Consider the following 70,963-nt stretch of genomic DNA (forward strand, 5'->3'; position numbering starts at 1 on the left):
CTCCCAACAAGAAAAAAGCGCCGCGAAGCAGCCGCTGTACAGGGAGATAAGGACGTAACGATGCGTCAGGCCTGCTATTCGAACCACGGGCGCAGAACATCGGGACACAAAAAGCGGCATGAACAAATAACGTAAATATGACGTTTGTTTTGTGACGTCACAGGAAGTCACGTGATTATTTTAGCTTGACGTCACTTCTGCGTGGCAGCAGCCGTTGCCAGGGGGGCGTAGCTCGTGCCACGCGCGTGGCAGGAGACTTAACCTATTTTATAGTGTGATGGCGTTCTGGTAAGTTATAAAAATAAATTGATTACCGATGGGGCGAGACAGTTCTAACAAATAAGTGGCCTGCACGGCAGGCATTGAGAGAGTCGAGGAGGGAATCCTGAGATGCGTAACTTCCGTTAAGACGCCATGTTGTTCCGCTTTTTGCGGGGATTTGCTGCAGCAGGTACGGTATTCAGGAACGGACGTACGGAGGAACGAAAGGCAAGCAACGGAGCGTTTGGCAATGTGGGGGGTAGATGTAACCGCAAGCTTGGTGTGAGGGACATTTGATTCGCCGCTTGCGACAACAGTTTCTTACGCCGCAGGGCATTGTTCGCGCGTGCGCGAAGTTGTGGGCGCTGCGAGCCGGCCCCCAAGTGCCTGGTAGTCTGTCTGCTAGGTTTGGAAGAAGCCCAGTGTCTCCCCGCCAGCGCCATGCCCGATATGGAAATAAGTGACTCGGTGCTTGTTTAGCGCCTCCCTGTAGGAAACCGTGCACCGACCTACCGTGGCCGGACAGGGTAAGCCCATTCACTGCACCTCTCTGTGCTTGCGCGCGACGAGTGTCTTGCAGTTTCAGGCACGTTATTTCGCGTGCGCTCACCTGCTTTTCCCTGCGCTTTTATGGAAGGTGTGTCATCATAGCCGCGAAACGTCCGCGGTTTTTTAACGCATGCGGGATTAGTGTGCTTTGTTATGTATGGGTGAAACCGACAAGAAAGCGCGCAGTACGCGCTCTGCTGTCCGTAAATCCTCGGGGAAAAAAAAAATTTTCCCCCGAAGCAACTGTGAAGTAGAGCGCGCGTGCGTGACGCTGATGTCGCAGCAGGTAAAGCGAACAGGAGGACCAAGTTGTCGTGAGAACACGCTGCGTCTGACCTCGACTTCGATAAGAGGCAGAACGGCGGCATCCTCCTTTATTCGCCCGTGCGCTGTGCACCGTCGACGCCGTGAAAGATGCCACTGTGGTACCCCCTCACGCGCCGTAAGCTCGATGGCTCGTTTGCGGTAAAGCAGGCAACGCGAACTGCAGTTAAAAACCCGCCCCATAACCTACCGCCTTAGGATATGCCTACTCTGGGCCGCGGTTGAGTACTTTTTGTGCACTGATTTCAACAAATAGAAGCCTCGCCTTGGCGGTCCTTCGCGCCTTGGAAAACGGAAAATCGCGGTGCGATAGAGCGATGCCTCCGTGTTAGTCACCGTCCTGCTCGAAAGCTGTCTCTGAGATAAGAGGGCAGGACACGAAAACGCGCAAGCTGCTGTTGTGCATTCTTGCTTAGTACTTTTTTTTTTTTACTTTTGTTTCTGAGGGTTGACAGACTTGCACGGCGGTTGGCATCCCTGTCGCTGACCGGAGCTTGCGGGCTAGTGCGCTGCTTTTGCGATTCCGACCATGGGATGCCAATCCAGGCACGTCAAAAAGGAGGAGAGATGAGGGAGGAAGCATGACAACGGAGGCAAAGTTACTCCAAAAGCAGGCCTGAGAGAAAGATACATCATTCTGCTGTGCCAAGTTGCATGCCCGGTCTGCCTTTGACACCTCTTCCGTCTGACCTCTGCTTCGGCTACTATACCATAGGCTTCTTTCTGCACTCGTACTGTTGACTCACAGTGGCTGCCCCCGATGTCGTGATGCAAAAATGAATTGCAGCTGCATTGTACGTTTATGTGCAACCACCTTCGTTCTGCCAACTGGATCTCCGTATTGTAATGGACATTGCCATTATTGGGTGTATAGGTGACTCGTTATTTTGGTTACTGGAACAGTGAACCTATTGCCACAATGGTGTGGTCCTGAATGCAACAGAATGATTCCGAAATGTTGCATTCATAAAGAAAAAATTTATGACTGATTGTTGGTTACAGCTCACTGAATTCCAGACAAAATTTGGTTTAGAGCAGTATCCTCACCAATGCTGAAGGCATCCCAGTCACTGTTTTCAGTTTCTCTGAGCTGTATCAGCTCGGTCCACTGAATCGTGTATTGATCATATGCCATGGGAAGGGAATGCTTCCTGTAGCTGCAAAACAGCTGCTGTTATTGAGTGCAGGAAAATGACACTTCCCTTTTCTGATAAGAGGCAATCAAAGTTAACTTGCTATCAGTTTTTTATTGCAAAAACACTGTTTTAGTGCTGGCAGAATTACTGCAGTCGAATATTTGAGAGGAGTTTGGTTAATGAGGACGAAACACCGCTGCCCTCCGTGTCAAGCACCCTCCTTCTAATTACGTTTCAAGTGCTGATGAGAAACAGTGCCTCTGGTTTTTATGCAGGGGGAGAAGGGGATTGCAGCTTTGTGTCACAGCACGGGATGTTGTTCATGAGCCTATTCCATGCTTCCAGCATATCGTAGACATGCTGCCTAGTAGGCTGCTAAGGGGAGACTGCTGATTATTAAACAGCTTACGATTTCTAAACCTGCCCCTTCCTCGCCTTCAGTATGTTTTTCTGACGCTGCTATAGAGCAGGTGCCTGTTTTTACACTGAGAAGATGGCTCTAGAAGCTCATCTCGCGCAAAGCATATCTGCCTATGTATGTGTGCTCTATATCCACACGCTGTGGAATTACTCGTTGCGATGTTTCTGAAGTGTAAACATTTCTGCGAGGAACAAGAAAGGCAATACATTTGTCAACAGAATGCAAACAGCAATGCCCACAAACAATGCTGGAGGCATGCGAACAGCATTTATGGACTGCTTGTATGGGCTACTGGAATGACGCCTTTAAAGTAACGTGAACGGAATGAATTAATGAGTGTGTTCAGTTGCAAAACTGCAATTCAGTGCAAGCACATTCATGATAATGACATTGCAGTGTAAACATTTTTTTATGAAGGGAAGATTGAAGGAGCAAGCTTCTAAGCACGCGTACTAGAGCGTCCCATCAATGAATGACAGCGTAATTCTTGGCTACCATGTTGTTTTTGCACAGTGGCACCTGCCATTTAAATTTGTTTCTTGGTATTTGCTCCCATTGGGCAACGGTTCTGTATTATGCTGAATTCACAAATTTTGCTTGCGGTAATCAACGTAATGGGAACTGAATGAAGCAACTTATGTTTCGGCAGATGTGCAAGATAAATTAATGATTGTTTCCTTCCTTATTCTTTCTTAATTTGTTCCATTTATCACCAAGGGCACTAATTAATCTTGAAAGTTTATTCTGGATCTTGAAATTAACTCCGAGTCTTACGGGGGAGAGCAACTGCCCCTGTTTACTACAAGGAGCCATGTAGCAGATCATACTTGTGAAAATCGGTCAGTTGAGTGTTTCCTAGCCCTCCGATTTCTCTTTTTTTAATTTCAATATGCCTTTGCGAGACGTCTGAACAGTCCATGCAGTATGGTTTTTTTGTTGCAGAAGGGTTTGTTGGTGGGCCAGATGGTATGTGCTATTTTGAAGGAAAATGAAAACAAAAGGGAAGGCGGGACAAAAGAAGGGATTCTCGAAAAAACCCGATCCCATGCCATATGTTTTAAATGCAGCAAAGAGGCTTCCATAATAAGGAAAAACTTTTTCTAGTGCAGTGGGTCTTGCACCAAACCTTTTTTTCAACAAGGCTAGTGCAAGGGCAGCAAGCAGGTTTAAACAGTTTGAAATGGGTTGATGGCATAGGTATTTCTGATATAAAGAAATTACGATATTGCGTTGCACTGCCGTCCAAGCAGTTACGTTCGAAGGTAGTGAAAATTACTGGACAAATGATGCCACATAATGTATCGAGTGTACTAGCGTGTTTTGTTTCGTTTAAAATGTGACGTACGTTTTTGTAGCTACATGGGACTGCTTTGAAAGATTCCTTAGCCTGTGTGCAGCCTTCGCAGCATAAAAACATAGCTCCTTTCCTTGAAACCGAAATTATGCTGGAATGCACACGCTCGCGTGTACTTGCACTGCTTCTGTTGTACCTTCTGTTGCGCGTGTGTACTTGCGCTGCTTCTGTTGTACTACACACACACGTGCCTTCTTGCGTAAGGCCTGCTGTAAGCAGCGACCCCAACTGTCATGTCTGCGAAGTGAGCGATCATCTGATAAAAGCGGTTCTCAAATTTCCCGAGAAGTCTGCTTTTGTGTTTCGTTACCGGAAGTTTCTATTCGCGAGACAGCAGTCTTGGCGCTTCTTGCAAACTGCTGCTTGCAAATTCTGCAGTTGAGCGGACATTGTGTCCCGCAGTAAATGCTGCGGAAATTCGATTGTCCCTCGAGAAGGGCCACGTCATCCGACCGCCACCGATGGACTCTGGCCGAACGGCGAGTAATGTTGTGTCTGTGTCCTCGCCCACGATGTTGCAAGGACGGCTGGGAACACAGTGCATTTGATACCTGTCGGATTCCTCCAGCACCGGCGGTTGCTTGAGGGACGACGAGCTTCGCGCGTGCCCGATTGTTCTTGATGCGACGGGCCATGCACGTGATCTCGCGATCACGATACAGGAAGCGCTGCGTCCGCTAGCCTAGTCGCCTCCATCCCCGGAGGCATATGCTATGGGGTTGTACATGTTACCGACAATTCCGCTAATAGACAGACAGTATGACCAGCGCCATGAGTAGCTCCGCCGAAACCGTTCGAATCGGGCAGTGGAATTGCAGGGGCTATCGACGAAAACGAGGAAACCTGCAGATTCTTGTACAATCTATGGAGGCACCCCCGGAAGTTATTGCTATGCAGGAAACACGAACAATAGTGAAACTCACTAGATATAAAGCAGTGTTACGATGACCCCACAACGGCCATTCTAATACAGCGCAATATTCCAGCCGAAAGAATTCAATTCGACAGCGTAAATATTCCCCACGACCTGGTGGTCTTGTACCCCATTAAGCGGACCTCCACTAGACTTCATATTCTTAACGTATACAGTAGCCCTAAAGCACATACCCACAATTTTAATCTTCTGTTCTCCCTAATAAAGAAGGAGATTGCCCATCACGCGCTAATAATCGTAGGCGAGTTCAATGCGCCACATACAGCATGACGCTACCCCTACCGCAAAAAAAGGCAGTGATGCGCACATTGAAGAAACCCTCCAAACCGGCGCTCAAATTGTAGCGGAGGAAACCAAACTGGCTGGCCTTACCTGTTCATCCGCTACGTCGGAATTGCTCCGTCTGCCACCTAAACGTGGAGCCAGAGTCAGGTGGAGCGAAAGCTCCACCCAACGTTAAATTTTTTCTTGTTGACCACCCGATTCCAGAAGTACACGCACCCTCAAGTTGCTGAGGTTACTCGTACAGCACAACAGGGCAAACACCCAATTCATATTGTAATCCAAACAATCGGTCTTATCAAACGAATAACTAACCGGCGACAGGGCCTACGAGAAGAGGAGAGGCTTCGTTTGATTCAGGCGTTAGTCGTCAGCAGGATAACGTATTCCCTCCCTTACCTGCACGCTAACGTCATCGAATGTCACAAAATTAATTGCCGTTTTCGCCACCCACGCTAAGTTCATTGTTCGGCCTCTGCCCCGCAATATGCACCCAACGCATAACGCAGACCGAAGATTGCATAGGGTACGGGCGCTGGAAAAGCGTCTTACAATCCTTATATATACAGTATGTAGACGCCGCTGAATACCGTCATCACGATGCATGTCCGACAGCCCCCCTGTAAATTCTCTCATGGTTCGCACTTCCCACCCAACGGAGGTGGAGGAGGCGGAAATAGCGTTAGCATTGTTCAGCAGGCCGGCTGATTCCAAAACGGCCGTCCAAAATTTTGCTCCCGGACGCATATAGCCGCTTGCGTTCAAAATTCTATTCCGAAATCCCCCAACCTCCCCTGTGTAGTTGATATGGACTCCGGCCCATTTTAGACGAGGCAGCCCATGACGTCGCTCGAGGACTCGCGATCCGAGCGTGCCCCAGCCTCTTCCCCTACCTACCATGGAGCCAGATCCGCCAGGGATACACTGGCAACTTTCCATGATATATCCCCCCGCACATCTAGAACTCACCCGTTCACACTCTCCGTTGCAGTGCGGTACTTTACCACATTCATCCCTACATGTACCCATCTCCTAACTGCCCCGCGTGTGGTATTCGTGCTACAGTCCCCCACTCTATGTGGGGCTGCCCTCTTGACCTCTTCCCCTCAATCACCTCAGACGGGCATTGGGGGGAGCGCTGGGTAGCTCTGACCCGGGAGTCCAAGCCTCACTCGTGGACAGAGCTGCCACTGTCGCCGCCAGACTTGTGCCGGCAGCCACCCCGCTCCTTAAACCTATTTTCCCTCAATAAAAGTTTATCTTTCTCTCTCTCTCCATCCTCGGACGCCGGAGCAGCGGATTTTGTTTTACCAGAAATCCCGCTCATTGCGCGGCTTCAGAGGGGCTGTTGTATTTTCTCGCGGGCTGTGGGTTGATTACATGCCGTGTTACATGCCGTGACGCCGCTGCGGCTTAACGTGTCACGCGCGGAACGACGCGTCCTAGTCGTTGCACAAATGGTAGTAAGGTTGCGTTCAGCTCTCCCAACGCAAGAAAAAATATTCGAAGCCCCTTTCCTGTCGTCTAACGAGAAAGATGGTTGAAGCGCGGAGCTTTTCCCCCATGCAACCTGAGTGAAAGTCAAGTCCAAAATTCAAACTGCTTCGACCGTGTTGGAATGGCGCAATCGGATAGATCAGTGCTGACCACGGGGAGTGTTTTAAGTGCAGAGCACATTACGTGCTCGCCTTGTCGTCGTAGCTCGCTCGCTGGACCCAAGTACAGCCACACGGCGTTCCGCCGTAGCGGCTGTCGTCGTGGCGTAACCCAGAGGCTTCGAAAGCCAAGCGGTTTATATTGTCATAAGCGTTCGAAGCTCGCGAACCGCTGTCGCTTGTCGTACACCTCCCCGTTGTTTAGCGCAAAGAAAACTGTATGTACATTTGAGGCAAAATATACGCAATTAACCGACAGCGCGGCGTTCATTTAGTTAGGAAAGTTAGGAACGCTCATTGGCTTGGTTTTTACGATAGTAAGCGAAAAAAAAAAAAAAGGCAGTGCAACGCGAGCACGTGCGGGAAGAAACGGAGGCACAAAAAGTACGGAACTCCGCTGGCGCAGTTTCAAGCAGGGGGCGCGTGAGCACTGCGACGGCGGGAAATTTGAATTCCATTGGGTGGTAGCAGTGGGCGGATAACGGCGTTACAGCCCATTATGGCGAATCGCTGCTGTGCACTTCCGACAGCTTTCACATTGAGTGGAACGGCTTTGATTTTTTTTCTTGAGGCGCTTAAAGTACTTTCGCTTACCACCGTCATCGTTTTGTGAAACCCATTGTGTAAAGTTGGCTTTCCTGCAGTGCGTTTTGGCGGGATATCGAACGCCAACAGTGAGGCACATAGAACTTCGCTAAAAAAAAAAATCCTGAAGCTTGCGGTCAGCCATCGACCAGGGTGCTGTCGTCACGCACTTCTCATTGCGGAGAAGAAATGGTAGCGCAAAAAAAAAAAAAAAACCCCTCCGTCGCATGCCCCCGCGCGAGGGACACGAGTAAATGCAGAGCATTGGGGGTGGTCACGTGGCGTAGGTTGTGGTAGTTGGCGGTGGTAGTTGTAGTTGTTGTTGTCGTACGGGTGCGTCGATGGCGCTTGAAGGCCAAGTACGACGAAATGCACGAGGCGTTGGAGCACGGGGAGTTTGCGAGCTTGGACGAGTTCCTGCGCGCCTTCGACGTGCGGTCCGGGGAGGAGTACTCGGAGATTCTGCGGGCTGGCGCGTCGCGTCCGTGCGTGCTTCACGCGAGGACCCCCGCCGAGAAGCGCGTGAACGCGTTCAACCCGTGGATTGGAAGGGTTCTCGACTCCAACCTGAGGTAGCACCTGCTGCTGCAACGCCTCTTTTAGCGCCGGAGCACGCGCATGCGCGCCCGCACCTGTTGTTGAGAGCGAGGAGGAGCGGGGGAGGGGCGCACGAGCTGGCTGGTTGCGGATGCCGATCGCCAACGGACGGGTGACATTGTGAGTTAAAGAAATGCTCTGCATTTAAAATCATGCAGATCCCGTTTTATGTGGGGATGGGTATTAAAGCGAAACTTTCTTCCGCTGGTGAACTCGTCCTGCTTGAAGTTTGTACTTGCATGCATGCACCTGCTCCACTTCTCGTTCAAGACCACCCTAATGCGATACATCGAAACTCCTCGTTCCAAAGCACGCTTCGCGGCTCGGCGCTTCTTCCGAGCCACTGTGTCCAGTGCTGCTTTGACCCCGGTGCGTGTTCAAGCTAGCGCCGGCGTTCTGTTTGATTCCCATGGTTGCTGTGTAGCATAGTGTTCCCTTCCCATGCTCTTCGTCGGGTTGCTCTCCCTTCCCTCGCGAATGCCACATGTAACCCACCCTCGACGCGCCGTATACCTTTCCAGACGGACAGCAAAGTTCAAATTCGGTGGAAAGAGGCAAAGCGAGCTTCGTTTTAAAAGAGGTTGTGTCGTTCTATTATCATGTTTACAACCGTGGAATCGCCGGCTTCCGAGCAATATTGTGGCGTGGCCCGTGACAGTATAACCGACGCATTTCGTAACCTTCTTTTTTGTTCCCCCTCGTTGTTACTACCCAGTGGTCACGCGCGCCCTTCCACAATGTGGCAGATTTTGACCCAAACGTTCGCGACCTCGCACCATCTTTACGGCTCCGTTCTTGGCACTTGGCCAATGCCATTTGGTTGCCGCGTTATCATACGCGGGCTCTTCGTACCACTGTAGGGCGCCACTTGATACCACGACCGGCTCTCTTGATACCCACCAAAAAGAAGGGCTTCCTCCAGCCGAGCACTCTTATCAGAATGCAGGATTATCCGTCGTTGCATGTTCATGCTTTCGTTTTGTACTAGCAGCCGTCGGTCGGGTGTTTTTTTTTGTTTTTTTTTAACTTTTGGTAGTCTGCGTGTCGGGTGGACGAACGGTAGGGGATGAATTAAAAAGAAAGCAGCAATCGATTACTACCACGTAAAACCATCCCCCAGTCGCTTCCAACGTGCCACCGCTTACTTAGTTCTTGGTACACATTGGCTGTTGCAGAAACTTTGCCCTTTTCGAATAAAATGCGTCGTGTAGAGTATTGATGCTTGTTGGTCTAACCGCGGTGGAGTGGGTAATTCTTCCCAGAAGAGTACAGTTTGGGCGATTTGCAACCAGAAAGTGGACGACCACAAGGAAAAGGCCCTATTGTTCAGTTTCGCGTCCTGCAAATCATGCCTAGTCTGGCCGAGAACGAACCCACACATCACCGTATTTTCAAGCATAGAGTTTCAATCCACGTGCAAGTACAAAGAACATGGAACGGAATATGCGAAGCACTCATTCGAGAGGGCGCTTCGCATACCCCTTCGCAATACCCCTGTCACACGACAGATCTAAATACATTTTAGAGCATTTGCTCTAAATGTCATTAGTTCGGCACTACACGAGAACACCGAATGGCATTCAGCGGCTAAATGAGGTTTTCTAGTTCATTCAGCGGAGTACTCTCTGCAGCAGTGGCGCGTCACTAGACAAGAAAGTTCCGTAATAAACCAAAAAATACTGTTTCTAAAAACTGGCAGTTAACTTCTATTCCCCTCTTGATATTGTTTTTGACGCAGCTGCCACAGCAAAGTTCTGCCATTTTTCACTGCTACCCTGATTCGGATTTCTTCCGGACCTGTTTCGGCTTGTGATGTCCATGTCACCTACAGCGGTGACTTATTTCTTTTTTTTTTTAATACAAAGAAAAATATTTTTTTATTTTGTTTTAAATAACTATTACGTATGAAAACATTTTAGATGCACTTGGACTATAATTTTGCGAGCTTGCTAATCGTCACCGCCATCACTATCAAATGGCATTTGTTTCGCCGTGTAGCCCGCACGGCCAAACCGAGTGTCATTAACAGCTAATGTTATTCAGTTTGGACGACACTAGATTTGCCGTGGTAAATCAGTTCCTCTTAGGACAGCGACCATGCATTTGGGCGGCCGTACAGATCGGCCCAGCGTGGCACCTTCGTGGGGGCGGCATGCTCAGACCGGCGTGACCTCCGGGGTGAGACTGCAGCTCGTGCTCGTCTCGTGGCGATCGACGGCGCAGCTTTTGTGCCTGGGACGTCACTCAGAGTGCTCTGGCCTTGTCAGGGCACCGCGGCCGGACGGATGCGCGTTCCGCTGCCTGTGCTGTCACGGCAGAGCAAAAGCTGCGGTAAACAGGACGCGTTCAACCCTTGGAAACACTCGCCGAGTTTCGGAGCTGTCTCCCGGTGCGCCTCGGGTTGCTGTGAAGGTTTGGTGTGCATGCCGTATCTTGGAATTTTTTTTCCCGCATGTGACAAATTTATGTATTTGTGTATACCCCGTGCTCTGCAGGTAAGGTGATTAAATAAAAAAATCATGCACCCCTCCTCCAAACGACGACGATGGTTTAACGCGAAGCTTTCTCGTGATGGATTCTTTTGTTGGCCAATCCCCACACTGCGAGTATGTGCTACTCTTGAGGTACGCGCCCCTTTTCCAGAATACCCACAGCAACTCGGGTGTGCACTTGGTCGGCCTAGCGTTTGGGTTTGGGGTGCTGCTTGGCGTTCAGTGAGCAATTTTTTCGAGTGGGTGCCGGTTTGAGGTGTTAAACCCCAAGACATGACGTTAGGCCTAACGTATTAAACATCAAAATGGGAAGTTAGGCCTAACGTCTTGTGGCTAACAGCCTTACGGCACGTAGAGCAACGCCGTTCTTCTGGTGACGGATTCTTTGGTTGTCGCGCTGAGCTTTCCAAACCGCTTCGACCATGTCGAAATGGAGCAATCGGATAGGCGCCGGCTTCTTAACGCGGGGAACCCAGTTTCCATTCCGTCCACGGGAAGCGTTTTTTTTTCCGTTCACTTGACCCACTGTAATTCATCACCATCATCGTCAAAGAAAGTTGGCTTTGCTGCAGGGCGTATTGGCGTACAACGGCATCAGGGAGGACACTAAAGCTTCGCTTTAATGAAGGGATCCGATCGTGGAAAGTACGTTCATCGAAAGGAAAGGAGGGGTCGGTAATGGCCAGTTCCTCCTTTGAAGTAAGAACATGGGGAACAGAGCGTTCTGCTTTCTCTTCGTCCATGTTCCTTGCCTATCCCCGTTCCTCCTCCCTGGGAGCTTGGGGAAAGTTCCCCTCTCACCTTTCCCGCGGAAGCGTCTAACGTGTGACGGTAACAGTGACCTGCCTGCCTCAAAGCCACCGCCTTCTTTGTTGCCTGTTGGGCCAGCTCCGATGACGCGAATACTGCTGTAGACGAAGTGGAAGTGTCGCCGCTGCACAGCACGCGCCCCCGCCTTCTGCGCGTTGCATTGCAGAACGACTGCAGGCATGTCGCAGGAGGACACGGATCAGCGCCCGCCTGCCGAGCCCGGTTCGTATCCCGCCGCCCTGGGGCACTCGTACGCTTGCGAATGCTAAACGCCCGCCGTATGCACGAGTCCGGCGTCGCTGAGCCGACTAGTTCGCGCGCGTACGTATGTACTTGGGTGGCAGGCCTTGACCGACGAGTGCGTCCGGTGGATTGCGTGCTGATATGTGGGTTTCAGCTTGCAAGGACGCAAGCTGTCTTCCCAACGCACCGAACAGGCTGTTAGGACACAGTCCGGCGTTCATGGTTCATACACACGCCCGTACTTGTACTGTCCACATACCATCTAGGCTGTGATCGCTGTAATTGTTTTCCAGCGCAGTATTTGGCAGCGGTGGTTGTAGATCCAGTGATGCTGCAGAAGTAGTGCCTACTTTCCCAAAGTAGCGAGGTGTGCTTTCTGCGAACTTCAAAGCTTCTCAGCGGGAGCACCGAGGGGATTGCGCAATGGAGTACGGAAATTCGTTCTCAGCCGGCTCAGAGCGGCTAACGAGTAAAGTCAGTCTCTGGTATCCTCGATACGGGGATGCGTGGCAGCCGGCGTACTGAGGAGGCTCCACGCCCTGAAGCGGATTTGTTGCGCGTTTTTCGTACACAGGAGACGGCTGCGAAGCGAATGGTCGTTCAACCGCAGCCATCCTATCACGAGGACTGCGCGCGATACATCCTGCGCTACTACCGCCGCCCACACGGCAGTGCAGGGAAGGAGCCTGATTTTTTGTTGTTGGTGTGTCGGCGTGCTAATTTTGGCGGCATGATACTCGGTTTCTTGGGCTCTCTTATCGTGCACACGTACTTCGAACGGCGGCCTGTGCGTGTCTCAAAAGTGCGTTCCCTCTGAAAGGGCCTTGTTGAACTCGCAACGGCGGGTGCGGTGCGCGAGTTGCGTTCCTTGTGTTGTTTGTAGGCGAACTACTGGTATTCCAGCCACTGTACTACTGGAACAGTCTGGTTGTATGGTCTGCTAGTTATGTTCTTTCAGCCTTGTCGCGCAGAAGTCGTTTGCGGGTGGGGGGAGGAGGGCGGCCTTTATAATCTACAAGCTCCCTCCATTGTGCGGGGTGCGCGGCAACTTCGCGGACACGTGTAATTCGTTCGTATTCGCACCCGCAGGCGGGCCCGCCGCTGCCGCAGCTTGCGGAAGGCCGTCCGTACGGGCTTTTTTCGCTGCACCATAGCGTGACGCCTCGCTCACGAAATGCCGGCGCAGCGCACGTGTTGCGCCGAAGTTTGCTGCGAAGCCGTCGTCGCCGCAAACTGGCGGCACGAAATGGACGGCACGCTTTTCGCCGCCGCATCGTGGGTGTGCGCGCGAAAGCGGGCTTGCTCCTCGCGGAGGTCCCTCTCCCGCGGCGTTGTGGGGCACCCTTTGAGCTGCCGTGCAGCAGCGAGGGGCTGTGTGCACAGTTCCCACTGCGCGCACGACAACGGCTCGAGGGTGCGAGGCGCTGGACAAACACGCGCATTTTGCGCAATGAGTACAGATCTCCGGAGTCGTGGTTTTCTCCGCGTCCGTGGCTGTGGTTATGGATACCTGAAAAAAGGTGAAATGGCAGGCCGGGAATCTCGATGGGCGTGTATTGGCTACACTTATGTTTGTGCAAAAAAGTAAAACTGGCAGCGGAAAAGTCATAAGTAGAACTCAGGCGCGCAATGTTTTGTTGTTTACAGTGGAGAACCGCAGTTTTATCAAATTACACCGTTTCTGGCATTGAATGCTGGCGCTTGCGAGCAAACAGCCCAGAAACCTGGCGTTAAAAGTCGTCGTGTTCCTATGCAAGTAGTTCATTCTTGGGACCTTTATCACGCACCATGTAAATAACTGCTGCTTGAAATTCGGACAGGCAAAAAAAAAAAAAAAGGCTAAGTGCACAGCTGTGAATTTTTTAAGGGTGTAGAAATGTATGGCGATCAAAGCAATTTGTAAAGTTCTGTAGGCGCAGCCCATGTCGTTTTTTTACCTTTCTGTACCCATTGGGGTGGGTCAGGAGAGGAGGCAACAAAGTTGTACCCACTCCTCACACAACCACATACACAGCACTTCTGCAGACATCACTAAATGGAAGAGAAAGAAGGAAGGAAAAACAATCCTGCATCCTTTCTTGCGTCATTGCAAAACTGTCAAAAGCAGCACATCCTTTTCTCGTGAAGCCTTGCTAGAATGCTGTGCTACTGCAGAGCTGCTTTGGCTGATTCTGTGCTGTGGCTTCCCTCTTTCCAGCTTCACCCCAGCTGCCATTCCTTTGAACACGCTAAGGGCACGTGCTCTGTGTGCTTCTGTGGAGTCTGAGCACTGCCCACCTGCCATGCATGAGGCTGGGTCGTTTCGTGTGGTTGACTCTATTAATTTTGTCCTGCTTTATCTCCTTTTTGTTTTGGGAAGCTTGAGGGGCAGACAGGCAGTGCAGTACGTTACTTCAGAAGTTACAAAAGGAAACTGCCACTTAAAAAATTGGCTGTGTATCTGCTCCTTTTGTTGCAAATGTCGACAAAAGACGATAGTCTCGTGCCCCTGCCAAGTAAATGCCTCCTTTCTCTTTCCCGTTCACCTTAGTCTTGCTCCTCCTAAGATAAACACGCTAGAGGTTTGCTCAAGTCAGTTTAAATTTACCGCGTTCCACTGCTTCAGGCCAGGTGCCTTGATGCCAGCGCTGCAGTACAGCGGAGACGCGTGAATCGAGGCACCCTACTTCAGCGTTTATAGAACCACGTTGCCCTTCTCCATGTGTGTTTCAAGTAAAATTTGGAACCTATCTAGTGGAACCTTTCGTAACTGTTGCCATTTGATTGCTTAAAATGCCTCCAGAAGCTGCAGTGGCGCAGGCAACAGCAGGTGACGGAGTAAACTTTTTTTTCTGCAGTGGACGTAGAATTTGCTATTGTAAAAATCACGCATCCATGAATTTGTTATAAGGGAAAACCGCAAATATTACTTACGTAATGATTTTTTGCCTCATATTTGCATTATGTTGTGTTCTTGTTAAGCAATGTTGACAAGTATGAACATTGCCACCGGACTGGACGTTTAGATTTGGCTGTGGGTATATAAACTTATTGTGCAGATTCTGCTTCACTTTTGCCGGGCAGCTGAATCGAGTGACAGACACACAGGCAGACCAAAATTTTTGCGTTCAAGTAGCCCTTAAAAATTCCACGACATGAAATCTGCACCTCCCCTAGCTGAGTTTGGTGGTTCGTGCCAAAATCTTCCTTTGCGTGGCCTCGCCTGGGCTGTGCATGCCTGTTTATGGCCACACGTATCAGCGGGAAGTGGGATGTTGGGTGTATTTGATAAGCTGCCATATTTGACCAGTGCGGCATTCACTATCTGGCTCCCTGATCAGTTAATATTTACACAGCCATTGCCACACTGTTACCCGTGTGGTCCAGTGTAGGTGCATGTGCATTCTACATGCGCGAGGTGCCTCACCTGTTGCCTATACATCCTGCTCTCCGGTAGCTGTTAAAAACAGTGTGAAGCTCACTTCATTAACAAGATGAACCTACAAAGTGGTGTTCCTCACTAGAACAGTGTTGTTGGCTCATTGTGTATCGGGTGATGCTTGCTTCACTGGTGTTTCTTTCGCTAGGGGCAGCTCAAACTGTTCCCACAGGCTCATTTCTGCTGCTATTTCAAAGGTAGAGTAGGCGGGCAGTGAGCATAAAAATTGTCGCCCAAGTTGGCAGCAGGACGTGTAACGCCCACGCAAACACAACAGCAATTGCTGCAGTGAAATGCTCCTGGCACGTTGTTCAGTTATCTGGTGGTCTGTATGAGCTGATTTGTGAGATGAGGGAACAGCGATCACAATACCTGCGAAACATTTGCACTGATTACAAAGCTCGCGTAAAGTGGCAGGTTGTCGGTCTGTTACACAATCTCGTGTGCAGCATATGCGTAAACAAAGTTGGAGGTTGGCTGTGTGAGTGCCAATTGAACTAGACGGAGCCTTAGGTCACTGAAGTGAAGTTGCTTGGAGAGACATTGATATGGTATATAGTACAGGCAGACAGCATCAAGGCTTCTTGCATTTTGCACTATGTTTTGCACCCATGTGGTTGTGTGGAAGCGAGTTGAAGCTCTTACAGGCCATTCTATACATATCAGCATGCCAAGTGCTGAATGACAAATGCCACATACACATTTATACGTGAGCTCCGAAACCCACCAAAATGTGCTTGATTTGTGCTTGAGTGATGTTATTGTATTTCTTCTTCCTTCCTTTCTTGTGCTGTTTCCTTTCGTTATATTTGTACCACCCACTTCTGCTTCCTGGTACACAGGCTTACCCTTTAAATAAGTAAATAAAAATAAATAAATCTCGGCAGCCTATCATCACCTGGCATGAGGGAAGGTAGCACGAAAATGTGTGTGCTTCCTATTTCCAACTTTTGGCACATGATTAGCTAGCAACCTACGTTGTCGTACGAATTAAGCAAATTGTTCACTTGTAGCACTGTCCAGAGGACCTCTATCTTGTAAGTTTAAAGCATAAAATCTGTTGCTTAGCAAACAAAACTACTAAAAAACGTTCCACATAGGTACCAAGCTGCATGCACTCGCGTAGCAGTGAATTCCATGGAACAGCTTTATGTTATGCTGTAATTTTCGTGCCAGGTTCATTTCCCTGTCTGTCGGACTTGCTGTACCACCACCATCAGGTTTACCTGCGTTGTTTGCTGTGTGGGGTTTTTGTCAACAACAAAAAAATTTAATTCCCTCGTGATGGGACCTCCCCATACACTCCCTTGCTCTTCGGAGAAGGGCCTGCCCTGTTTGTCGTGTGGCTTTGCGGGATGCTGAGGAGGAGGTGGCTGCTGTCCCCTGTGCAGCAGAAGCGCCGGCTGTCGCGGAGGCGGAGGAGCAGGAGGCAGCGCGCCATCACCGCCGCAGTGGCAGCAAGCGTGGGCCTTGCGAGGAGCAGCCGCAGTGTCGCAAGATGGGGGACATCTGGGTCCAGTGCTTTGCCTGCTGCATGACCGAGCAGCCCGCACCCGTGAGTTCTCACCCACCCCCTGTCCTGGTCACGTGCCAGCATTTGCCATTCTGCACTCTGTGCTACGACGGTGGCCGTGAGTGAAAAAGGGGCCTTGCACCTGTAAACGTGCCACTGCTGCTTTGCCAGTGGTTGGCCCCCGGGGCTGCCCGTGGGTAGGCAACTCATCCAATTCACACTGTTTGGTCATCTTGGGTGACTTGGGCTCAATTGGGGCAGAGATTTTCGTTATCACAGCTTGAGAGCCTACTATGTTAAAATTACAGCGGGATGGTTTGACTGCACTGTGATTGGACGAGTCTTCAATGTTCATTCCATTGCTTGGCCCAAGTTATGTGGTATGTCCTATGCGTACAGGGTGGTACTGATTAAGCACTGTTCTTTGAAAATGTTTTGTCACCTCAAAACCATGATTTTTTCAGTGATCAATAAGATAAAAAATTTGCTCAGAAATTTTTGTAACTAATGCAGTGTCCGTTATTTATTCTTGCATTTTGCTTGCTTACTACATATCCATTTTTCTTGGTTGATTTATGTTTCCTTTCTTCGTGCTTCTCACATTTTATTTGTTTTTCTTTGTTTTTGTCCTTGCCTTTTTTTTCCTTTGTGTGCTATGAAATGCTGTGACCCACCCCCTCTGCAATGCCCTACGGGCCTTGAGGGTACTCTAATAAAACAAATAAATAAAGGTCAGAACAAGCTGGCTTCGTGTGTAAGCTCGTCACGACTATTTGGAATATTAGGTGAATCCTTCGTAGGTCGCCACTGCTGTAAGCCAGTGAAGGGAATGAATTATGATGCTGGCATTCGGTAATTGTGTACAAAGGACTAGTTGGAAAGTGGGCCATTGGCTCAGCATTTTCCTGAAATATTTCAGCGTCCGTTCCGTGTTTTCTGTTCGGAGCTTTGTTGCAGAAAACAGTCACCCGGACTTCCTTTCTTTTGGCTTAGTTATTCAAGGGAATGTTTTCTGATCAGTAGTGACTATGGCCTGTACATTCGAGGTTGTAACCGCTGCATGCTCAAAAATGGCTGTCATTCATTCAAGCTATGTTGTAGAAGGTGTGGCACCTCTGCAAAATTCAGAATTTTCTGTCGCAAATTTTGCACAAAATGCTTCTAGAGAGACATCTGGTTGTGACAAGGAGAGGGCTCAGACTACTAAGCATTGTGCTCACTTAAGTTTATGCGCCATCCTATATTTCAGAAAATGTTTTTGATTTAATAATAGGTCTTGAACTACCAAGTGCAGTGTTCACAGTTCGGTTACATTATCTCTTACTTTTAGGAGGTGTGCTTGCAGTATGTGTTAGATTGCTGTGGCAAGCAAACACAGTTAAACCTGGATATAACAAAGTTGACAAAAATTCACATTTTTTCGTTACATCCAGGTTTTCGTTACATGCAGGTTTTGGGTTAAAGCTTGCGGGAATGACGCAGAAACAAAGTCAATATGCTAGACATCAGTGATGCTGAACTCACCCTTGTTCAAGGTTATAGTATTTCACACTGAAAAATTGCGTGGTTTGCGCTTGCTGCTAGTACACAGCTCCTGAATTCACAAACGTAACTATCGCTTTTGCTTTTTGATACTTCTCGGTGCCTTAACGCGTTTCAAGAACCAAACTTATGCTGAAAGGCTGCCTTTTCGCGAACTTCATGCTCTTTTCTGCAATCAAAATTGTTGAAGGGATGCTAGCTCTGACACTGCACCGGGCGGTGACGTTCTTCTTTCTCCCCGGCGGAGACTGCATTTAAAATTGCGAGCTTGTCTTGAAAAGGCAAATTTTTTCATATTCAGGCAGCAGAAATAATCTACGAACCCATACCACAGGTATCAGGGTACACACGCGACTACACGCCGACAGGCAGGCATAGCACCTGACAGACTTCGCACTCACACGTAGAAATGCACGAGAGATTGCGGTGCGGGCAAAATTTGCTAAATTAGTGCATTTCGTTAGCCAATTTCCCAGAAGGGCAAGAAACCTTGACTCATCAGAGTAGCGAATTCGTTACATCCAGGTTAACTGTCGCAACTCCTTTGTTACATAGCAGTCGCAAACACATGGGCTTCAATGAAGGTGGAAATGGGAAATTGAAAAACTTCGTTAAATCCAGGAATTTGTTACATAGGGGTTCGTTACATCCAGGTTTCACTGCAGGTGGTGGCGCTTTTTTTTTTTGCTTTGCATAGTTTATGTTAGCTTGCCTGTTAGCTATGTGTGTGCCTGTGCACAAACCTTGTGCTGACGTCAGGGACAGTAGTGTTCATGCAGTGTTCGGGTATAATGCGAAGACGCTCTTTTGCGTGATGTTGGCACGACGGAATGTGTGTGTTTAAAAGAGCCAACTGGCAGTACATGTGATGGCCTGTTTCTTGCATGTGCACAGAAGAGGCGGCGGAGAATCGACCGCTCCATGATTGGCAACCCCACAAACTTCCAGCACACGGCCCACGTTGGCTCTGGAGACATGAATGTGCACGTAAGTGAGCCCTGCAGCGGTAGCTGTTCTGCAACTTTGACCCAGTTCTGAAGCTAGGCGCTAGCATTTTTGCGAGGAGCTAGTGTGGTATTTGCCAGTCAACTGCCTGATTTGGTCAGCACGTGCTCTCATAGCCAAGCACCAGCACAGTTGGTCAGCAACTTTGCTTCCTATGCACACTGTTCTGCCAGAAATGAGACGCTGGTAAATCATGTGGGTGCTGTGTTGTGTTAGCAGCAGTGATGTGGTTCTAACGCATGCGGAAGTCGGTTAGAGGTATGCACTGCCTTTTATCGCGGCAATATCTCCGCACAGCTGGTGTAATGTTTATGGTGCGTTTGATTCTTTTAGTTCATGCTTGAGAGCTGCGACGTCTGAACTCTCAAAATGTGCTTGAGATGCCCCATTTTCCAGCTGGCATTGCATCCTGTACAAGATTGCTGACAAGATTGCTGTATCTCATGATCGATGCACATGATTGCTCTTAATTAACTGACAACAAAGTACAGAATTTGGTGTCTAATTGGATTTTTTTTTTTTTTCATGTCTATGCTTTCACTTGTTCTAAATGGCTGCCTTACTTAGTGTCTAGCTAGATGCATTACAGAACCAGATGGCCTCTAAGGGTGGCTACATACCTGCGTGGCTATGTGAATGCAGGAAACTTTTTTTAGAATCTGTAAATGCAATGGCAACAGAGCAGCTAGGCTGCCAAGGGGAATGTCAGTGACGGTGGTGGGGTTCAGGGGTGTGCCTGCGACTTAGCTTGCACTCAAGACTAAGCTGCCATACTAGCGCAGTTGAACTGTATCATGGATTGCCATCCGGCGTAGCGGTGGAGAACAGCCGGGAACACGCAACGACAACAGAATGGGCGAAACCCACATTTACTGACACCCTAATAACGTAAGGTGGGCACAGCTCTCGCTCCTGACAGTGCCATCTGGCCAGTGCATGAGTAAGGTGTGAGGGGGCAGGCAAAGGGGAAGGAAAACTCGGAGCACCGGTACTCACGTCTGCAGTGCCGAATGACCCAATCCAAAAGACGCTGTTCCCTCGTCCCACGCCCCTGGACCGGCTTTCCGGGTCCCTGACAAAATTGGTAATGTGAGGGGTTCAGCCGTGCCATCACCGCAATATGCCTGCACCGTGGTGGGAAGCACACGGCCGCCGGAGAAGAGAGAGGCATCCCCCCTCTCTCTCCTCGGCGGCAGGCTGCGAGGAATGGGGAACATGGCGGAACCCTGCATTCCCCACACAGCGCATCAGATTGAGTGGCTGTCGGCCCATCTGTGGATGTAGAATCTTCCTCTGCCATGTGAGATTCCACATACATGGCCGCTGTGGCTTGTTTCTTGCTCGGACGGCCTTCCACCCGCGGCTGTCGTATCAATGGCGCCGGCGTGGGAGGCAGCACACTGACATAAACTTCCAAGACTGTTATTTCTAAAACCTACCTAACGCTATTGTCTTCTACATCCTCGACAGCCCCGCATTGCTTGAGTGGCCGTAGTCCAACTCTGGTGCTACCGGTGATGAATGGTCCTGGTGGGGGGAAGGGCCGGGTTGCTCCGCTGTCACACGTGGTGATGTCGAGAGCTAGTCTCAGCATCGAGCCAGTCTCAGCGCTGACTGCAGCGCCGAGCACCAGAGCCAGTCCTCTCGCTGTCATGCCAGCACATCTCTCGAGCACACCGCTGCCATCTCACAGTGCCCCACCGCACCCTGCTGTCATCATCGAAGAGCCATGCCAGAGTGTCTTGGGTGTATCATCAATCTGCCAGCTGCAAATGTCCTACTGACAGCAAACATGAGTTGGTATTGCGAGTTTCCATGGTTCCCACACTCCTCCCTAAAGACTGGACGCACGCCACTTGAATTCAAATGACACCATGCTGCACAACTCGTTGTCCCCACTCCTCAACTTAGGAAAACTGCCACCCAACGTCATCCCGTGCCTGCTCACCCCAGTTTTTGCCACACGATGCACTCACTGCCACGATACTCGCCTGATAAACTTGCAGACGTGTTGCACCGGCTCGAGTCTCTCACGGATGGAAAGCACAGCAGGTTGGCAGGCCCAGTAGTAGCCGGCAGCCGAAGAATGTGGAAGTTGCTTGCTGATGCGAAACCCCCCCTCCCCCCCAGCTCGAGGCCATCTCCAGAATGACAACGGCCACAATGGCTGCTCGAAAGCTCACGCTGCTTGCGTAGGTGCTATGTACCTCTGCCTCCTAGGTTCCGTGGCTGCTTTGGTCGCTCGTGCTCCTGAATGACTGAGTGAGTTGCCCGTGGGAGGTGGCCCGGGGAGGCCGAAGCTGCAACTGGTGGCAGCTCAACGTGCTGAATTTGGTGCTACCTTCACGGGCCGGCCCCGCCAGGTGGCTCAACTGGCCCTTCCTTGTTGTCCATGGCAGTGGCGACTGGATTGAGTTTTCTTGACGTGGGTGCGTTAATTGGCAAAGATGCATCAGCATCAAGCAGGCAGGGCTCCTGCAACTCACTTGCAGTAATACTAGCTCCACTAGAGCCAGCTCTGACCACAATACGAGCGGCTTACGGGCCCGCACGCACACACCAAGAAACACCTGTCGCAACAATACCATCTGCACAGATCCAGTGCCCCTCGCAATCTGAGCAGCTTACGGGTGTGCACATACATGCACGCGCACACACCCACACAGTGCCCAGCATGTTACAAGCAGCTTAATTAAGGGTGCGTGTCTCTGGTGATGGTCGCCTGAGGCCGTCTCGGAGAGACTGGTGATCACCTTGTAATAAAATGAGCCCCCTGCTGTGCCACGCAAAGCTCTTGCTGCCTGAACGCAATCTCGAGCGGAACATTCCTCACCTTTTCGGCAAAAGATGCACGCACCCAGTAGCATGGAGATTGCATCACCCGTAGGGCCACTTGTAGTGAAAAGACAAAACTGACTTTCAGCACTCTCCTTGCTCTTCATCAGACATTGCCTCATCCACCGCTGTGCCTCGAACTCAAAACGCTGTAGTGGTGGGTCTTCACGTGCATTTGTGTACTCACGAGTCCTGCTTCCTCGTAGCTAGTGTCCGCCGCACCGTTTCGGTGCCTGCAGGACAATTCCCCAGTGCAGCCAGTGCATCTGCATGGGTGTGGCGCGGCGAGGGAGACGACCCACCGCCATGTTGAAAGGAGGCCTACGTGCCTCCAGCCTCGAAGGTGTCGTCGGCGAGCCCCTTCTGGTTGCTTCACTTGCTAGTGTTCCTTGCCATCTTGCCCGAATTCGCCTCAACTGCAAACACAGTTGAGGCGAATTCGGGCACTGCAGGTTGAAGGCCCCAGATTGGGGTTGCCAAAATGTGGTGTTGGGTCATACTCGGATAATCCTCCCGCATGTGGCTGCCATGCTTATGGTGCCAGTATAAGAGGCAGGCAAGACACAAATGCAACCGACGCCAACCTCCAGAGGGGTTTATTCCCAAAATCACCTCGGTGCTCCCATCTTTTCCTCGGTGGGTCCTGTGTTGCTTGAGCGGCCGGAGTCGTTCAACTTCGACAGTACTGGAGGACGATGGACAATGTCCTGGCTGGAAGGGAAGAGCCGGGTCGCTCCACTGCTGCAGCTGTCAGCACTCCATTGCCAGTCTCCACTCGCTGCAGCCGGTCCCTGTCCATACAGCGCCAGCACATTTCTCGAACTCCCTCCCCTCTTGTGTGCGCTCAAGCCGTGGTGCCATCTCCTGGGGCTTGGTCAAACCCCGTTGCTGATGTAGAGGCGTGCCATGGTGTCAGTGTTTCAGGTGCATCGTCTGCTAGCCGCGTACTGAGTCGGGATCACGGGTCGCCAGAGTTCCCACGCTGTGGGTGTTGGGAAATGAGTGATGGTTCAGAAAAGTTGGTAATTGCAGTCAGAGTGGATAAACTTCACTCTGGAGACTCTGTGTTTTCTTGCACTAAAGTGCGTGCCGCTCAAACGTCAACTTGTGGAGGTCCCTGTTCTAAACGAGTGCCCCTTTTGGTGTCCAGCTCAATGCCCTGCAGAACCAGATGGCCTCCAAGGGTGGCTACGAGTACGCCCTGCCAGTCAACGTGTCCATTCCCGTGGTGGACGTCCAGCAGTGACCACGTGTGCGGGCTGCTGCTGCCGCTGCACAGCCCCACCGATGTGTGTGCGCCGGTGATGTGGTGGTGCCAGACTCGCCACTTGTGATGCCAATCGGACCAAAGGCCTGCGTGACCACTGCCGACCGATTGCAGTGCCAAAGGCTCCCCCCTTTCCCTCTTTCCCACCCCCTACCGCACTGTTTCAGGGCGGGTTAGACTGAGCCTCGGAGTTGGCTTCCGTAGGCAAGCTGGCATGTAACTGCCTCCAGTCTAACTTGGCCCGCCACTGAGAGCACACTGCCCTACAGCATGGTTTTTTCCGGCACCGAGAGACAAAATTGTCCATGCGAGTCGACCAGAGAGAGGAGCCCTCCCCTTTTTACCTCCCTCCCTCCTTGTAGCAGCAGCACCTTTAAGGATAGTTTGTCACGCAGGTTGTTAGGTGAGCACATTGTGTACATAGAAGGTCATGTTGCAAAGTTTGAGTCCCTTTCTCCTGTGTAGCGCGTGTCATGGATGGCCGAGCATGGCTGCAGTGTGTTTTTAGGAAAGTGCCCTCCTCCTACTCTGTACAGGAGGGGGCAAGGAAGCGGCTGTTCCTGCCAACTTGAGTGTCCTGTTTTAGTGCAACCTGATTAGTATTTAATGGCAGCAGACAAGCACTGTTGAGGTGCAAGGATGAATAAAACCATCTTTTTATCGCACGGACAGTTTGGGTCTTATTTACAGTGATGTGTGCTTGTGGTGGGTGTTGCTTCCTAGTCATCGTCCTCGTCGCTCTCTTCAATGGCCTTCTTCGTCTTCTTGCTCTCTGCCTTCTTGTCAAAGTAGTCCTGCAGAGAAGAGCACGTCAGTGAGAGGCTGAAGCATACCAGAACAGTAAAGTGTAGGCAACAGAAGATGAATTAACCTGGTTGTTAAGCTCACAGCAAAAATAGCAAGGGAGATGCATTGTGCTAGCCGAACACAGGAAAAAAGAAGCGGCTTTCGACATAGATACAGGGATTAACTTAACCTAAAATAAATCTGACCTCCCATAGATATGTGGCTGTAAGATAAACGGTAGATGGCACTGCTGTGGGCTGAACTTTCTGCCCTCTTGTATCAACGCAAGCTACCACCTGCCAACAAGTGTTGCAGTTCTTCAGCACATAATTCGCAAACACAAGGAAGAGTTCCTTGTAAGTTTGAGAGAACTTTACATCCAGCTTAACATTCTATGGCAAACTGTAGCCACACAATGCAATTCTGGCCTCACTTTCACCAAGTTTTTACTGTACATATTGTGTGGCCGCTGGTCGCAATATGTCAGTCTGCTTGAACTGCATTGGAAGACGATGCACGGTTTGAACCTATACAACAATGGCCATTATTTGCTGCTGTGATGATGACAGAAAAGGAATGCCTGAGCGTGGACGAGTGGATGCTAGCAGAAATGATCCAGATATACTCGACATTCAGGTAAAAAAGGCCTCGCTCGTTACTAAGGTGGGGACATGGGTTTGAAGCAGCAATGGCGAAATCGACCTTTGGCCTCATGGGCCTTAAAGGAGCCATGAAGAGAAAATACAACTTCGTTTAATTTGAAAGAACTAGAATTCAGTATCTCACTCAGCTCCATTACAGCCACAAAAGATGTTTTTTAACGAAAAAAAAAACCAAGAAGTATTTAAAAACTTTCAAATTTTGTGCCACAGTGACGTGTTATGAGCAAGAATGACGTCACACGGGCCAACAATAAAACAATTTTCAGTTTGTTAACTGCACGTTAGCATTCAAGTGATGCGGTCAAATGGAACTAGAGGCCCCTTGCAGACGTCCAGTCATGTGTCGTCGCGACAGGTCAGTTAGGCGGCCACCAATCGTACAAATAAGGTTCCGTGACGTCATAGAAAAGTTGCAGGAAATTGGCTACGGGGTCACTAATGCTTCACACGTTTTCTTTAATATCTCCGTTATTTTTTCGAAGATTGCGATGATATTGGTATCATTGTTACCGGGATTAAGCAGTCTTTCTAATAAACCCAACTTGTATTTTGTCTTCATGCCTCCTTTAAAGGGCCATGAAGCAAATTACAACCTTGTTTTATACTAAATAACTAGTCTCTGGCAACTAACTCAACTCCACTCCAGCCTCACAGGATGTCCTCACTGAGAAAAATGGGGAATATTAACTGTCAGCAGTGCTGTAATAGAGAAAACACTAAAAATGGCAATCGGTGTGATAATTCCATGTAAGCGTTTAACTGATCCAGAGGCACCACTGAAACTGCACTGGAAAATCCCTGTGACGTCAAGTCATAAGGACAGGCAAGTTGCAACTGGTTCATCTGTTTTCTGATTATGTAGATTAATGAGCTGCTTCACATTTGCATTAAATTGGGACACACCTCTTTTGAATGAACCAAAACTACATTTTGTCTCCATGATCCCTTTACAGCAGGCCACAAAACAATGCGAAACCTACAATCCTAACTCGCCATCAGTGAAGACTTGTGGCTGAATTATGATTCACCCTTGAGAAGCCCAAACTTCTCAACTGGCCGTGGCATTTTCAGATGTGTGGTGCCTATCACGGACACAGGCTGTAACAAGCCACACTGTTATGTGTTGCGCATCCGTTTGCCAAAACAGGGGTGCCACAGTGTACCCACCAGGTCACTGTCATCGTCCTCATCAGGGGCCGCCTTGGCCTTCTCCAATCGCCGAGCACGCTGGTCTTCCACGTCCGATGCATCCTCATCCGATGAGTAGATGGACGGACGCTCTGAAAAGGGGCAAGTTGGCGTGTGCATGCTAAATAACAATGACTACCACCCTTGAGAGAGAGAGAATTAACGTTGAGTTGAGCCAACAGTAGTTGGTGTTGGGGAAAAAAAAAAAAAAAAAAAAAAAAAGCTGCTCAAGGTGGAAAGTATGCGCACCACCTAACGCTACCTAGACATGACCCTTGCAAAAGGAGAAGTGGCTACCTTTCTCGCCGCGATGCAAAATGCAGCACAAGTCGTACTCACTGATTTGTAGCAAGTGCACCGTAGCTTTTTGTGAAAATGAATCCACTCTACGACACCAAATTATCTCAACAGCTGCCCCACACACCTATCAGTATCACATGGGCACCTGCCTGCCCATCTGCCTCTCGGCCCAAGCCCAAGAGTTATTGCGCCGGACCCCAGAAGCGAGCAGAAGCAAATCTAGTGTCAAAAGATCGCGCAGCAACATACACTGTGCCGAATCACCTATCCACCTGCCTTTAAACAGTTGTCTAAAGAGCACGAACGACATCTCTGTGCCTTTCAGACAAACACCTCCTTCCATCCCACTAAGTGCCATACAATGCCTCCCCCCCCTCCGCCCCCACTCCCATGTTCCCTGCTGCTCCACTTTTGTAGGGCTTCAGGGACCATCTTCCGTATGGCAGGGGGCTACGAACACACCCCACTACACTCGCCTAATCTTTTCCATTCTTGCTACGAACTTTGGGAGAGCACCAATCAGCTCCGACCTCGAGAATAAGGGAGCACCTTAGGAATGAATAAAGACATTTATTCTCTCTCTTCTCTGCTGGTGCTAATGATGCACTCGGTATTCTTTACCAGAGCACCAGCAGCATATAAATGGACATGTAAACCATCTATATTTCCTTCAAAAACTTATGTACCGTATTTATTCGATTATAAGGTGAGGGTGCAGTTTTGAGAGTAAAAAAAATCGCCATATATATACATACTGAGCTTCGAATGTAAGGCAGGGTATAATTTTGAGACTACGTATTTTGGAGAAAAACCTCGCCTTATACTCGAATAAATACGGTACTTTAGTTGTCCATCGTCTCATTTTAACAGCGAACCTGTTTAGTAATCGTAATTTTGTGTGTCCTCAGTTAAAAAACGAAGAAAATGCCAAGTGCTCGCACGGGCGTGCCTCGCGGCGACTGCCCAGCGTCCCCGGCGCATGTTTGACAAGCCAAGCATACCCACTTAGGGAGGGGGAAAAAAAAAGACGCCGCTTGCCACAATTGTGGCAACGCTTGATCGCAACAAAAAAGACATGTCATAGCGTACGCGCCTCCAAGGTGATGTTCAATGATTATCACTTCCAGAAAAATGAAGGAAGTACACTTGTAGCAACAATGATTGAAACATCGTGATGGGCGTGAAGGTTACGTACAGCTTCACTACCTTCAAGTCTCGCACGTTTGTGTGGGCTTCCTTCATTCTTTTTCTCATCTGTTCTTCTTACTGCCTCTTACTTTCATTGATTCACCATGTTTGAATGTTTAAAGCCTCACGCCCAGCTTTGTTTCGTTTTACCCTTTGTTTACCCAAAGCTGACCTCCCAACGATCTCCAGTCTCACATTTTGCAACTATGAGCTGTGCAACGAGGCCTGCCATCGTGCCAAGTTATGGATTAATTTTGACCGCCACAGTTCTGTACACGTTTTTAACTCCCACCCTTCACATTTCACCCTGTCAGGGATAAAGAATGTTTAGTTTTCACTCAATGTCCAACTGTTCTCGAAATAGTGCCAGGGTCCACTTGGCACGCCATCCTGGGGTAGACAAATGCAGGGGTGATACAGCTTAATGAGATTTGGGAGCAGTTTTTGGAGCAGCGAAATCTTGATTTTGGAGCAGAAGAACCTCGATTCGGAGCAGGAGAATGGCATTTATTATGTCACCTTAGGAGCCTATTTCTGGCAACTCGGGGGGGCAAAGGTGCACTTTTTAATCGGTTCTGTACGTACATAACACTAAAACAGCCTTTCAATAAAGTTTTTCTGCCATAGTATCACAAAGTACGAACTGCACTACCTTTTTACAAAGCACTTTTAAATTTTTTAGATTGCGTGGAGTGCCGTTGAAAATATCAGATTGAAAAACTAAGCACTCGCAAGGCATTTTTATTACCATGTGAATGCCGAAATTATTATTTTTTTGAATCCCCAGACTCGGCTTACCGACAACTTCCCGCAACAGATCAAACGACTAAATGTAAACGCAGCCACCCCCATAACCAAAACCACGGTAGAAATCGGCGTGAACAACGAGCCTCTGCCTGAACCACGGGCAACTGCTTCGTCCAGCAGCCATGTTTTCCAATCTTCACCACACCAAGACGGCGGCGCCCAGTAATGTCGTTCTGGAGATAGCGTTTTTTTCATCAGCTCGCCTAAATAGTTTGTCGCCTCAGCACACATAAGTGTTTTTCTACAGGACTTTTCAATGGTTTTCGGAAGGGAAAGTTTAAAAAACGCACAGAATATAACATGTGCAACCCGACATTGTGACTTTTGAAAAAACTACCTCGGGGAGAACTTTATGTGGGTTTTTTATTGGATGATCAATCAATTAAACCTTTACAAACAGCATCACATTGGGGTGTGGGAAAATTATGCCATCCGTAAGCATTTTCCCCCACCGAAACTGACGGGAGTGTTAAAATCCTTGGCGCTGAGACTGTTTTGGAGCAGTCTGGCGCAATTTTTGCTATTTTCAAGCTTTTGGAGCAGCCTGGAGCAGGAAAACAAATCTGTATCAAAACTGCACAATATGCGCAGCTGCCTCACCCCTCCAAATGCTTTCAGCCGATGTGAACCACTTTGTGGCTTAGCTAGGGCGACACAAAGTGTAGTGAAGTAGTGGTAAATCCCCCGAAGGGACCGTGTGGAAGACTCACCGCGCGGCCCTCCTCCCCGGCGATACTTGTTCTTGATGGCCGACAGGGAGATGGCTGCGTCGTCCTCGTCGGCTTCCAGGTAGGCCGAGCTGAGGCCCCGCGAGTGGGACTTCTCCCGCATGCGCCGCTGCTTGCTCTCCCGGCGTATCGAAGCTCGCAGCCGATCTTCCTCTTTCTGCACGCGCATGGCAAGAAATCACGTCCAGTAAGCACAGGTCAACCTTAACCTCATGTCACTTTCCCCACTGATGGCTCACCAAACTTTGCTCGGTTGCGAGCTATGAACAGCGACGGAAACTGCTTTTCCGTCTTGCTACCTCTACAGGATGTTTCTCTGCGACACATGAACTAGTCCAGAACCTGAGCTCAGTTTTCTCAAAAAACGCTTGAGCAAAAAGCTTGGGAACAAAATGTGAACTTTCTGATTGCTGTAATTAAGGGCGTTCCAGGCATCTCAATTACTTGAGTATGAATTTCAGCAGGTCTGCTTGTTGGGAAGTAGCTTAGCTTTTGTCTGATTGTTGCTGGGTTGCACTGCTGGCCTCATTTTAAATTGTATTTTCACATTGCTACGCATTTAAAAATAGCCAGAATATTATTTTTGCACAGCCAATGAGAAGACGTGCAAGCTCAGATATTTTGTTTAAAAGATAAAAATCTGAGCTCGCTGAAACCGACAAGATAACTGGATCCCACAGATAAGAAGTTCAGTAGAGTAATTGAGCTAGAAGGGGGCAGGCTATTCACAGCACTGTGCAGGCAAACAGTTTCTAGCATGTTTGCCTCACACCACAACATCGGAGTCAGCTACAGGCTCGTATAAACTGAAACAGAACAGTTGTCTATAAAGCAGGGCACGTCGGTGTGTTACAATTTCAGTGGCCATGTACTATAGGCTTGCACAAAAACAAAAAAAGACCCCTCGACGTTTCCTGTTTGTGCCCTTGACCCATCAAATCCAGCATTACTGTTGCAGCACTACCTTTCTTGTACTGCCTACCTTTGTACGGGCAAACAGTGCTAGAGGCAGCCGACTCACCTTGATCATTTCACTGCGATGTGCCTCCGGGTCCTGTCCGACCTGGGGCAGGACGCGGATCTTTTGTGTCTTTTGACTGCGGCCAGCGAGCGACAGGGTCATCTTGCGGTGGGTGAAGCTGTCCGTCGAGTGAGGCCTGCAGCCAAGAATGGACGGAGCCACGGTTTTACGTACAGCTCTCTCTGAAGGAAAAGCGTGGGCAGGCAGTGGCAGAAAGAGGAGAAGAGACCAAAAAGGCTGACTACGAAATATGTGAACTACAGCGAACGGGCAAAGACAAAGAGATCCAAGATGCTCAAAAAGATGCTGAAGAAAAAGAAACTGATAACTGAAGGGAAAAAAAAAAAAATCTGAATCGTTGCTAGAGATGTGCTGAGCAGAGAGGTGTGACATCAAAAGGGGCAAACTACTGTAGATATATGGTGGCTTACTTCTTAAAGCAAGAGCGGGACGTTAAAGAATAAGGAGTTTTGTAGGGAAGTAAATATGTGTTCAAAACGATGAGACAGTGTGGTCTGTAGAAAAGGAACAAATGATTTGACACAGTGTGTTGGAGTGCGATAGTATCTATGTAACTCCAGTGAAGGTAATACAAAGGCAATAAACAGTAATACGGGCCCCGGAAGTGAGTGTAATACACAGGTAGCACAGCATATTGATTTGACAAAAAGGAGATCAGAATACTAGTTGAAAAAAAGCAGTAGCATAGATCAGTTGCCACTTGGTACAAACAAAATCAAATTTACCTAAGCCAGTTGGTAATGGCTAGCTGTGTTAAAATTATTAGTGTAACATTTAATGCTGATGTATTATAATATATCGTAATATGGTAGGTGCCATCACCCCCCTATGAAGGGAATGCCAATATCAATTATTCAACCAAAGCTACAGGAAAAAGGGTTTTGTAGGCAAGCTGGAAAATTCATTTTCGGTTTGGACACCCGAGTTTTTTGCAACAAGGCCAGGTGCAGAGCAGCACGGTTGTAGGCAGTGCTAAAATAGAAAGGAAAAGTGAGTTTTTCCATTTCACTCCATTATCGTCTTCGTGCTTTAGCACCATGGAACTTATCAACGGGCACAATTAAATCTTTCCTGCCATCCCCAAAGCACCTGGATAAAGCCCACCAAAGGAGGCCATGCGAGGCAGCAGCAGGCAAACGAGACCAAGGCAGACTTGCCTGAAGCTGAGCTTTGTGCGGAAGACAGCTTGGCCCTGGAGACCCGTGCCCTGCCGTATGAACAGATGGTTGTGGTCGCCCTGCATCAGCGACTGCTTGTGCACGTCGAAGATCTCAGATCCCAGGTGCAGCGACATGCTGGGGGGGCAACAGGCCATAGTGTCGAAAAAAAAAAGAATGGCAGAAGAGCACACACAAACAAGGAGTAGAAACAAAGAGCATGAAACTTTTGTGAGCCACGTGCCAATGTGCCATTTTCACAGTTATGTCGCCATAGATACCTGCTTAATAGTACTTCAGAGTCCTCAAATAAAATGGTAGACCCAAGAGAATTGTCATTGTAAAAAAAAAAGAAAAAAAAAAAAGAAAAAAGAAACCCAAGTTGATGGGAAAAAAGGGCTATCCCCAAGCACATCTTCTACTCTCCTGTATTTGACAGTGGTGGTACAAGGTTGCCGTTGAGGCACAAAAATTGTCTCTGTAAACCTGAAAACCAGGCTCACTTCTGAAAGCAGTGTGCAACTACTCACCTGCCGTCGGACCACTTAATGATGCGTGCATTGCTTTGTCGTACAGGGTTGCCCATTTTGTCGTAGACGTAGCGCCACCGCACCGTGTTTTCAACCTGCACACAATTCCGCACTGAAGGCTTTCCACTGGCACAAACGTAGGCTGACCAAAGGGAAAGGACATGCAGGATTATACGACGAGGCGAAGGTGGTCAAACCTTGAGTTTGAGTCGGGCTCTTCCTTCTTCGTCGAGGACTTCATCTTCATCTACTTCATCCTCGTACCACTGAGGGTCATACGGCCTGCACAAAGAAAGCGGGGAACAACGAGACATGCGGTGGATCAAGTTATCGATGGCAAAGTGTGTGTGGCACTCTGTTGTTTCCCTGCTGGCGTAGCATATCTACTAAAAATGGGCTAAAATAATGCACGCACCTTCTTTCGCGCACTTACAAAATCTAGAAAAGAGTAGACTTCAACATTTATGACATTCCTGGAGCGAAAAAGAGAATAAATAAATAAATAAATAAATAAATAAATCTGCGAGTACTTCATAGCAGGCACCCTTTTATTTTGAATAAATAGCAGGCAAATACAGACAAAGCTGTTTTTGTCCTTGAGCAAAAAATTTACTTGTACAAGAAGCGAAAATGAATGCTGTATTGTGCAATAATCAGTGCGGGAGTTGTGATACTATATATTAATTTAGAATTTGAATCTCCCGTTCCGCAGGCTGATGCGAATGATTGTGTAGCCTTTCTTAGTTTCTGCAAGATTTCCACCTTGTATGCTTTGGTATAATTCCCTGCACTTTCAGCTCACCTTGTGTCAACACTGAGGAAATTTGGCAGCTTGACAAAATGAACTTCACTGCCGAGGTTGGTCACAATGCGGGGAATTTCCACATCAATGCGTGTCTCAGGGACCGGTACCTCCTCCTCTTCATCCTGCAGAGACAAGCTCGTGGCTAGAGCGCAGTCCCCTAGGAGCGCCAGTGTGCATCTGATGCGCATTCGCATCATGTTTACTATGGCCGACAAGACAGAACGAAACTGCATTGCATAGTTGCCAACCCAACAAGCACACTATTTGATCAGCCAATCTGAGAAGTGCCTACTCCTAAACAGCACCACATACAATGCAATCTGCCCACACTGAACACAGAATTACAGTAAAGTTCCGAGAGAACGCCCGAGACATCGTCCATGCCCTTTTAGGGGTGAAATATTCAATTCACTAAGAGATCCCACTGAGGTCACCCACTTCCTAGAATCTTGCTAGCTTCGACGCCCTCGAAAGCCAGGGGAGCTCCCTCCACGAAAACTTATCACGGCCGCAAACACCGCCGATGTCTTGATTTTGAACAAAAGAGACACAACCTGCCCGGCCATTCAACTTGATATATCTGCAGTTTTGGTTGAAGGTGCGGCTACTTTTTTGTAGTTTTTTTTCGCCTGACCCTAAAGTTCACCCATTACGTATTCTCCCCTTGATATCTCTGCAGTTTGGTGAGTGTTCTTTCGGAACTTGACGGTACTTACGCAGATGTTGCTGCCACTTGAAACTCAACTTAGAGTAACCTGTAGTAGGCTTTGGCTAACCTCATTAGTGCTGTTAGCTGTTAGCAGCTAATCGCAAGAATAAGCTTCAAACGAATTTGGCTTTTTGTTCAATTTACAAAAAGCTTCCTCATGCCTCAGCCCAGCAGTTGATGAACATGCAAAATGGTTGTACTTTTTGCACAGTGCTTTGCACGCGGCGTTAGGATCTGTGCGCTGTCATTTTGTGGCGGCTTGAAATCCTGTGATGAGCAGCACTGAGTGACAGATAAGAATCACTGTTGGGACAGCCACTGACCTCAATGACAGGCCGCTTCTCTTCCCCTTCCTCTTCCTGGTCGTCATCGCCCATGCGCCTGACGGGAGCCTCTTCCTCATCCCCATCCTTCTCCTTCTTGGCCTCATCGTCCGAGCTCAGGTCGTCCAAGTCTTCGCCGAAGAGGGCCTCCACTTCGGCCTCCTCGCCTTTCTCCTCACCGCTTGACACTCGCACCCTCTTCCGACCCGGCACTGCTTCATCGTCGTCGTCGGAGCCCACTGGTGTGCCTGGGTCATTCACACACACCCGCCTCAATTCCTCTGCATCCTACTAGTTCCACCTAAAGTGGAAAGGTACATTGGGATGCTAGTCAAAGAAAGGTTTGTAGACTGCATTGGATAACGAGTAGGGTGAGTTGGTGTAGATTGATCTTGTAGAACAACGCAAACACACATGGACTAAAGAAAGGAAAGCACACACGAGCGCTGACGTTAACTGGTTTCTTATTCACATACATATATATAACATTGAAAGAACCATGTCACACACCGTGCGCCATGAACAAGGAACAGAAGCATAATATGCTTCAACAATTTCACAGATCGTACAGTCCCCGTGCCTGAAAACAATCTTAGTACCAGGCAGGATGGGATAGCACTGGCACTCTCTGCAATCCACTGCAATGTGAGCATGCCACTTTGTTTTAGCGTGTTTCTACGCTCTCTCAGCCTCATGACAGATGTACAAGGCACCACATGATGAAGGTATCTTGTTTACAGTTATGACATACATGCTCTCAGTTCATGCTGCAATGCTTCAGAAATCATTTGACGGTACAAGTGGTAATGCCATTAAGCCAATGATGAAGCACCAGCGAATGGCCAAGGTGCAATTCGAGGGCCCGCACCAAAGCTTGCTCTTGTTACCCAACCGGGTGGTGCCACAAGGCCCTGGCTTTCCCCCAGAAAGCCAAAAAGCATTTAGCAGTGGCTGCTGTGCTCAACAGATGCTTGGGCCCTCACCTCCACCGGGTGAGGCAGCCGAGGCAGCTACACTGCCACCAGAGCGGCGGCGTTTCCGCCCAGAGGGTCCCTCCGACTCTGAACCGGAACCTGCATGCAAGTGACAGTGATCACACTCCGTCCACACTAAAACGAGCACAGTCCTAAAATAGAAATGGTGTGCACCACCTTGGACTGCACAGGCACTGATGGTACAGCCAGTAACGAAGCCACCAAGTGGCTTTCTCACCTGACGCAGCCCGTGCTTCATCTTCGTTGGAATGCACCGAGCGTTCATCTCCGCTCGCCTCGTCCCCGCTTGCCTCATTAGCACTGCCTTCGTTAACGCTGGCTTCGTTCGCACTCGCTTCATTGCCGCTGCCCTCGTCCCCCGAAGCATCGGAACGCGCTGCGGCCTCCGAACGGCGGTCTTCAGCCTCCGAACGGCGGTCTTCAGCCTCCGAGTGACGGTCTTCGGCCTCCGAGTGGCGGTCTTCGGCCTCCGAGCGGTGTTCCTCAGCCTCCGAGTGGTGCTCATCGTCGGAACGGCGATCTTCATCGTCGGAACGGTGGTCCTCTTCATCGGAGCGGTGCACCTCGCTGCCGGATCCCTCGTTGTCCGAGGCATCACTTTGGCGCTCTGACCGCGCAGGCGTTCGGGCCGGCGCATCTTCATCGCCAGAATGGTCGTCCACATGCCGCGACTCGTCCGAGCCTTCATCGCCCGATTCTTGACGCTCGTCTCCCGATGCTTCGTCGCCCTTTTCCTCGTAACCGGACTCATCGCCGGACGCAGCGCTCCTGGCCGGTGACGACTGGTAGCTCTTCTCTGAGCGCTCCTCGGCATCGGAGTGCTGGCTTTGCTCACCGTCATCAGAGCGCTGGCCCGGCGTCTGTGATCGCGCACTCGAGGCTGGTGAGGCACTCCGAGAACGGGAACCTGCATTTAAAAGTGGCCTAGGCATGTCATACCGCCGCAGTTTATAGTGCGTCGTTTTCGTCCACACACAATTTATGTTTAAGCCAGCAAAATAACTCCGCAACGTAAGGAATGGCCATGATCACGCTAGAGTGCAACGTAAAGCGGCCTTTACGCCGGATTGTTTACCCGTAGGTGCCTTCTACCCATACTACCAGTGAGTTCAGACAAAGATCTGGCCACTATATATTCATTCCTTTACTTAGTCGCAGCACCTAGTGAAGTTCAGTTAGCTGCAAAGCGTTGCAACGGCAGATACGGGTAAACGACGTACCTGCGCTTGATGCATCTCTCGAATCATCGCTTCCAAATATGCCGTCCATCTTATGTCACGGCCTACGGCGCCCACTTCCTTCTGCAAAGCCGGAGTACCTGAACCACCAAGAGGTACGGCGAGCCGTGGGCCAAGTGGCGAAGTAGCCCAATAATCAAACGATGAAACCGTCAAAACCAAAACACCTACACTCGCCACTGTATGCCACTGTTGGCTACTGTTGAGGCTGACTGCGGCTACAACGCGGCTAAACCGGCTAAACGACGACGACGATGATGATCAGTGGCTCTCCTGGCTCTTGCTCGAACGTCTCAGCAAGGCGTTCGCTTCCTACGCGGGGTTTTGGCCAGGTTTGGGTGATTTTTCCACCTCTTTCCTTTTGTGACCCGTTTGTTTCAGGTTGTAGTGAGGGTGGGCGCTGTTTCGCCGAATGGCGACTACTCTCCTGGCCGGGGGTCTTCCCCCTGGTCTTTTACCTCTTTTACACCGCAGGAGCAGGAGCTCCCTTTGCAGGCTTTTCTCCGCAACGGGGTTACCGACATACCTGTGGCTCTTGTGCCCACGAATGGGGGCGCAATACGGCACAACAATCCAGGGAAAATGCAGGGTGCCCTTCGTTCTGCTACGGAGCGCTACCAGAAAATCAGCAGCGTGCGTTCCTTCGGGAAAGGCGGCGTTGTGCTCCGATCGCCTGACCAAGAGTGCGTGCAGGACTTACTGCAGTGTTCAACCTTTGCCTCTTTCCCCGTGAACCAATTTGTGCCTGTCCATCTTGCATGCTCGAAGGGCATCATTCGCGGAGTTGACCCAGAAATGTCAGTGTCAGATATGCTGGAGGAGTTCGCTTCGGCTGGTGTCATTGCTGTGCATCGGTGTAGCCGAGTGGAGAATGATGACCGCTATCCGATCGAGTCAGTCATCGCCACCTTCTCTGGTGTGTCTGTCCCTGGGGAGTTAAAGGCGTGGCCCCTAAGCTTCAAGGTTGGGCCGCTTTCCGTTCGTCCACTACAGTGCCGAAAATGTTGGCGATTCGGTCACAGTGTCGGGGGCTGTAAGTCGTCCGCTCGTTGTTGCACTTGTGGAGGCGATCACCCCCCGGCTCCATGCCAGACAGGTGAGGAAACTTGTTGCCTATGTGGAAACTCACACCGTGCGGATTACTCCAACTGTCCAGTTCGAGCACAAGAGGTGAAGATCTTAGAGGTAATTGAAAAGCGCCGGTGCACGCGGAGTGAGGCGATGGCTACGCCTCAGTTGTGGCACGTGGCTCCGCTACTGTGGACGCATCTCTTGTTGATGTGATCGCGTCAGCAATCGAAAAAAGTCAATCCAAGATGATGGATCGCTACTTGCATGCTATGGCAGAACTCCTAACAGCTCATACAGCACACATCACATAGTATGTGTCCGCGTTGTGGCGTAGCTGTGCAAACAGATTTAGCTTGTGGTTTCAATAATAAGGCTGTTGGGGCACTCAACCAACAACCTTTGGATGAGGTTGATCCCGCTCAATCTTCAAGCCGTTTCAGCCAACCGTCACCATCCACTTCTGCTTCTGCAAACCCTTCGTCTCAGTCCCAATGCGGAGGTACTTCTCTTCCCTCCAAAGTGGTAGCTGGCCTGCCCTCCGATCGTCCTTCCTCGATTGTTCGTCATGCATCCAAAGCCGTAACTGGCCTGCCTGTTTCTCGCCCGTCATCTAACATTCGTCCTGCCAACGAGAATAACGTCGAGTCTGAGAACCACCCAGAAGACATGGAGTGTCAATCGGCTGCATATAAAAGAACAGGATCGCCGATTTTGGGTTCCCCTGATTCGTGCCCGAAACAAAAGACAAAGAAAGGTCAAGCGAGTGAAAAAACAGGTGATATTTTGGAGGCGGCTGTGGCGGCCATCACTTCCCCATAATGTCTCTTCGGATACTTCAATGGAATTGTCGTTCAGTCTTTTCAGCGCTAGTAGACCTTCACTATATTGCCTATAAAACCCGACCAGATGTTATTGTACTGGAGGAAACTTGGCTGGCTCCTGGTCGGCCATTTAGATTCCAGAATTACCGAACGTTCCGTTTAGACCGTCCAACTAAAGGAGGAGTATTGCTAACTTTAGTATCCCCTCAATTTTGCCATAAAGCCCATCTTTCATTTCAATTAATGTCCGTGGAATCGGAAATTCTGGCAGTGACGTTCAACCTTCCAGGTTGCGTTGCGTTTTCGTCAAGAAAGCCAGACACATCTTGTGGTCTCCGCACCAGGAACGGGTCATCAACCTTCAGCAAAGAAAGCGACCTTTGCAGAAACTGCCCAACGACATGTTGCCAAGTGCTGCGCTCAGAGACGATCGCTCTGAAAGGGCTTCCCGCCTTGTGCGTCTTGACAGAAAAAAAATATTTTCAGCCTAACTCTGCGCTTAAGCGCTGGGGTGACCAAAGAACACGCGATATCTTTGAAGCTTTTCATATGCACGAGCGTGCGGGCGCATGGGTCAGCAAACCGTCTGTCGACTTGTTGTCAAAGAAGATTGCATATCTACAATCCTAACTTTATCTTGTTTTAGTTTCTTACTGGTTTTTCTTATATTGCATGCGGGCAATAAAATTCATTCAGTTGTCAGCTCAGCGCCCGCGTTTGTCTTTTTCTCGTTTACGTGTCGTTTCTTTGCGCTGTTTTTTGCCTTCAGTATGAACCAACTAGCCCGTCTTCACACTTTAGTACAGTTTGAGAATGCATGTCGAATTCACTCCACCGCATTCTTGTCCTTCTAATTATTTCTGCCTCATGGTAGCGATCCGGGGTCACTACTTGGCCTAGGTAGATATATTGGCTTACCACTTCTACTGCGTCGCCACCTATCTCAAACCGCTGCGCTCTCCCGAAGCTATTGAGCATTACTCTAGTTTTCTGCATATTAATTTTCAGGCCCGCGATTGTACTCTGCTTGTCCAGTGCGGTAATCATGCCTTGCAATTCGTCCTCCAAGTTACTTAGCAAGGCAACGCCATCAGCAAATGTGAGGTTACTGAGGTATTCTCCATTAACCCTTACGCCAGCCTGTTCCCAATCCAATGTTCTGAATACCTCTTGTAAACGTGCTCTGAATAACATTGGAGAAATTGTGTCTCCATGCCTGACGCCCTTCCTTATAGGTATTTTACTCCCGTCCTTATGGAGGACTATGATAGCTGTGGACCCATTGTAGATATCCTGTAGTATTCTTACGTAATTCTCGTCTACACCCTGATTCTGTGGGGCTAAAATAAAGCAGGGCCGAGGGACTAAAAATAAATATGAATAAATCCAATGTAAGGAGGAAAAAGCATGCCAAAAACGTCCTTTTCAGATTAGGAAACAAAACGCTAGAAGAAGTAAAAGAATATAACTACCTCGGACAGATGGTTGGTGCTGACCCCAACCATGCGAGAGAAATACAGCGCATATTATGCATGAATTAGGGAGCAGAGCACTCGGCAAGCACTCCCAAATAATGAAAAGTAAGTTACCTCTGTCACTAAAAAGAAAAATCTACCACCAGTGCATGCTGCTGCTGATGACATACGTATAGCTGAAACGTGGCGCCTTACTAAACAACTACAAAGAAAGCAAACTTAGGTCGGCTCAACGGGCCATGGAACGAATAATGTTAGGAGTAACACACAGGGACAGGAAACGAGCTGCCTGTATCAGAGAACAAACTAGAATAGAAGGTATTATATAGTTCAAATGAAGAAAAAGAAATGGACTTGGGACGGCCATGTAGTGGGATGAACCGACAACCGCTGGACAATCAGGGTAACAGAGTGGATACCAAGAGATGGGTAGAGAAGAAGGGGAAGGCCAATGACACGATGGAGGGACGAAATAAATTAATGGACCTCTCCCGGGGTATGTCACGCGGCCGCCGTGACGTCACGGCAAGCGCACGTGCTGGGTGCGGCCGGGAGCGTGGCTTGGACCGGCGGCCGCCGATCGCACAAACGAGATCCCATGACGACACGGAAGTCGCCATAATGTGACTGGGGGGTCGCCACATCGCCTCATGTTTTCTTTCACATCTCGATTATTTATTAGAAGTTTGAGATAAAATTGGCGTCGTAGCTATGCGAACAAAACAGTTTTCTTAATGAACCAAGTGTCTTTTTTGTTTTAATTTATGGCGCCTTTAAGAAAGCAACAAAATATACCGATTGTAAAGAAAACTGCTTAAAACTTTTTTAAATGTTTATTTAAATGTAGAAAAAACACCCGGGGGTCTCTTGCTAGTGCATCAGACCCCCTTATAGGAGTAGCGATAGTAAAGGTTCACGATGGGTATGGGTGCGAAATAGCAAGGGAAAAATAGTGGGTTGGGATATAAAATGCAGGAGTGTCCCACACTGCCTTCGCTAAATTAGGTGGGTAGGAGGGACGCAGGAGGTCATTTAAGGAATTTGGTCGTAAGTTAGCGGGAAGGGTGTCTAGGAGAATCTGTCTTTTAGTTTGCAATCGAAGGCATGTCCAAATAAAAACTGTGGCGGCCTCCAGGCGCAACCAAATGAACTTGTTGGCTCTTATTTGACGCAGTGCCTATTCTGTGGACCAGCGGGTGATGATGATAATGAACAGAGGATAATGTCCAGCGTTATTCTGTGAACAAGACCACAGTGGCTCATTCTGCGGACCGTGCCATGGTATAGTTGATTCTTATTCGTCTAAAGCAACCTAAAAAATTCCAATCCACACTTTACACAAATAATGCATAGAATTGACATAAGAGAACAGGTAACAGCAAAGAAGAAAAAAAAGCTACATAACTGCTGGGACATTCTGCCTCTGCGCCACGGAAGTCAACGAGCGGAGACCTTTTAGGAGTAGCTTAAACCAGAACATAAACCTGTGGTTTGGACCACAGATTAAAGCTGAACATTATTCTGTCGTCCATGGTCCACAGAATGGTCAGCGCGGGAACTTCTCCCTCTCAAGGCCGCATCCATTTCTTGCGAACTAGGCATCCTCAAAATTAGGAATTTTGCACTCTACACAGGCAACCTAATCCGGAATTCAATAAAGTTGTCCACTTTTGCGAACATCGCAGTTTTCCTATTAAAAAAAGAAAAGAAAGACACACGCCCCAGGCTCGGAACAATATGCAATTTAACTTGGGTGAGCCCACGGAGCATCTTCGGCAGCGCATTAACGCATATTAAATATTACGTCACCACCTGTGCAATGAAAAACCGCTGAAACCCATTTTATTCCTTAGCCTATCAAGCCCCTCATCTCGACAATCTCCGTCCTACTTCCATAACCTTCCGTGTGGTATATAGGTGGAGCGCATGTTTATGGATCTACACTATGTACACGACAACTCTGAACGGAACGCAAGACTCTGCAACTCACTCACAGCTAGATTGCAAAGCTAATTGAAAGTTAACCTGCACGGGAGATGAGAGCCGTGGCAACACTTATATTTTATTTGTTTATTTATTTATTTATTTATTTATTTATTTATTTATTTATTTATTTATTTATTTATTTATTTATTTATTTATTTATTTATTTATTTATTTATTTATTTATTTATTTATTTATTTATTTATTTATTTATTTATTATACAGCAGGATTGTATGGCGAAATATTTGATGAAACAAGCTGAGGCGAAAATTGTGCGTCGAAATGCTAAAGATGGCAGGTTAAGACGATGTCATTGCTGTTACGCTGGCTGTTCGATTATAGCAAGCACAAAACGGACGGAGTTGTTTTGGTTGATCTCAAATGAATGTATTAGCTTGAGTGGAGAGCGCTTAAACTTTGACTAGTAAACAAGGGCGAGAAAGACAACAAAACAGGACGAAGCGCAAACTAACAACTGATTTATGAACGCAGATTGAACATATATATACACGCGCTTGTATGAAAAAAGGTACAAAAAGTTTGAACGTATGTGAATACAATTGCACACGGTGTTACACGGAGCGCATGCTGAGTTCCTAGCGCGACAAGATGTATATTTCCCTTTTTGATAAGGTGACACACACACACACACACACACACACACACACACACACACACACACACACACACACACGCACACGCACACGCACACGCACACGCACACGCGCACGCACGCACGCACGCACGCACGCACGCACGCACGCACGCACGCACGCACGCACACACACACACACACACACACACACGCGCACACACACGCACACGCACGCACACACACACACACACACACACACACGTCGAACTAACCGAAAGAGAAGAAACAAAGAATTTGCACAATTTTATTTACTGCGAGCTACGTCGCAGACACCAGATTGTATATTTTTATAGCTGCCCGAGGTTATCGCGGTGTCCCCAGGAGTCCATGCAAAATGTGTCGTCATCGCTTATTCGTCTTTCAGCTGTCTGATAAGATCTAATATGAACAGGAACAGGTTGATGACGTCCATGTAGAGCTCCAGTGCTCCCAAAATGTAATCCTCCGGGGACAGAGTGACCGCCCTCTGCTTTCCGAAGGCGCCGCCTGTTATCATCTGCGTGTCGATGAGGATGTACTGTGGGAGGAAGACGAAGGACGTTAGCAGCCGCTGCTTTGTGAAGAAAAGCCTTTTTTCGTATACATGACCACAGCACTTCCCACACTCAACCTTTTGTGACACTGGATACTTCACTTAAGCATTTTTGTAGTACAAGAGATGGAGTAGTACTAGCCAACGCTACTAGAGTAAACTCGGTTATTCTACTAGCGATGGTATCAGCCGTGTAGTGATAGTATCAAGTTGGAGTCGGGGATACTTTACTTCGAATATTAACTTAGGGAGCTTTATAGAAATCTCAAGGATTTTCTGGTACTTGGTTGTGCTTTAAAAGTTGGTGACCACGGAGCTACGCGTTCTGGCTGTTGTGTTTGTGGAACGTAATATATCCCTATGCGAAATGTAATAACGCCAAACAAGATTTTGCCTTCAGTATTAGCTGTGCGCAAGAACTTCGTACTACACTCTCGAATTATGGGGCAACGCGACGTCCTTTAACCCTAAACATGAGCAGCGCACAGGATCAGGGAATGCGGCCCCCAGCCCGCCAAGCGACCATCGGACGTCCGTCGGCCGTCCAGCGTACGTCCATTCCGACTCTAGCAGACGCCCGCTGGACGTCCGTTTTATAGAGCCGATGGGCATACCATGTACTTCCATAGGACGCCCGGATTTAACTCTTCCGTACATCCGTCCGGACGTCTGGTGGATGTATTTTGAACGTTTAGTAAAAATTTACAGAATCCCAAAAGTATTAAAGAGATGCGTATCTTCCTTCAGCGAATACTACACTTTTTTTTTAAAACAAAAACCCACCTCCCCTCGCGGGAACCCCTGTGTAGATGCGACGCATAGGGGGTTCACGTTGCAGCGTTAGACAGCGGAGGAACGGCGCTGGAACGATGGAGCGGAGCGGCGCAGGCACCGCGTTTTATAGCGGGCATAACGGTGAGGGGACGCTACATTCTAGTACACCATACCAGTGCGTCTGCGGCGGCTATGACGCAACACAATCCACTTTAATCCAATCCAATCCAAATTCAATCCAATCCAATCCAAGCCAATTTAATCGAATCCAATCCATGCCCCTCGCGAGAGAGTGTTCGCTATCGGAGAGGAGAGGGGGTGAGCGGCGGAGAGCGCAGCTCGCGCGGCGAGGAGAATGGGGGAGGGACGGACGCCGACGACGCCGGATGCAGGGACAAGGCGAGTGAATGAGATGCAGTCGCATCTAAAAATTTTATTTACAGAGATATATACAGGATCACATCAGATGATTGCAGGGTATTCGTCGTACACAGCAGCAGCTTTAAGACGCGCTTACGGCCTTTACGCTAGCATGGCGTCAGCATGTTCTGCCGGCAAGTGTAAGCTAGTGGCATCGTATTGATAGCACAGCCGCATAGTTTGGGCGGTACTTTGGGCGGTACTTACGCTAGCACGAACGTTGTCGAATGGATGACGGTGCCTTTTGTGCACCGCTTGAAGTGAAGGGAATGGGATGGGAGCAGAGGGATGGGAAGTGGGTTCTGGGCAAGCAAAGGTGAGCAGGAGTGTTTCCCGGTTCTAGCCATTAAATTGAGTCCCATCTCCTCTGCTCCTTTACCTTAAATTCTGAAAGGACACGCGGTCCCTGCGCCAGTCCATCACGCAGCTCGGAGTCTGAGTCCGGCCCGTCAATGGCGGTCCCTGCCCACTGCACCTTCTGAACAAAATGCCTCCACGCCGGCCGAGGGTGTTCAGCGCATTCAACAGCATCCACCCTTGCCCTCCAAAGCGAGTAGGGTCCCATGACGTGGATACAATCTCGGAGGTGTGGGAATTCCGTGTCGGCATTCAAGAACCTAAGTTGGTCCAGGTGAGCTGCCATTGTGTGCCAAAGGAGCATTGTCGTCCCAGAAGGAGCTCGTCCCAGAAATACGATGCCGTATTGCACTCTAAGAATACGGGCTCGCCCGTCTCCCGCCTTCCTCAGAGCGGACAGTTGGCGCCCCCAGGGAGGAAACCCCGCTCTTCCTGCCTTGCCTTTGTTGTGAGTATCCCTGCGTGCAGACGGAAGAAGAAATCTTTCGAACTTGTTGAGACGGGGAGCTTCCGCACACGCCGTAGGACGTCACTTTTTAGGCGGCCTAAAAGTGGGGAGCGGTACAAGGGGGGTGGGATGGTCTGTTCCACCAAATCCCAGTGAGCTTCCTCGGCTTCACTGCGCATAAATACTTCCAGGAGAAGAGTTCTTGCAAGAGGACCAGTGCCCCCGCCCCTTCCCTGTAAAAGCCTGTTGCACGGACGCCATGTGCAAGCTCTGCTGTTGATACGAGCCAAGGGGCCAGGTGTAGGGCGCCTACACTTTGGAGAACCGCCTGGAGGAAGCCATCACTGCGATCTCGGAAGTACATAAATCTCGGTACAATCAGTTTAAGTTCCATGTTAACGAGCCCAAGACCCCCGGCTTCGGCACTCCAGAAAATGTTAGTGCGGCGCATGGGTTCATACGTGGATCTCCATGCAGACGAAAACCGCAAACAACCGGTGTAGCTTGGCCACTGAGCCTGCATGAATAGTCGAGACACGGGCCGCGTACAAGATGGCCGGATATGCCACGGCGTTGCAAACATGTGCCCTAGAAAAGAGGGCAATATGTCGCGCTCTCCAGGGCTCCAAGTTCCTTCCAGCAGCTGCTAGTTTCGTGTGCCACCGGGGGGCGATGGCTGTGCCAGTTTCTAGGTTTACCGCAAGGTAGCGGGTATTGGCCCCCAACATATTGGCAACATTGGCAACATAGCGATATTGGCCCCTCTCTCGCCGAAACACATGGCAACATTGTCACCGCGCACTTTCGTCAGACTCAGTCAGACCAAATCCCTGTCACTATGGGCCTCTGTCAAGGCTGTCCGCTTTCTCCGCTTTTGTATATCCTGTATGCCACAAGTATTGAGCGGAAACTGCTCCAATGTGGTCTCGGTTTTCGGCTCAGATACAGCACCACTGGGGCGGACGAGCAATACCGCCTGCCAGGGTTTGCATTTACCGATGACCTGGTACTTATGGCTGAGGGCTCGCAGGAACTGCAGGCCCTGCTGGGCATCTGCTTCGCTGAGGTAACACAGCTTGGACTCCGGTTCAGCGCCAAGAAGTCTGCGGTTCTTACCCTCGAGGGAACCAGCGGAGACGCAGCAGTTACCCTCGGCAGGGAAGAAATCAGCATGTGTTCGTCTTACAAATACCTGGGCGTAGTGCTTTCTGTCGGTGCTGCCATGTACTCACACCATGAGGCAAAGGTTCGTCAGTCTGCCGTTCGTGGCCAGTGCATTCTTCGCCGCCGAAGCTTGTGGGGCTGCAACAGTTTCCTGATGGTGCGTGACCTGTGGAAGTTGGTGCATGACTGCATGTGACGGCTCTCACGTTCGCGAATGCTGTGATTTGCCTCTCCACAACCACTTGGCAGTGGCTCGAGAGACGGCAGCGCGCAGTGGGACGCACCGCTGTAGGATGTCATAGGTATGTGGCCAACGAAGCGGTACAGGGAGACCTCGGCTGGTCGTCCTTCGAGGCACGTGAGGCGGCTAGTAAGCTGTCGTACCGCGGTCGCCTCCAGTTCATGCATCGAGAGCGCTGCGCGCGACGCGTGTTCGAGTATCTTGGAGCGACTTTCATACGCACAAACTAGACGCGCCGTGTGTACTTTCTAGAGAAGAAGTGCGGATTCTTCCGCGAGCCTGTTTCTGCGGGCACTGCACGTGACACGCGCTGTCGAGTGCGTGAGGAAGAGTAGGTGATGTGGCAGCGTGCTGTGCGTGAAAAGCCCACCCTGGCGGTTTACGCGCAGCACAAGACCTCGATCGGTGGCTCCCAGCTGTACGACAACAGCTTAGGGAGTGCGTTGCTCTTCGAGGCTCGTGCGGGAGCCCTCCGTACTCTCGTGCGCCAGAAAACGTTCGACGACCAGGTGGCCAATGTGGTGTGCCGTGCTTGTGGTGAGGGTGACGAGTCCGCCGAACACTTCATTTTAAGCTGCGCAGGTCTCGGACACTGTGACAATATCCGCAAAAATGATCCGCCTCCGACCCTGCAGGAAGCTCTCAGCTTCGGGGACGCCGCGTCGCCGACGGTGTGGTGGACGTGCGCGCTGTTGCGCGTACAAAGCGCCGCCTGGAACGCTGGTGTGCGACGGCAGCCCGGCGACGTACATTCTCAGAATCTTCATTATGTTATGCTGTTTTGTTTGTTTGTTTCTCGTATGTGCATGAGTGTTGTCAAGTGTTCCCTTTTGGTGTGCAATATGTTTATGGCTCGTTCGTGCCACGTTATTGTCGTTATGTTTGTCATGCATTTCTCTCTGTTTGTCCTGGCTAGTGTGTGCGTGGCACACCCACCCGATTCAAAGGGTACAGTCCAAATATCATCATCATCATCATCATCATTTTGAAAGCTCTACATGTGATGGCTACAGTATTATCAAAACAACTACAGTTATTGTGAACTCTTCCCTCGAAAAGTGAAATATTCAAGCTACTTTAAACGAAAGCAAATAGATATGAACAACAAAATTATGCGTGATTTCCTATGAGCCCAATTTATCAGATGTCGCTACCTGTGGCACGGCGGTCGGAATACGCAAACCGCAAACTGTGCGCTAAAACGTGTCCTATCATTTTCAGCGGTAGACGGAAACTCCGGCTTGCGGTAACAGGGTAAACGGTACCGTAAACACGGTAACGATATGCTAAAACTGTCTATTATCGTGTCGCCAGCTTTCAGACGTTTTAGTGCGAAATTAAAATTAGTTCCGCCTGCTTATTATGAAATTCCTTGCGGTTACCCCCGTATATAAAACGCTGGTTTTCACATGAGCTAGACATATGCGCTCCACAAAAATCGCTTGTCTGCCACTTTAAAGATCACCAAGTGGACTTAGTTAATTCGTAGCTTTCCACTACAGTGCGTCCCAGAGCCTAGATGATTTTGAGTGCCCAAAACGCCCAACTTTTGAATTATTTTTCTTTTGGGAAGTTTTTTCAGCTAGTTTACGATATTTTTTTTTTCTCTGAGAAAAAGGCGTTCTAAAATTCTGTTTTACTAGCATTATTTTCCTTGGTAATTTGGTGAAGTCAGGCACGAGGACATTCGTAGTACGACAGTTAACGCATTTCACACACGTTAATGGCGACTTGTACGAACAAAGAGTAATCCATAGAAAAAACGGAAAAAAAATAGATGTTTTGAAAAATAGCCAGAGACAAGAACAATGCCAACCACTTTGACGACACTATTCTGTGAGGAAGCTGCAAAGAATGCCTTAATTCTTAAAGGAGTACTGACACGAAATTTTCGTGTTACGTTTTTGTCATTGCTACGGGTGCCTATTAGCCCACTAATCATAGAATGACAAAAAAGACGGCCGATCGCAGCGTAAACAATCATTTAGGGCGTGGTTTATTCGCGTCAGTTTCGGTTTCGACAGAACGAACGCCGAGCGGCCGCCATGACAGGAGGGTGCGCGTGACGTCATCTTGTCACACTGCTGGGGGTCTGGACGCGCGCGCGAGCGAGCGCACACGTGCGCGCCCAGACCGGCCGAGGTCTTCAGCATCCCCACGCGCCTGGGCAGCATATGACGTCAGTCCCAAAAAGCATCACGTGATACGCACGGCGTTGCAGCGCGCGCCAACCGCAGCCACCGCGTAGGCTACGTCAAGGGAGCCCCGACGTCGGCAGTTTGGGGGTAAGTAGCAGATGTCATGTCGGCCCGCTCTGGCCTTTCTCGTGCGGGCAGAGATTAAAAAATTCCCCTCATTTCCCCGAGGGGAAGAATGTTAAAGTGCGAATGCACGAGTTGAATTTGCGCGGCTCGGTAATGTTCGCGAAAGAGAGATCACAAAGATGCATTTATTCAAAGACACCTATTTGTGTTGTCGTTGTACTTGATTGCTAGAGCGGATCTCAGCTTTGAAATTTCGTGTCAGTACTCCCTTAAGCGGGTGCATTAGCCCTTTTCACGCCCGATTCCTGGCCAATCCCCCACGTGGGTATGTGCTATGTCAGCGGCCAGGCAGCGCGCGCCCATCTCCCCCCGTTGCCAAGGAAGACGAGGAGATTCCTGGCCAATCCCCCACGTGGGTATGTGCCATGTCAGCGGCCAGGCAGCGCGCGCCCATCTCCCCCCGTTGCCAAGGAAGACGAGGAGCGCGCGCACCCGCAGCTGTTGCTATGCGGACGGCGGCGGACGCTTCAGGCTCGCTTAAGAAGTGCATTCGCACTTAAAATGGATTTAAACACGCTGTTACACTGTTACACGGATGTTATACTGAACGGTTACTGTTGAAACTTTCTGGGGGATATCTCTTGATAAAAAGGAAGCATTTTACACAGTTATCTAAGCTTTGAAATTTCGTGTCAGTACTCCTTTAATTCTGTTTTGCAATGCTGCCCATGGTGACTAGACTATACGGCGACAGTATTCGACCCATGGAATTTCCATGCGCTGTACCCGTACTTACGAAGGAGAATATTGCCGCTCCGGAGCCGGCGTAGATTAGGCTGAGGATCTTTAAAGGAGGAAAAGGAGAGGCGAGGTCGTTGATACGTGGCATCCCGAGTTCACCGGAAATGCAAACTCACACAGGCTATAGCCTGTAATAAGGCCTAATAAGGAGAAATAAGGCCCTATAGGGCCTTATTTCTCTTGGAATATATAGCAAACACCGTGGCTGCAATGTTATGATTGGTGCGTCGCCAGTATTGAAAATGAGAAAAGAAAGATTTCAGAAGAAGGAAGAAGATTTCAGGCAACTAAGCAGTTTTCAAAGCTTGCCATTTCGTCCATTCCAAACGAGCCAGCTGGCGTGATTTTTGCAACATTAGAGAGTTTTAGCAGTTCGTCCGTTCCGTCGCGTACGTAGCTAGCGTGTTTGCCGGGACCCGTCTGGGCACTTGGCATTCGTCGCGGTAGGGGGATCAGGTCCGCGCGCCTCCTCGCCCTTCTGCGCGCAGGCGCAGGCCGGTCCCGGTAAACCTGGTAACAACGTAACGAACGGAACGGACGGACTGCTAAAACTCTCTATTGCCTGTATGTTGCACAAAACATTGGCTTTAACTTGAAACACAACCGAAAGTTGGGCGAGTTGTTACATATCTGGAAATTCTAGGATAACGGTTTGTCCCCTCATTTCGGTACGCTTTTTTTCTGTCATTTATATTTCCTTCAGCGGTGGTGGTGTCTACATTTGCGGTGTTCCGTGCGCCTAACTTGGCACTGGCCGAGCAACCTCCCACAGGGAGTCTTTTCCTGATGCTTGCCGTCACGTCTGGCGTGGGGATAACTTCGCGCAGTCGAGCGACTGAGTGTCATTGCGTGATGCGTGCGTGTGACGGCGTGTTCTGTGCGGACAGGGACTAACTGATGTGAGCGGTTTAAGAGCGGCGCCGCCCCGGCGCATTAAGAGTTTTGTTCACGAAACGAAGACAATAAACATTTTGCTTTTGCCTTCTGCCATATAATTTGTCCGGGAGTTATTACTAGACGGGCCTGAAGAAAGAAGACGACCAGAGCCACAAACTTACAATGTCAGGACTCAGCAGACGATAATAGTGATTGAGTCGTGTCCCTTTCCACCCTGTCCCCTTCCCTTTCCTGTTGCTCTGCGATTAACTTTCCAAACAGGCGCAGCTCATTTATGGCGGGAGGATTCAAAAGCTTCAAGTTATGCTGTAACGTATCAGACTTCCAAGTGCGAAAAGTGTAGACAAGAAAAGGGGAGGTTTGTGACTATCCTAAGGTACTGAATTATATCAGTACGAACGAATTGTCGCGAACAAGTACCGAGCGTATTTCAGATGTTATAGAAAGCACTCAGAATGCATAACCGCGGATTTATCGGCGTAAATACCTTTGATGGAAAGATGGCAGCCACGATGCCGAGGATCATCAGGATGACAAAAAGAATGCATGCGAAGCCCGTACAGACGGTGAAGTCGATCTGAAAAAAAAAAATGCACTGCTAATTCCCATTAACGTGGATGGTGCGTTGCAGAAAACAAGTATACGACTCGAACGAGGTTTGTACCACGACGTTTTAGTCTCAGAAAATCCTTCAGGCAGTTCAGAAAATCTTTACTTCATTTTTTCGCAGACTGGTTTTTAGCTCAGATTGCATGCAACAAGAGCATAGTTTTGAGAGAGCATGGTAAGCAGTCCAGAAAGCAGTGCATTTAGACGTACAGTAGACTGCCGCCTCTTCCCTCCTGTTGTACTCCGCGTCTATGAGCTCTGACATTTCACGGCATATAAATTTGGAGAAACCCAAAACTCTTACAAAAATCGGCCAGGCTCAGTGGCGTAGGCAGGAATTTTTTTCAGATGGGGGGGGGGGGGGGGGGCGCTCAACCAAAAGATTGGGCGGGAGTAGGCAGGCAAGGCTTATGGCACGTTGTTTTCTATCCAGCCATGAAGCACAGTAGAATGCGATTTGAAGGTTATCGCTCGAGCATCGACCCGCCAAGCCGGCCTGTAGCGATTCGTTTCGGAACCATAAAAATCGAGATTTTGCACTCTTCTTTCTCATGGGCTGTTCCATGCTACAACAATGGCCCCCACGACCAACTAGCCACTCTTTGTTTTGAGCTGTGAGTTCGTTGTGATCAAACACAGACCTGGTTGCTTCTTATCTACACCGACGATAACCAACCTGGCAGGAGAGATCTGCTAAAACTGGTGTTTCATCTGCTTTCTTTGAGCGGGTTGCTTAGTTGCACAAAATATAGACGCATATAAAGAGGGAGTGACGACCCTGCTACACTTTTTCAGCTCTTTTTTTCGAAATTTTAAGTGCTTGCAGTACGTAGTCAATTAACACATGCAGCGACTAAAGGGTCGCAAATTACCTCAGCCAAAAATTACTGCACTATGCCCATCAGATTACTTAATACCTGCTTAGAAGATTTTCTCTTTCCCGGTCTTGCCGTTCTTCGACCGCTGGAATTACGTCATTACAGCCGTGTAGCGGCTATTGGTCGGCTTTGCTTCAGTTGCAGCAATGAACGCATTCGACAGCCGCTTTAAAAAGAAAGCCACAAAAGCAAAGCAGACACGGTAGGCGTATCTGCTGCGACGAGCACAGTGCCGCTCCGCGTTGGTAATAACTATAGCTTTCGCAGTGCTCCCAGAAACAAAGAAAAGAGTAAAAGCGTTTATCGCAAGTATTGCAGAATCCTTTAAAATTGGCCATAAAATAGGGTTCCGAACGCCATAAGGTTTGGGTCTCTGGCTCTTTCCTCGCGCCTCAAAGCGCTGTGGGTGGTATACGAGCTGATAAGCTCGTAGCAAGACAACCTTATAGAGGCACTTGTCAGCGCCCTTGCGCTCCGACATACACACAGCTAGCGTCACTAGATATATGGTATCAGAGTAGCGCCACTGGGCATCGCCTCCTGTATTTTGAGGCACGCAAGTCAGCAACGATGGCCATTTCGGTGTTTATCAGTGTTGCGAGGTTGCCGCATCTACCGCCTGTTACGAATCGGCCAAACGCCGCCGCATTTTCCCGCATCAGCCACCACGTGGGAATCGACCACGTGCGCCCGCGTGTCGGTGAATCGTGTCTCGACATGCCGGGTCAGTCACCTCGCTTTGCAACGCGCCTCCGGCGGCTGCCAGCCGCACGCCCAGGCATGCTTCACGACGTTCGCCACACCCTTCAGGCACCTGCGCGTCGGTGAGTCCCGCCTTGACCTCCCCGGCTCAGACGTTTCGCTATCGGCGCGATCAAACTTTCGATAGCGCGACCCCGGCACCTTTCAAGGACACTCTCCCCCCCCTCTCGGACGCCACGTGAGGCGAACCCATGAATGACTCACGAACTATGGAAAGAGTGTGTGTGTGTCTGTGATTTCGTGGCGTGTTACTCTTGGGGGCGTTTTCTGGGTATAAATAGAAGCAGCACAAACGCTGAAAATCATTCCTGTCGGAGCAGCGAATCCATGCGGTCGCTCTGCTCGTGTCCTGTATTGTAAACCTCGCCCGCCAGGGCATTGTATGTTTTTTGGCTTCGGCTCACCTCTCGCTATGAAGTCAACAGTTACGTTACCCTACTGCTCTGGACTTCTTCACGGCAGCAACAGCGGCTGGCCGCTCGCACCATACACGCTACCCATCGTATGTTGGAGGCCACGGAGAACGGATCGGGTGCCCCCGCCCGGTCGCAACACGCCTCACCGCTAACTTCGACCGGGTCGTTGGTTAACAACACTGCTGAAGATGCAAGAAAACGGCATCTTCGGACACACTTCTGCTGCTGAAATGCTGGTACACGCGTTATCATTGATTCGCGTTCAGAACAACGTCAGTCGCGCGCAGCTGCAGAGCAGGAAGGACAAGCTAAGTTTACCAGCGTTGACCGACTAAACCGCATACATAACAAAATGTCGGTGCCCATGAACCGTCGCAGTGTAAACAAATGTCACGTGATGCGAACTGACCAATGATCACGGCGGCGACGCGGAACAATAGGAAAATGGAGTGCCGATACTCTGTAACTTGACGCTACACACAGCCATTGGCTCCGCTCATCGGTGCGGTACGTCACCCTTTTTCCTTTTTAGCAGCCGGCGCGCATGTTCTGCCTGCTGACTGAGCGGAACCTCTATGGCGGCACTGCTTTTCGCGTCGGCCGTGCTAGCGTCGGCACGTGAAGTTTAGAATAGGGGAAACGAGCGTTTGAATGCCAGATAAAGGGGCCCCAAATACAACACGATCGCTCACGACAACAATTGAAGATTTCCACTAGCGATACGCTATACTCGGGTACAAGTTAAGAACAGGAATCGCTCAAGCAATGTATCACGCCGCCGAAGCGCTGGCCTCGGGTGTCAGTGCGGGCGCGCGTTTTGAAATTAGGTTGCGCTTAATGCGTGACGTCGCCTGCTTTTTCTGTCTTCGTTTGTTTGTTTGTTTGTCTTAGAGGCACTAATCTATAAGCACTGACACTATCACTGCACCGACTCTTGTCACGTTCAAAATATGCGCGCGTTTTGCGCCGCGCGGAGGAGCGTGAGCTGGCTGCGGTGATGAGGCACAGCGGTAACTTCCGTCGTCGTTTTTCAGTTGTACCCGAGTATAGCATTCCTTATATGCGGTGCTGTCGCGATGAACAAGTCCCTCCGAGGCCGGGTCTCGCAGAGAAGGCTTGGCATCAGCGCTGATATATTCGGTCACCCCTTTACGAAGCCGCGCCGACGACGATCCCCGGCGCAATTTGTCACCGCACTATCATCCCCTTTCACGCATTTTAAAGCTGCTTTTCAGCAATGGAACTGCTCTGGCGGGCGGCGACACGTTTTAGCTGCTGCAGTGTATGCAGATTCGTGCGTGCTCCTTGCCCACCGTGAGTGTAGATGCTTGCAGCGGTCGCGTGCGTAGCGTTTATACAGAAGACACTTCGTGCACTGTTTTCAGCGTTATTCATACCTTGTAAACTACGCGCTATATCAACCAACTCAGCTAAGCTGGTTTGACGGATGGCCACGATCGGCATTCGTACAAGGATACCCCATGGCGGAGCGTCGCTCTCCTAAACGGCCGCCTGAAGTTCCCGAACCGCCGACACACCGGCGGCTTCCCCCACAGCCGGAACGCTGGTTGTCTGCGGCATTTAGGGAACCCGCCAATAACGGCGCCGTATTTTCAGTGTCACCCGCGTTGTAGAGGCTGCGTAACACGCGGAGGCTGCACCTTTTATTCACGAAGAGAATTCACATGTAAACAACGAAAGAAAGAACGATTTTTTTTTGTAGGGCTCCTGCACGACGTAGAGGTGTCATATCTGATGCATGTTGTCGCGGTGAACACGTATACTCTAGACACTGCGCGTTTGAAATCGCGACATTCGGAAGCCTAAACTACTTTAGGTGTCGCTTCAAGGAAGCAGGGCTCAAGTTGATCGACAAGTGCACTGCACGCATTTGGTGTACTACATGAACTTTCTTAGGGTCCTCGCGCAAGGCATCTTTCGATTGCCAGAGAAAAGTGCTGTCATTATGAACGCTTCTGTGCCAACGGATGCTATAAGTCTCCGTAGAGTATCATGCCGAATTTGTTCTCAGGCCAGCTGATGTTACAGACCGAATGCGAGCTCTTCCCCGAAAGAACGAGCCATTCATTTGGGATGATGCTGTAGACGCCAGTTTCGCCATCGCAACATCAAGTTTCTGTTCTGTTCCAGTTCTGCAGATGTTTGATGCGTCCCTTAGTGTCCGCTCATGCATCCGACTGCGACTGGGGGCTGTTCTCCAGCAAGTGGATGGCCGCAAGCTGTGAACTGTTGCCTTTGCTTCGCGAACGCTTGCACCTGCTGAGAGTAACTAGCGTGAAGCCCTTGCGTGCGTTCGGGCCTGTGAGCATTGGCATATATACAGGGTGATCAAATTTAAGTCGACAGGTTTTTTTAAAAATAGGTGCTTAGATTTACGCGAAGACGACCTCTGCAGTTAGGTTATGCGCCCAGGGGGACACAAACAGGAGGCAATTGTTGATTTCGGAGGCTTAATTATTAAAATTGATTAATTAACTTTTTAGTGGCTACAGTAACCATGCATGTTTGTATTGGAAAGTTAGACGCAATCATGTTTCTAGGCAGTTTCAATTGGCGGAATTCTTCTAGCGCATCCATAGTCCGAGTTATCAAACGGCAAAGTTTAATTGCCATTCGCATGATTACGCATGCAAGACAGTCTGCACCGGCGCAAAGCTCCTCCCTTCTGTGACCTGTCTGCACGGCGTTTAGTTCGAGAAAGGGGTGGAGGCACAGGAAATAGTGATAACTGCCACCCATTCATTCTTGGCTGGCGTTATCGCAATCTGCAGTACTCACAACCGCTATCGAAACACACAACAAAAGGGAGGAGCTATGTGCCGGTCTTGACTTCTAGCATGCGTAATCAGGCGAATGGCAATTAAACTTAATTCGCCGTTTGATAACTCGAACTACGGATGTGCTAGAATTCTGCCAATTGAAACTGCGTAGAAACACGATTGCGTCTAACTTTCCAATACAAACATGCTTGGTTACTGCAGCCACTAAAAAGTTAATAAGTTTTAGTTAATTAAGATACCTACATCAATAATTACCTCCTAAATGCGTGTTCCCCTGGGCGCATAATCTCACTGTAGAAGTGGTCTCCGCGTAAATCTAAGCGCCCATTAAAAAAAAAAAAAAAACATGTCGGCTTAACTTTGATCACCCTGTATACGTATTCGTGGGGGCAGCATTTCACGGTGCGCACCGACCACCAAGCTCTATAGCCTCGCTTCCTTTTTCTCAAGGCACTGGGCGCCGCCCCCTTCGGATTGCACGCTGGTGGCGGATGTCAGCTTTCTCGCCTTCCACTTTAGTCTCTGCAAAGAAATGCTTCATTTCACGAGGTCGTGTTCTTTGTTGAGTTACCTTGCCTCACCAAAGAGCCGTGAAGAGTGCCTGATGAAACCAGACAAGACCTACATATCGCCACAGCTTGACCGCCACATAAGGCGTTCTACGGCGAACTTCAGTTTCTTCTTGGTACGCGAAGGATTGTCATTCGCTGACAACATGCTCCTGAGCAGTGAACGAATCTTCGTTCCCTTGCCTCTGACACCGCAACTAATCGCTGCTGCCCATGAAGCTCCCTCTGGTATAATTCTACCAATTGCTCGACTACGGGAACCTTTTTGGTGGCCAGGCATGGTCAGGCAAGTGGAACTTTCCATCCCAACTGCAGATAATGTAAGATGGCTGCCAAAACTGCGAAGACTGCTGCTGCTCCCTTGCAGACGCTGCCAGAGCGTCCATGGAAGCAGCTTGCCGTTGAAATCGTTGGCCCCCTGCAGATACGCAATTACGTTCATCGACTACTCTTCCAAATGGCCAGAAGTTCAATTTGGCAGTGAAGTGTCGTCCCGCACAGTCATAAACTGTTTACTTTCGAAAGGTTAGCCGGACGTGATAGCCTGCGAAAACAGGCCACAGTTATCATCTGCATGCAGAGTTCGTTAAGTTTCTCAAAGATCGCACCATCCGGCTTTACATCCCCCATGCGAATGGACTGGTCGAGCAGTTTAACCGCGTCTTCAAGGATTTCGTGCAGGTCGCCACGTTGCAGCAGCGTCCGCTTCGCCAAGCAGTTACTGGGTGTCATGGGCATACACCGCTGCACTCCACGTGCCACAACGGGCATTTCACCATCCGCTCTTCTACAAGGACGGCTGCCGAAAAGACGCCTTGACGTGTTATGGGTCACCCGTCACCAGCTTCCTTCAGTTTCCGAACTTCATCGCCTGCACTAGCTCGCCGAAAGCAAGCAAGACTATAAAAGTACACACCGTCGCAGGGACGCGAGGAAGAAAACAGTGTCTGTTGGTGATTGTGGGCATCAAGAAACCTGGAACCTCGCGGTTAGCCACCCGTGGAAGGTATGCGCCAACCAGACTTGGGCGGTAACTAGTTACTAGTAACGCGTTACCGGTAACTAGTTACTTTTAGATGCGACTGCATCTCATTCACTCGCCTTGTCCAGGCAGCGTCGTCGGCGTTGTTGTCGTCCGCCCCTCCCCCATTCTCCTCGCCGCGCGAGCTGCGCTCTCCGCCGCCCACCCCCTCTCCTCTCCGATGCCCATCTCTCGCGAGGGGCATTGGATGGATTCGAATGGCTTGGCTTGGATTGGATTAAAGTGGATTGTGTTGGATTGTGTTGCGTCATAGCCGCGGCAGACGCACTGGCGACGGCGCATGTGCAGTACTCTCTCTTCCGCGGTCTCCTCTCCTTCGGGCGCGCTGCGCATATAACCGGTGTGCCGCTCTCCGGCGGCCTTTCGGTCGACGGTTGCTCTCCGCGTGCGCTTGAACCCCCCTCAGCGTCGCATTACACCAGGGTTCCCGCGAGGGGAGGTGGGCGTAATTTTTTCAGTAACTTGTAGCTGTAACTAGTCACTTTTAAGTTAGAGGAACTTGTAACTGTAACACTATTACTTTTTCATGGAGTAACTAAGAAAAAATACCGTTACAGTAACTTCATTTCTATAAAAAACACTCGTTAACGGCCGCGCTTTCCACTTTTACGGACTTTCTTCTGCAGAGCCTTCGCTACTTCATGTATGCCAGCTCACTCCCTTCGCATGGGTGAAAAACAGCAGGACTATGTTTAGGCGTGCACGTGTGCGTGGTGTCTCACGCGGTCAGCTAAGGGCTCGAAATTTTTAAGTATGAGCTGCAGTATTTCCCTGAGCAGGCGATGTCGCTCTCACCCAGACCATAATTAACGCTGCGACACGCGCCTCAGCGCACGTGGACGCATGTTGACACCAGAACTCAGAGCACGATGCTGCACCATTTTTGCCACATCTGGAGCGCAGTAAAAGTGTTTGACACAAAGGAAATCAGGAAAGAAAAAAAACATCCACAAACACCTCACAACGTACTGAATCCTTCGCACTTTTTTTTCGCGGAAGCCTGGAAAACTCCGGTCAGTGAGTCGCTTTCTCATTAGCGACGTGCAGCCCCGTTTGTGGGGTCATAAAACGCCGCGGGGAGTCTTTCGGCGCCCCCGCGCTCGTCCAGCCCTGTGCGCACTGTAGAGTGTTCGATTCACAAGTCGCAGTTGCTTGCGACCATTGTGCGCTTTTGAGACCCCTGGCCGTGTTGGGACCACGTGTTTGGAATTCCTGGTCCAGAGGCTTCGTCGAGCTGTCAACTGTCGAGCTGTCGAGACGGCGCCCGAACGAAATCGCGGAAGTAATGAATTCCACGCCCCTTCACACATACTACGACCCCAACACACCACCCAGCATCTTGGCCGACAGACGCCTGACCACACTGCCGCTGCACGAGGAAATATTCTTGGAAAGCCTCGCGACTTCGTTTCCAGAGCTGGGACAGAAACGAATACTGTAGCTACATCTGTTTCTGAATGTTGGGTGCAAAGAATACTTGGGCAAGCTTCGTTCGGCCTACGCCTCAAAGCAAACGAAGGGAACGGGCTCTGGGATCGGGGACGTGGTTGCTGTAAAAGGCTGGGATGGGGAGAACAGTGTTTCCCGGTCGAGACGACTAAAATCGCTTTGTGAGGACAGGGGGCGCAGGAAAAAACAGTAAAGTGTCCAGTTCAGTTTCTATTCCCTTTGGAAATAACCTTGGCTCATTCCGGGGGTGGGGGTGGCTGGGGGGAACGACTCCGAGGGTCTACGGACAAACGTCGCTCAAATTGGTCTCCGTCTCCGACGACAAGTACGAAATAAAATAATAACGCAGCGCTTTCTTTGGCATCTTTCAAAAACACCTCGACAACCAAAGTACTCCCACATCCGTTTCCTTTTCCTCCGAAGGGCCTTCCGGCGATCCACCAACCCCATCCCCTTTTTCCTCTTCCACCTCACTATACAAGGCGGTCAAGCGACAACACTGCAGGTGCAAATAAATTTAGTTGACATTGATTGTTTCGTCTGTTTTGTCCTCAAGCTCGGTATAGTATAAGTTCAGCCTCCGCGTTCGTACATTTTCTAAACGTTTGGCAGCCATTTCTGTCGACACAGAGCAAGTGCAACCGCTGCCTGGGCTCTCATGCCTTCGTACGTTTCTATTTAATAAGCTAAATCTTTTTAGCTATTACTTACTTTTATACAGTAACGGAAAAGTAACGACGTTACTTTTTAGATGCGACTGCATCTCATTCACTCGCCTTGTCCCTCCATACGGCGTTGTTGTTGTCCGTCCACACCCCTCCCTCATTCTCCTCCCCGTGTGAGCTGCGCTCTCCGCCGCTCACCCCCCTCTCCTCTCCGATAGCGAACACTCTTTCGCGAGGGTCATTGGATTCGATTGGATTGGCTTGGCTTGGATTGGCTAGGATTGGATTTGGATTGGATTGGATTAAAGTTGATTGTGTTGGATTGCGTTGCGTCATAGCCGCGCCACGTTACGTCATAGTCGCGGCAGGGGGTTCACGGCATGTTTCACGCGATGGGAGAATCAACCTAACGGAAACAACAACGGAACCCCCTATGCGTCGCATCTACACAGGGGTTCCCGCGAGGGGAGGTGGGAGTAATTTTACAGTAACTGTAACTGTAACTAGTTACTGTTGGAAACTTCGTAACTATATCTGTAACAGAGTTACTTTTTTGGGTTGGGTAACTGTAACTGTAACACTGTTACTTTTTTTTGGTAACGTGCCCATGACTGGCGCCAACAAGGTCAATCATCGTTTTGGCTTGATGTTGGACGAACCTGGAACGCGTAGGAGCTATCCGATGTACTTGAAGGTGAACATTTTTACAGAATTCTGTCTGGTTGGCAAGTTACTGAACTGAGATTTAATTATGCTCCAACCTTCGACAACTATAGGCCGCCTAATCCCCCGCCCCAAAGACCGGCTGACAATATAGAAAGCACCCGGGGTCGTTTACCGCATTCCGTGCGCGGAGTGCAACGCCTCGTACATCGGTGAAACCAAAAACGTACCGGCGAGGTTTAAAGGGGCCCTAAATAGGCTGCCGAATGTTGCGATTTTGCATGCGCAGTCACTGGAGTACTATCCAAGGAACGTCATCCCGCAAAAATTGTTTAAATTCGTTAAGTATTAGCCGAGTTATCGCTCATTAAAAGGGGCCACCCATAAGGCCTGGGGCTCTCCTCCTCTAGTAACTCCTCCGAAGCACTGTGGAAGCCACGACGTCATCGACCCGGCGCAAGACCACCGAGAGAAACAGGGCAATCCATCACCCTCCTTGATGTACGTGCAGTCATTGGCTGCGCTAAGCCCTGCGCGCGCTTTTTTTTTAGCACTCGACGCGCATGCTCCGCCCACCAGATTCCGGTTGCACGGTGAGCGCTGTCGCTGTGGTTCGCGTTCGCGCCGCCGTACTGGGCAATGTCTCGTGCGTCATAGAGGCGCGTCAGAGCCGGAAAGAACTGCGTCAGAGCGCGGCAGTGTGGCGGTAAGGTACGGTTGGTGAGCCAGGAGAGAAAGTGAAATCTTTTTTTCGTGTTTGTGCGGCCCCTGCTTTAGGTGTAATATTTGGTATACGTTGTCGTGAAGGGGTACTCTAGTGATTGCGCGATTAAAATGGCGACCTTCGGAAGCCTATTTAGGGCCCCTTTAAGCAACACAAAAACGACGTACGGAAACATAATAGAGAACGCAGCGCAGTCGCCGAACACTGTGAAGTGGCCGACCACAAAATTGACTTCTCCGGAACGGCCATCCTCGAAAGGGAAACGAACTGGAGGAAGCACCTTTTCCTTGAATCGTGGCATATCCAACGCACACCTGGGAATGTTAATCGCTCGCTTGGCACTCTCCCTTCGGTGTACACACACGGATTACGTGCCGCAGCGAAGGGCTTTGTGCGAGGCCAGCAAAAATGAGACTATAAGACGAACCTGCAGCGTGGACCCAGTCACACCTGAAGAAGAAGCCGAGCTGGCTTCAAAACGTCGGGTTTTGTCTATCCGAGATACCTGCGCCCTCAGCCACACGGAACCCGCAGCGTAACGCTGCTTCCGAACCCACAACCCCGTCATTGGCGCCTGCGCAACCCGAGGATCGCTCTTCAACAGCCCACTCTCGCGGAGATGCAGCTACGCCCACGCTACCAACTCCAGCGCCAGCTGCGTTGCAGGACCGTGTGCTTTAACGTCGGGTACCGAGGGACAGAAGGCCTCCAGATCAATACCGGGACCACATGTAGCTTGTGTGTGCTAATGTGCAGACGGCAGGCGCGTAGCCAGGAATTTTTTTCGTAGGGGGGGGTCTGCGGTCGACCAAAAGATGGGACGGGGAAATATGTAAACAAAGCTTCTTGCGCGTTGCTTTTCAAACGAAGCTTGAAATAACAGACTTTAACGTGCGATTTGTGTATGCCGAACACTGACAGTAAAGCCCACCTTAAGGAGCTTAGATTATGGTGATGATAATGATGATGGACTAAATTCTCGTTCGCTGATCTATGGGAAGGCCACGGGTGATTCGTTCGTCCGTAGAGCAGGCGGTTATGCGGGCACGCGCTCGTGAGCGTGATCATGAGTGTGGTCGTGAGTGGCGCGCGGTCCCCGAAGTTCGTCAGGCGGAATTCAGTGGAGGCCAACACTGGGTGTTTACTATCAAGATTCGCGTGTTTTAGATTTTCCTTTAGGAAAGGGACTAATAAGTTTTCTTATCAGCTATGAAATCAGTCCATCACGATTTGAAGATCATCGCACCAGGATCGAGCGGCCACGCATGCCACCGTCCTACGGTTTCGTTTCGGAACCATGAAAATCAAGATTTCGCACTTTTCTCTCCCATGTTGGCTGTTCCGTGCTACAACAATGGCTCGCACGACTGACTTGCCACCCTTTTGGGTTTCAAGGTTGGCATTCGTTGTTATCAAGCACAGACTTGGTTGACTTTTATCTACGCCGACGATAACGAAACTGGCATAATATTTGCTAAAGCTGGTGTTCTGTCAGCTTCATTTGAAAGAGTAGCTTTCCCGCGATAACCTTCGAATCGCAGTGGACTGTACGTGCGACACATTCGTATATTATGGCGCTGAAGCTAGCAAACGTGCGTCTCCGTCGTTAATTGCCTTTTTGTTAATAGTAAACTTACGCTTAGCGGAACACCTTATTGCAGTGCTGTTGAATGTTGAGCTTGATGCACGTTTCTTAAATTCAATTCTATTTCTATCCGTTAAATCAAACAGACAAAATTCCGGTTAAGCAAATACAGAATGCTGATTCTAACCAAGAGGGAGGTCAAGAAAACAATTGATTAGTGCCAAAAAGACAAAGCTCCGCAATAAAGAGAATTGCACAGTTTTGTTGATGTGGAGGAAATACAAGATGCGCAGAGCAATGCTCTTCATAGAGCAGAAATTCTGGAACTGCAATAGTCAATGAAATGCGATGTCGGTAGAAAAATAAACATATCAATGATTTATAGTTGACTGAACAAAATACAGTCACGTGCTCTGTCATGTGATTACCCTTTGTACCAGTGTAAAGACAAGGAATGACACGCTAAAGTCCAGACCACATGTATGCCTATATGAGGCTTTTCCTGCTCTTCCGCCATTTCCCGGCCGTGCTGTCCCGCCAGCGAAACAGCGGGACTGCCTCGATCGGCTCGCGGCAGGTTCCCGGCGCTGCTCGGTGTATCCGACGCGAAATGCACCGGGGCTGTATATGTTGACATGTACAGCAAATGGAGCGGGCACAGGGATCAGACGTTGACGCAGCCCTTATTTTCAGCTTTATATGAGCAAGAATGTCCTTAAAACTGCAGGTTCCGCGCCTGAAGGCGACTTCAGGCGGTTCTTCAGGCTACTTAAACCGCACCCCTGCCTGGCACGAAACATTTCGGGGGCGGGGGGGGGGGGGGTGCACGGGCCCGATGTGATTCCCCCCCCCCACACACACACTTGGCTACGCCCCTGGCAGACGGGTGCAGTTCCAGAGAAATTGAGCGCTGCATGATCTGTGTGCAGACGTTTCCATGCTTTTGCGAGCATTTGTTGTTGTTCAGTTTTTGCATTGTTTGTTCTCGGTCGTGTATAGTTGCGCACAATACATGTCGCATTATAGTGCAGCGCACATGCCGTGTGTGGTTGTATACACTTACACGAAAGGGTTTTATTCCCGGATGAACCAAGATTTCGCTGACGTCATATCCGTCACGGAAGTGACGCCACTACAACGAAGCCAGCCCTGCACACAGGGTCTTCTTGCGGTGAAGCAACCTTGACTTCTAAAGAGTACGTTATACTTGGGCTTGTTCGTTTTCGGGTTTTCTATTTTAACACGAAAGTTTTATCCCGCGATACCCCAAGATTTCATTGACGTCATATACGTCACAAAAATGACGCCAGTAAAGCTTTGCCGAAGCGACCCGCCAGTAGGACGTCGCTCGCCAAGCACACCCACACAGCCGCTGACCTACAAATCATCCTCAGCTGCAGATTTCGCTGCACATTTCACTTTCGTGTTTTACTGATTCCAATGACAGAGGAATCAACCAGTTTTTTTGTAAAAATTGTATAAATGTAGTTGCGTATTAACACTAATTGACTAACTATTACCAGAGTCCTGCTATTACTAACAGTTGCTGCACACTCTTTTCTCGCGTGGCCCCTGTTCTTCGCAAGTTCTTCCCAGCGTCACTTTTGTGTGCAAGTTTTCTCCCACCCAAGTTTCCTTCGTATAACACAGTCACACCAATCTGCATCTCTGTGACATCTCGGTCACTTCGTCGTTTCATTACTTGCACGTTCATTTCTCCGGATTGGCACCGGAAATGAACACTTTTCTTCTTTTAATTTTGTGGGGGAAGGGGGGCAAAGAAAAGGTATCTTTAATTACTTGGAAGCCCTTCCCTAATGCACTTAGTTCTGTGTATGGTTATCTGCGCGTACAAAAAGAGTATACTCACCGCTGTTTGCATGGCGAAAATCGTGAGGGCGAGGAAAACTACCTGCAAAGTGAGCAAGTGGAATTATGGAGTGCATGCTGTGCTTGCTGAATAACATTGTTGACAAAAAATGGCCGCGTATATCTGCTCCTTTCGGTGCAAATGTCGACGAAAGACGATAGTCGACTGGCGCCCCTGCCAAGTAAATGCCTTCCTTCTCTTTCCGCTCACCTCTCATGCTGCAAAGGATAGTTTGTCATCCACCGCAATGCAGCCGTACGGCTACAAAGGGAAGCTGTAAAGCTTTCTCAGAAACTTCGCAGTTGACGAAAAATTCGTCCTCATCCAGGATTCGAATCCGGAACCACGGCTTAACCAGAGCGGTCGCTATACCAACTGAGCTAACGAGGAGGGTAGCCGTTCGTAGCGCGAGAGCAAATTGATCAACAACTCGATGTGAAAGACTGGTGTAATCGACAAGATTTAGGGCAAATCCCCTAGGTGGAGTAAGATTCTGCAAATTATAGTTTGTAATCCACCTCGATCAATGCAGCCGTACGGCTACAAAGGCTAGCCGTTTGTAGCGTTCTCGCGCTCTCGCGCTAACCAGGAGGCTAGCCGGTTGTAGCGCTCTCGCGCTACAAATAGCTTGCCTCCTGGTTAGCTCAGTTGGTAGAGCGACCGCTCCGGTTAAGCGATGGTCCCGGGTTCGAATCCTGCACCTGGACGAATTTTTCTTCAACTGCGAAGTTTCTGAGAAAGCTTTACAACTTTCCTTTGTAGCCGTACGGCTGCATTGAGGTCGATGACAAACTATCCTCTGCAGAATCTTACTCCACCTTTGGGATTTTCCCTAAACCTGGTCGATTAACACCTCTCATGCTGTTCCTCTCCCGCCTTGTTCCTCCCAAGATAACGCGCTACATGTTTCCTCAAGTCAATTTACATTTACCGCCTTCCACTGCTCCAAATCAGGTGCCTCAATGCCATATGGTGGAGACGTGCGTGAATAGAGGCGCCCTACTTCAAAGTTTATAGAGCCACGTTGCCCTATTCAGCGAGCGTTTCAAGCGGAATGTAGAGCCCATTAGTGGAACCTTTCGTTGCTGTTGCCGTTTGATTTCCGAAATTCCGCCAGTAGCTATAGTAGCGTGGGCAACGGCAGGCGACGGTTTTCTGCAGTTGATGTAGTATTTAGTTTGCTATCGCAAGAACCAAGCATCCATATTTTTTTAAAATAAAGGAACACTGGAAATGTCATTTATATATTGACTTATGCCTAATATTTGCGTAATGTCCTGTTCTCGTTCCACAACGTTGACAAGTAGGAACATTGGAACCGGATTTATACGTTTGGATTTTGCTTTGGGCATATACGACAATTGCGCAGCTTCTGTTGCTCTTTGGCCGGCTGGCTGAATCGAGTCACAGACAGACAGACATCACAGACAGACAGACAGACAGACAGACAGACAGACAGACAGACAGACAGACAGACAGACAGACAGACAGACAGACAGACAGACAGACAGACAGACAGACAGACAGACAGACAGACCAACATTTCTGCGTTTAAGTAGCCCAAGAAAGAATTTCGTCTTAAAAAATACAGCGGGCAACGTCTGTAGCTGCTGCTCCCAGCCTCCATTATAAATGTGCCTTGAGAAATTTCTAGGCCCGTTATTGGTATACAGTTGAACACGGATATATCGAACACGGATATATCGAATTATTGTCTATATCGAACAGTGCAAACATCCCCTTGAAAATCCCATGCAAAAGTATACGGCTGTTGTGCGCGTGTATCGAACTCCTGATCACGGGCAAATTCGATATATCGAATTCCGCGCCGAAGGCTCCCCTGAAAGTTTGCGTCCTCTGATGGGGTGGAGTTGATGATAATGTTGACTCATCGCAGGCACTGCCTGGCTTGGTGAGACAGAGGCGGCGTCCGCGGCATTATGTCGCTTCGATGGCCTTCAACAGCTGTTTTTACGCTAGCACGAGGGGCAGCTCCATGATAGCTAGAACGCGGATAGTGGTTGGGGCGAAAGGACATAAAGGAGCAAAAGAAATTGACCGGAGTCACTCTTTTTCTGTGACTGAGCTGTTTGGTGGCTCGTGCAGGGGGACCGATGCGGCGTTGTATGTTTGTGTTTGTACAAGGCATTTATTTCGGAGGAACGAAGGCGGGAATTCGTCGGGTGCAGGCTGCTGAAAAGGTGTTGGTTGAAAAGGCGTTCGGAATTCCTCGCAGTAGTTTTGAGGGCGATGCACCCATCAACTTTGACGTAATGGCGAATGCAGCACAACCCGCCCCGGCTATTCCGGAGCGTGTCGGGTGCAAAGCGACTTCGTTGCACGCCTCCAGATGGGAGAGGTGTTCGGTTCGGATACTGAAGATAACGGCACGCAGTGCCTGACAACGTTCCCAACCGCCTACTGCAGCCGAGGTTACGTCAGCGTTATTCGCCTCTGTTGTGGCACAGTGTACAGCGTTGATTTTCTCATTTGTGTGTGTTTGTACTCTTGAAGACAATTTGGCGAACTCTACGACGCAGAAGAAAAAACAAGCGAAGCTCAAAGACATTTCAATGATAATTAAAGTGCGGTGGTCATCATGCTGCGGTTCGAATTTTCCGTGCTTTGGCGGTCAAAGCGGTAAATTACCGTTTACCACGACTTCAGAAAACTCTCAGTGATGTGCGCAGTTATCAGATAATCTTCAGATGGGCCTATTTTATATATCGAATTATCGATATATCGAATTCTTTCACGATCCCCTTGGAGTTCGATATATCCGTGTTCGACTGTAGTTCTTCCTTGTGTATAATATACGAACGAATTTCAGGTTAGAACTTTCCCACCTAAGGTGTTAAAAATTATCGAGTTGACTTTTCGCGTTTAAGCATGACGTATACAAATTCTTGTAAACCTGGGAATCTTTCGATGTTATTTATCCGCAACGAAAATAAAAGAGCAAAAAGTGTTAACGTAAACTCGGCGATATCTCAGAGCCCAACACGCCAATTTTCTGCATGCAGTTTTGTCATGGTATGACGCGTTAATGAAATTTTTCGCACGTTTGGTCAGTTGAATACGAAGTCTATGAATGTTCTCCTGACGTGTTTTACTTTTCAAAAGTAACTTCGAACAAGGTACAATTTCTAGCCATTTATACACCGTCCTACACAGGGCGCTATCGATTCGTGGCAAGATTAAATTGAGTTTTGTTCGTAACAGGGGGCAGCTCTTCTAGATTTCGTTCTTCGTCCTGCTATTCAACCCCCAGCATTTTATCTCCTTTTTTATTCACCTCCAAGCTGTGTATAATGTTCGAAGCCTATGGCCCCACGAAGGCGAGCGTTTCCCGAGCATGGATTTTGGGTGGATGTAATTACATTCTAACACAACGTGTTCAGCCGAGTCTGTTTCTTGTTAGAAACCCCACAGCCTGATTATTTTTATATATTTGAAAAGCCATGTGGATTGCCCGCGCAATCCTTATGGCGTTTTAAGTATCAGACCAACTAGCCTGTCAACAAATCTTGCCGGATTTTTATATATGCTACTTCACACAACTCTTGCTTCGCCAAAACCCTGCTCTGGATTAAAGAAGAAAATCACTATACTTTCGAAGTTAGCGCAGAAATGTTGTGATATCGCACTTTCCTGCCCGGTTACATCTCTCCAACGACGTTTTCGCATCCAATTTCTCTCAGGTTTTCATTTTTGCCTCTTCGGCCTCTTTTTGTGTCACTCTGAATGCACGTATTTCTTCATTTGTTGATTCCATATCTCATAGTTATCCTTCTGGTCTTTTTTGCCACTGCGTATCCACGCTTTTCCTATAGACGCAGCTCAACAGCTAGTAAAGGGCTCGCCAACGCGTCCTATGCGATCACAGTGCGCTCTTCGGGTGCGGCGTCGAGGCTGCTTTCACACAATTGTGTAGGCGGAAAAAGCGAGATCTGACGTGCTCTGCGAGCTGCTTCGTGATTGCGTGGCCTCCGCGATCGGCTACCTGCGCGCCGCCGGCAGCCGATCGCGGAGGCCACGGTAATTGTATCGTAATTGTCAAGAAGTCGCCCAGGGGGCGAAGTCCAACAGTAACTTTGGCCAGTATGTACGTGGGCTGCAGGAGCTGCTTCTGAGCCTTTTTCAATGCTTGCTTTCCAACTGAAGAGGAATAAACGACACCGACATACTTACCGTCGTTATTCCGGCCGCCATCAGGACTTCATCCGTCTTATAATGGCTGCAGGCAGAATGCGGTACGTCGTTCTTGTATACGAGAGCCCATTGCATCTTAGCAGATGCAAGGAAGCAGCGTTTTGGCAAAGTTCAAATTGCTTAATTGGCTCCCTTTTTCTACTCCACGTTGAATAGGGATATAGCCGCAGTTTGCAACACGAGTTCTAGGGTAGATTGTAGAAAAAAAAGGCTCCAATCTACGCTGTGAAGGTGGTTGAAAAGCAAAGCTTTTAACGACACCCACAACAATTGCCCATGCGGCGTCACTTGAATTCACACACGTGGCTCCACAAAAAGTGAAACGAGAGATTGTGCCAGCATTTACTTAGAATTCGCGGGAGCGGCTTCCCGAACGCAGCAGCAGCGTCGTCCACGGCCGAGCTAGAGCGGTGGACGCCGCCGCCGTAGCCCGGCCGTGCGTCAGCAGGATGAAAACGGAGAGGAACGTCTTTCGAAGGGTAAGACAGCGGAACGTAGCCTTGCTCACGTGCTAGCTCGGTGCTACACCACCACGTGACACAAGCGTAGACACCGAAACAATTCGGAATGTGAGCTTAGTGATTCCCATTTATACCGATGTGAAATAGTTCAATAAGTTTGCGAATTGCGAGAAAGCGGAGGGAACTTTTATAATCGCTATTAATCACGACCAGTTGCTCCTTCCGCATTTTGTAATACCTCTTAAAACACAACCGAATTGGTGTTCACCAATTTAGAAAACAGAGTTCAATTGGTGGCAAGCATTGCGCGAAAGGTAGCGTTTCTCTAGCGGCCAGATGTCTGTATGTGGTCTCTACATTTTGTTTTCCCGCCCTTTAACCCAATCCTTAATGTATCTTTGCCGTACGACCACTTAATTGCGTCGGGTCCGGGTTGCCCAGGAGGTGCACTGTCGGACAAGTTAATCAAGCCGTGCGAAGGAAGCGCGCAATGCACGCGAAGCTGCGCCAAAACAGGCCCAAAACAACCGTCTCTAAAGCAGAGGACAAAGCCGTACCGGCGACGCGCCCGCCGGCGGGCAGGCACCTCCGCGTGGGGAACGCTGGGTAAATTCGCCGCGCCATCTATAGTGTGTTCCATGAGTGAAACACTCTACCCCCCTTCTCCCACCCCCCCTTTGCCGCCTCCGCCGCGTTGGGAGTTTATTGTCCCGCACGCCACGAAATAACCGTTGGCTGGTAAGGGACCAAGCTTTGCTTTAAAAAGAAACTTCGCCTTTTAAACCACAAAGTTAGTAATTATTCGGGTTAGCATGCTATTGTTACACTGTTCACTAGTTGAAAGACTAAGATGACGGGATACATTTCCACGGTTGAATTCATTCGAAGATTTTAATTGAAAAGTCGTAAAGCATGAAGCACAGAGGTATGCAAGCACACCAGTTTCTGTGACGATTTTATTCGAGTGAAAGATGGTGCAACGCTGTAAAGAGACTGAGCCCAATTCCAAATATATTTTGCATTGGGCGCGGTTGGTGAAGCAGCACAATCGAGCATGCTTCGCGCCACTCATGAAGTCACTATGACAGACTAATTTTATGGGATGACAGCATCATCAAGTCACGAAAACAGGCGGTTTAAACCTGCTGATTTGACGGCCATGCCGTGTCTCGATACCAGCTGAATTATGAAGTAAAATTCGTAAGATGTCATTCATATTTCAGATTTGCATCACCCCTGGCCCACGAATGCCTGCACAAAATCGCAACTTACATGCATATTCCGGACAACGAGATTGCCATCAGGACCGTCTGCAAGAAGAAAATAAAGAGAAATGATTGAGCCGGGCAGTAGGGGCACGCTATGGCCTTGCGCGGACCCTGACTGAGCGCGATGTCCGGGCCATGGACACCGATTTCTAGTTTAGCTTTTCCGCGCGAAGAATGCGAGGAACCTCGTCAGCATACGGGGCGGGCGCCTACAGCCAGTTGGGCGTCGATTCTAATGTACGCAGGATAAGTTGCAGTGGGTTGCAGAATTTTTGTGTTATTCAGTGGCTTCCACACCTACAGAATGCTTTACATGATTCCCAAAATAAGAGTGTATGTGCTCGCGTGAGAGAGCGAGTGCGTACGTGCGTGCGTGCGTGCGTGCGTGCGTGCGTGCGTGCGTGCGTGCGTGTGTGCGTGTGTGCAAGCGGGAAGGCGGGCGGGCAAGTCGGCGTGTCCAGAAATTTGCCTTGTATAATCCACGCACGTGTGTTCCAATTACTTTTAATGGAGTACTGACACGAAATTTTCGTGTTGCGTTTCTTTCTCTGCCATGGGTGCCTATTAGCCCAATAATAGAATTGTACATTAGACGGTCGATCGCAGCGTAAAAAATCAGTTACGGCGTCGTTTATTCGTGTCAGTTTCGGTTTCGACAAAACGAACGCCGAGCGGCCGCCATGACAGGAGGTAGTACACCTGACGTCGCCATTCTTGTTGCACCGCTGCCGATCTGGACGCGCGCGCGAACGGGCGCACACGCTCGCCTCGACCGGCCGAGGCATGGAGGAAATGGGCCAAGGTCTTCCACACAGTGTAAGAGCGCGCGCCAACCGCAGCCAGCGCGTCGGATACGTCACGGGAGCCCCGACGTCGGCAGTTTGGGGGCAAGTCATGCTGGCCCGCTCTGGGCTTTCTAGTGCGGGGAGAGATTCAAATGGATTTAAAATATGTTATACTGAACGGCTACTGTTGAAACTTTCTTGGAGATATCTCCTGTTAAAAAAGAAGCATTTTCAACAGTTATCTTAGCTTTGAAATTTCGTGTCACTACTCGTTAAACGAAGCATGAGGGACGATGTGCTTCCAGCGCCCACCTTCGGACTGGTCGTTACACAGTTGTCGCGGCGAAGCCACGGCTGGCACTTACGAATGCAGCCAGAATGATGAAGTTCAGCGGGAAGCTGCGGAGGAGGTCATGGCAGCAGCACATCACGGCCATCAGGAGGACGCATGCTGCGATGCTGCGACGAAAGAGCGGTAGTCAGAATCGCACAGCGCATGCGTGCACACTGCTGTGGCGCAGCAGTCAACCAGCTTAGAAGAGAATAGAGTGGCGCTGATTTCGAAGAAATAGAGGAGGAAAATAATTAATTTTTTAACAAGTGCCAAGAGAGAGAGGG

The 70,963-nt window shown here is 49.5% G+C and overlaps 2 protein-coding genes across 4 annotated transcripts; one reads left to right on the forward strand and one right to left on the reverse strand.

Annotated features, from left to right (window-relative positions):
* The first annotated feature begins 363 nt into the window (after nucleotides 1-363).
* Nucleotides 364-23,892, forward strand: Spec2 (CDC42 small effector protein Spec2). Of its 3 annotated transcripts, none has more exons than XM_077706280.1 (4): nucleotides 364-788; nucleotides 16,456-16,616; nucleotides 19,011-19,103; nucleotides 23,107-23,892. In XM_077706280.1, the coding sequence occupies exons 2-4, from the start codon at nucleotides 16,560-16,562 to the stop codon at nucleotides 23,200-23,202; spliced, it is 246 nt and encodes an 81-aa protein (XP_077562406.1). In that variant the 5' UTR covers nucleotides 364-788; nucleotides 16,456-16,559; the 3' UTR covers nucleotides 23,203-23,892. The 3 variants fall into 3 exon arrangements, with proteins under 3 accessions (XP_077562406.1, XP_077562405.1, XP_077562407.1); XM_077706279.1 differs by having other exon boundaries at nucleotides 366-788; nucleotides 16,453-16,616; XM_077706281.1 differs by having other exon boundaries at nucleotides 393-489; nucleotides 16,453-16,616.
* Atu (Another transcription unit) lies at nucleotides 23,850-35,891 on the reverse strand. Its single transcript, XM_077706277.1, has 12 exons — nucleotides 35,664-35,891; nucleotides 34,661-35,350; nucleotides 34,432-34,521; nucleotides 33,449-33,696; nucleotides 32,414-32,538; nucleotides 31,809-31,893; nucleotides 31,612-31,706; nucleotides 31,082-31,219; nucleotides 29,904-30,039; nucleotides 28,865-29,039; nucleotides 25,839-25,951; nucleotides 23,850-24,017 (listed from the first exon to the last, which is right to left on the reverse strand). Exons 1-12 carry the CDS (start codon nucleotides 35,710-35,712, stop codon nucleotides 23,943-23,945), a joined length of 2,019 nt encoding a protein of 672 aa, XP_077562403.1. The 5' UTR covers nucleotides 35,713-35,891; the 3' UTR covers nucleotides 23,850-23,942.
* Between the last annotated feature and the right edge of the window lie 35,072 nt (nucleotides 35,892-70,963).

This window comes from Haemaphysalis longicornis, unplaced genomic scaffold, assembly GCF_048455015.1.
Source record: "Haemaphysalis longicornis isolate Haplotype H1 unplaced genomic scaffold, Haemaphysalis longicornis Haplotype H1 scaffold_4, whole genome shotgun sequence".
NCBI classification, from domain to species: domain Eukaryota; kingdom Metazoa; phylum Arthropoda; class Arachnida; order Ixodida; family Ixodidae; genus Haemaphysalis; species Haemaphysalis longicornis.

Excerpts from the sequence above, each read along its gene's own strand:
- Spec2 (XM_077706280.1), top strand. The coding sequence starts at position 16,560 with ATGGGGGACATCTGGGTCCAGTGCTTTGCCTGCTGCATGACCGAGCAG. Across the intron at positions 16,617-19,010 it reads TGACCGAGCAGCCCGCACCC|AAGAGGCGGCGGAGAATCGA; the intron begins GTGAGTTCTCAC and ends GCATGTGCACAG. Across the intron at positions 19,104-23,106 it reads CTGGAGACATGAATGTGCAC|CTCAATGCCCTGCAGAACCA; the intron begins GTAAGTGAGCCC and ends TTTGGTGTCCAG.
- Atu (XM_077706277.1), bottom strand. The coding sequence starts at position 35,712 with ATGGACGGCATATTTGGAAGCGATGATTCGAGAGATGCATCAAGCGCA. Across the intron at positions 31,707-31,808 it reads GAGCCCGACTCAAACTCAAG|GTTGAAAACACGGTGCGGTG; the intron begins GTTTGACCACCT and ends AATTGTGTGCAG. Across the intron at positions 25,952-28,864 it reads CCGGGGAGGAGGGCCGCGCG|AGCGTCCGTCCATCTACTCA; the intron begins GTGAGTCTTCCA and ends GCCCCTTTTCAG.